This window comes from Schistocerca serialis, chromosome 10, assembly GCF_023864345.2.
Source record: "Schistocerca serialis cubense isolate TAMUIC-IGC-003099 chromosome 10, iqSchSeri2.2, whole genome shotgun sequence".
NCBI lineage: Eukaryota > Metazoa > Arthropoda > Insecta > Orthoptera > Acrididae > Schistocerca > Schistocerca serialis.
This window is the reverse complement of record NC_064647.1, coordinates 218,822,056-218,894,144: the sequence shown is the minus strand read 5'-3', so window position 1 is coordinate 218,894,144 and position 72,089 is coordinate 218,822,056. Positions and strand designations below refer to the sequence as shown.

General features: G+C 44.0%; 1 non-coding gene across 1 annotated transcript; it reads left to right on the top strand.

The window, feature by feature from the left end:
- The first annotated feature begins 49,703 nt into the window (after positions 1-49,703).
- Positions 49,704-49,778, top strand: Trnat-ugu (transfer RNA threonine (anticodon UGU)). Its single transcript has one exon. It is a non-coding gene; the product is annotated as a tRNA-Thr (tRNA).
- The last annotated feature ends 22,311 nt before the right edge of the window (positions 49,779-72,089 follow it).

Here is a 72,089-nt window from a genome sequence, read left to right as displayed (position 1 = left end):
TTGTATGAATATCAAGAGCTCAGATGGAAACCCAGTTCTAAGCAAAGAAGGGAAAGCAGAAAGGTGGAAGGAGTATATAGAGGGTCTATACAAGGGCGATGTACTTGAGGACAATATTATGGAAATGGAAGAGGATGTAGATGAAGATGAAATGGGAGATATGATACTGCGTGAAGAGTTTGACAGAGCACTGAAAGTCCTGAGTCGAAACAAGGCCCCTGGAGTAGACAATATTCCATTATAACTACTGACGGCCTTGGGATAGCCAGTCCTGACAAAACTCTACCATCTGGTGAGGAAGATGTATGAAACAAGCGAAATACCCTCAGACTTCAAGAAGAATATAATAATTCCAATCCCAAAGAAAGCAGGTGTTGACAGATGTGAAAATTACCGAACTATCAGCTTAATAAGTCACAGCTGCAAAATACTAACACGAATTCTTTACAGACGAATGGAAAAACTAGTAGAAGCCAACCTCGGGGAAGATCAGTTTGGATTCCGTAGAAACACTGGAACACGTGAGGCAATACTGACCTTACGACTTATCTTAGAAGAAAGATTAAGGAAAGGCAAACCTACGTTTCTAGCATTTGTAGACTTAGAGAAAGCTTTTGACAATGTTGACTGGAATACTCTGTTTCAAATTCTAAAGGTGGCAGGGGTAAAATACAGGGAGCGAAAGGCTATTTACAATTTGTACAGAAACCAGATGGCAGTTATAAGAGTCGAGGGGCATGAAAGGGAAGCAGTGGTTGGGAAGGGAGTAAGACAGGGTTGTAGCCTCTCCCCGATGTTGTTCAATCTGTATATTGAGCAAGCAGTAAAGGAAACAAAAGAAAAATTCGGAGTAGGTATTAAAATTCATGGAGAAGAAATAAAAACTTTGAGGTTCGCCGATGACATTGTAATTCTATCAGAGACAGCAAAGGACTTGGAAGAGCAGTTGAATGGAATGGACAGTGTCTTGAAAGGAGGATATAAGATGAACATCAACAAAAGCAAAACAAGGATAATGAAATGTAGTCTAATTAAGTCGGGTGATGCTGAGGGAATTAGATTAGGAAATGAGGCACTTAAAGTAGTAAAGGAGTTTTGCTATTTGGGGAGCAAAATAACTGATGATGGTCGAAGTAGAGAGGATATAAAATGTAGGCTGGCAATGGCAAGAAAAGCGTTTCTGAAGAAGAGAAATTTGTTAACATCCAGTATTGATTTAAGTGTCAGGAAGTCATTTCTGAAAGTATTCGTATGGAGTGTAGCCATGTATGGAAGTGAAACATGGACGATAAATAGTTTGGACAAGAAGAGAATAGAAGCTTTTGAAATGTGGTGCTACAGAAGAATGCTGAAGATTAGATGGGTAGATCACATAACTAATGAGGAAGTATTGAATAGGATTGGGGAGAAGAGAAGTTTGTGGCACAACTTGACCAGAAGAAGGGATCGGTTGGTAGGACATGTTCTGAGGCATCAAGGGATCACCAATTTAGTATTGGAGGGCAGCGTGGAGGGTAAAAATCGTAGAGGGAGACCAAGAGATGAATACACTAAGCAGATTCAGAAGGATGTAGGTTGCAGTAGGTACTGGGAGATGAAAAAGCTTGCACAGGATAGAGTAGCATGGAGAGCTGCATCAAACCAGTCTCAGGACTGAAGACCACAACAACAACATTAAAAACTGTGGTAAAAATTGAGGTATTGACTACAAAATTTGTGTTTTTTCTAAACATGAAGTTTAAAATACAACAGATAATTCGTTTTTACATAAATTAATTAAATTCTAGAGTTTTATACAGCTGTAAGTATGGTATGTATGCTGTGCAAAATTCATCGAAGAATCTCACTAACTTATGAAGAAAAGTGTACCTATAGCAACAAATGCAGCCTTTAGTAAGTGAAAAAATGATGAAATTTCACATGTAAAAAAAAAAATTATTTTGTTATGTTTTCCAACTTCCACTGCAATGAGTGTGAATCCTGAATCCTTCCTGGTCAAGCTGACAAAGTTTCATGAATTTATTTGTAAAAGTATAGACAGTGGAAATTAAAACGTCCTGTGGTGCCTCTCCAAGTCAGCCCGTTTGACGTCGTACCCGCCTTAAGACTTCGGAAGCAATGCCATTGCACTGGCCAAACGTTTTGTGTCGTGCAGCACAGTCAGCGTTTTTAGAACCCAGCGTGTAAATAGAGTCGATACTGAAAAAATTTTGTCACAATTTCATACGCAACACTTCTTGAATCTTCAGTAACAGAACACTGCTGAAATCGTGTTTCGGCACCAGGTGATCACTAGCGACGGACGGTCGCCCACTTCGTTTCTCATCGTGTACGCCTGTGCGGCGTTCATAAACTCTCTAAACCATTGTCGAACCATTCCAGCGCTCGTAGTACTTTCTCCATGCACGCAGCTATCTGTCACGCATGTCGACACGTTTCACATCATTTCCATTTAATAAACGAATAACAGCACGTACTTTACAATCGGCGGCATTTTCTGTAGGCTGAATCATTTTAAACACGCATGGATATACATTTATGCAAGTGACAGTTACCGTAATTGCGTAAGAGTATAGTCGACAGCTGAGGTTCCTAGGAAGCATGCCAACGGCCATATTTCAAAACGGTACTTACTACAAAAGCTTCGATGTAATTTAACAGCTAATATAATGTTCTGAGTAATATTTACACTACTAGCCATTAAAATTGCTACACCAAGAAGAAACGCAGATGATAAACGGGTATTAGTTGGACAAATATATTATACTAGAACTGGCATGTGATTACATTTTCACGCAATTTGGGTGCATAGATTCTAAGAAATCAGTATCCAGAACAACCACCCCTGGCCGTAATAACGGCCTTGATATGCCAGGGCATTAAGTCAAACACAGCTCGGATGGCGTGTACAGGTACAGCTGCCCATGCAGCTTCAACACGATACCACAGTTCATCAAGAGTAGTGACTGGCGTAATGAGACGAGCCAGTTGCTCGGCCACCATTGACCAGACGTTTTCAATTTGTGAGAGATCTAGAGAATGTGCTGGCCATGGCAGCAGTCGAACATTTTCTGTATCCAGAAAGGCCCGTACAGGACCTGCAACATGCGGTCGCGCATTATCCTGCTGAAATGTAGGGTTTCGCAGGGATAGAACGAAGGGTAGAGCCACTGGTCGTAACACATCTTAAATGTAACGTCCACTGTTCAAAGCGCCGTCAATGCGAACAAGAGGTGACCGAGACGTGTAACTAATGGCACCCCATACCATCACGCCAGTTGATATGCCAGTATGGCGATGACGAATACACGCTTCCAATGTGCGTTCACCGTGATGTCACCAAACACGGATGAGACCATCATGATGCTGTAAACAGAACCTGGATTCATACAAAAAAAATGACGTTTTGCCACTCGTGCACCCAGGTTCGTCGTTGAGTACACCACCGCAGGCGCTCCTGTCTGTGATGCAGTGTCAAGGGTAACCGCAGCCATAGTCTCCGAGCTGATAGTCCATGCTACTGGCCGGCCGGGGTGGCCGAGCGGTTCTCGGCGCTACAGTCTGGAACCGCGTGACCGCTACGGTCGCAGGTTCGAATCCTGCCTCGGGCATGGATGTGTGTGATGTCCTTAGGTTAGTTATGTTTCAGTGGTTCTAAGTTCTAGGGGACTGATGACCTTAGAAGTTAAGTCGCATTGTGCTCAGAGCCATTTGAACCATTTGAAACATGCTGCTGCAAGCGTCGTCGAACTGTTCGTGCAGATGGTTGTTGACTTGCAAACGCCCCCATCTGTTGACTCAGGGATCGAGAAGTGGCTGCACGATCCGTTATAGCCATGCGGATAAGATGCCTATCACCTCGACTGCCGTTGGGATCGAGCACGGCGTTCCGTATTACCATCCTGAACCCACCGATTCCATATTCTGCGAACAGTCATTGGATCTCGACCAACGCGAGCAACAATGTCGCGATACGATAAACCGCAATCGCGATAGGCTACAGCCCGACCTTTATAAAAGTCGGAAACGTGATGGTACGCATTTCTCCTCCTTAGACGATGCATCACAACAACGTGTCACCAGACAACGCCGGTCAACTGCTGTTTGTGTATGAGAAATCGGTTGGAAACTTTCCTCATGTCAGCACGTTGTGGGTGTCGCCACCGGCGCCAACCTTGTGTGAATGCTCTGAAAAGCTGATCATTTGCATATCACAGCATCTTCTTCCTGTCGGTTAAATTTCACGTCTGTAGCACGTCATCTTCGTTGTGTAGCAATATTAATGGCCAGTAGTGTAATAATTAATAAGAAGCACTTGCGGTTATATTCTCTACTCATTGTACAACTTACTGGAAAACAAGGCATTACCCAGGTATTCATTATTGTTTTTGCAAATTTTGTATTAGGAAAAAAATGTAACTGTGTACTGCAATAACCTGAACGGTTTCTGTCCGCTAGGTGCAGATGCTTCGCGTACGTGATTTTGTAAACGTCTCTATGGCAACGTATCTTCGTAGACCTACAGATGGCAACTGCTTTCATTACAGCCGTTCGTACATCGCAATTGAAGGCTGTTAAAAGCACTGCCTGAAGTCACGGATTTGCTTAAGTTTATTCCACCGTGGGAGTGTCATAATAGCAAAGTATAAATTTATTAAAACTTCATGCATCATGCCTGAGTTTTTAGCTCATCTCAGTGTTTACGAAATCATATCTCCTGAACTACGAGTGCCATCAAGACATAAGTTTGTAGCTGAATTTAGCTGCATTTGTGGATCACATCTGCAAAATGTATTGCCAATACAGTTGGCAGTATAGAAGCCATAAATTTAAACTCATACATAGTATGGCAGGTTTTCAAGTGGTTATGACGACATGTCTCCTAAACTGTTGTGGTTACGTAGTTCTTATATCCACAGCAATTGTTGCCAGACAGCAATCAGTATCTGTACGAGCTTTGATTGAGATCGGTTCAGTGGTTTAGAAGGAGATGTGGGAACCACACACACACACACACACACACACACACACACACACACACACACACACTCACACACTCACACACTTCCATTATTATAATATGTGCGGATGACAAACTAACAATACTGCGGTTGGTACTAACACCCGACAGTACGATACTGTCTTCTTTCCAGTTAGCGCTACTCTGGAATATTCCTCATGAAAGTTATTGAAGCTTATAATGACCACTTTTTAGGAAAATTACCATCTATCACGCTCGCGAGATTGTTAATGTTAAATACACGAGGCACTTGATCCAAACGTAACTTCCGTCATAACTTCTCGTACCTTCCCCTAAATTTTGTAATTAATACAATTCTTTTCATCACACATCCATTTATAACATTCTGTATGCATTATTTTTCTAGTCACTTGGAATCATCAGACTTGTAACTGCTTCGGTGCACCCTGCCATGAACTGCACTCTTTGCCAACCTCTTAATTTCAGAGTCTCACTTGCAACTTACGTCCTCAATTATTTGCTGAATGTATTCCCGTCTCTTCCTTCCCCTACAGTTCTTACCCTCTATAATTTCCTAGGTACCAAGAAACTTCTTCCCCGATGTCTTCATACAAAAACTAGCATCCTGTACCCTCATCGTGTTAGCGTTCTCCATGTTTTGCTTTTACGCCGATTCTTCGGAGATCTTCCTTATTCTCTATCTTATCAGTTCACTAGATTTTCATCATATCCTCAAACGCTTAGATTCTCTTCTTTTCCTGTTTTCCCACAGTTCGTGATTCGCTACCATTCTATGCTGTACACCAAACGTACATTCTCAGAAATTCCTTCGTAAGACCAACGCCGGTGTTTGATTCTAGTAGACTCCAAGATACATGGCTCTAAGCACTATGGGACTTAACATCTGAGGTTCAAATGGTTCAAATGGCTCTGAGCACTATGGGACTTAACATCTGAGGTCATCAACTTAGAACTACTTAAACCTAACTAACCTAAGGGCATCACATACATCCATGCCCAAAGCAGGATTCGAACCTGCGACCGTAGCAGCAGCGCGGTTCCGGACTGAAACGCCTAGAGCCGCTCGGCCACAGCAGCCAGCAGTTGTCCGAGAATCCCCACTTTGTTTTGCTTATATGCTATTTATGGCCTCCCTGCTTCGTCTGCCGTGCGTTACTTTGCTTCATAGGTAGCACAATTCATTATCTCCGGTTTGGTCGTGCTCTTCAGCTTTCATTTTTATTCTATCGCTAATGTCACTTGTGCTAATTCTCCTTACTTCCGTCTTCATTCGGTTTTCTCTTAATTCGTATGCTGTACTGTCCATTCCGTAACACAGATCCTCTAATTGCTCTACACTTTCACTGATGATAAAAATGTCATCAGCGAACCTTATCACTGATATCCTTTCACCCTTTATTTTAATCCCATTCTTGATCCTTTCTTTTACTTTAGTCAATGCTACTTCGAGGTGCAGATCGAACAGCAGGACGAAAGACTACGTCCCAGTCTTACACCTTCTTAATCCGAGGCATTCGTTCCTGGTGCTTCATTCATATTCTTCCCCTCTTCGTTTTTGTACGGATTATATGTTACTCTCCCTTCCATAGAGCTTTCTCAGAATTTCGAAAATCTTGCGGCATTCACACTGTAGAAAGCTTTATCATTGCCGACAAATCCAAAGATCGTGTTTTGATTTTGCTTAAGTTTTGATCCCATTATCAAGCTGCCCGAAAGCTCAACTGATCGTCAGCTAATATAATCTCAATTTTCTCTTCGATTCTGCCTCATATTATTCTTGTCAAACCTTGGACGTGTCGAAATTTTCGTTTCAGATGCCAGGATGGTAATATAGCATTGTAATCTCACCAGGACCAGAATTAATCTAAATCTGGAAAAATAATCGATGTAGACTGTGAAAGCACCTGAAGATGAGCCCTCAGAGCTGGAAATGCATCGTGCACCGAAATAAAATCACGATTGTGACTGAAGGAGCCTGTTCTTTAGTTTACTGGACAGATAATTTTCCTAATAGCAGTACGTGTTTGAAGGCCCCTATAAAGATTTTACATCTTACATTAGTAATAATAAATAAAACTTGTAGGTGTTCATTTATTTTTACAGGGTGCTTTTCGCGAATGGAACTGTCGAGAAATTGTCTAAATAGTGAGTCTACGAACGCTCTACCAAACACGTAAGTGTGAATTATAGAGAGATGCTGTCGCTGCGCGAACAGATAAAACTAGTGTCGTAGTCCGTCTCTTCCACAGCATTCAGTGGCTCCATGCAGGTGGTGCATATCAGATAACTCTGCATCTGCAAACCTATCCATTGTGATGGAGTTGATGTGAAACGGTTGCCGTTGATGCTAATAATGGTGAGCATCTTGATGAAATGAAAGTGTAAGACAAATGTGTAACGGTAGCTGTCCTCTAACAGTATGCTTTTATCGGCTCAAAACCGGAACAAGAGATTACGGTGTATTAACGATGGCCTTGTACTGCAACGGGAACAGTTTGTAGCTCGATCTGTGGATGACGCCTCGATTACTCGCTGCCCGCTAACTTGTGCTGTATTGTTGGTTACCTATAGCACAGGCGATGACGTACGCAGTCTCCGTTTGTTGGCAACGCCAGTCGTTTACTTTCATAAGTCGTAACGGACCTCTTATTTCGATACTGTTTTACCACTATTAAAAATTCTTTTTACATCGAAACCAAATGAGCCAATGGACAAAAGCATGACACGATTCTCATGTCGTTGTTGTTGTCCTCTTCAATCAAAAACTAAGACGCTGCCCACTGCCCCTCTCGACGCCAGTCCAACCAATGGAAGTCTCTTCATCTCTGCATAACTGATGCAACATACATTCATTTCAACCTGTTTAGTATAATCAAACCTTGTTCTCACTAACTTTAACCCATCCAATCTCTAGTAGCACTTGCACTCTACGCCCTCAATTATTGATTGGCTGTATTCAAATCTGTGCCTTTACACTCTACAACGCCCTTTAGTCACATAGACTTTCTTTCTTTATATCGAAAGAAATATCTTACCATCCTGTCGCTTCCTCTACTCATTGTTTTCCATATGTCCCTTTCTTCACCGATTCTGTGGACAACTTCCTCACCCTCTACCTTATTAGTCCATTTAATTTTCAGTGTCCTTCTGTAGCATGACATCTCAAAAGCTTCTGTTTTCTTTTGTTCCATTTTTACGACTGTTCATGATTCCCTACCATATCACGCTGTGCTTCAAACGTACATTCTCTGAAATTTCTTCCCCAGATTAAGGCCTGTGTTTGATGCCAGTAGACTTCTCTTGGCCAGGAATGCCCTCCTTGCTGTGCTAGTCTCCTTTTTGTGTTCTCCTTGCTTTGTCCGTTATGGGTAATTTTGCGTCCAAGATAACAGAATTCCTTAACTGCGTCTACTTCGTGATCACCAAGTTGGTGTTAAGTTTCGCACCGTTCTCATTGTGGTACATCTCTTTACAATTATGTATTTCCGATTCCTGTGATCCATAGCATGTATTTATTGGATTCTCGTCCAACAGATCCCGTAATTCTTCTTCACATTCACTGAGGACAGCAGGATCATCACCGAATCCTACAACTTTCACCCTGAATTTTAATGCCATTCTTGCATCATTATTTTATTCCCGTCATTCCTTTTTTGATGTATAGAATGAATTGTAAGGGAGAAACGCTGCATCTCTAACATACACTTATAATCCGCGCACTTCGTGCTTGGTCTTCCAATCTTGTCGCCCCCTCTTGGTTCTAGTGCGAATTGTGTATTCCCCTTCTTTCCCTACAGCTTACTCCTATTTCCCTCAGAATGTCGAATATCTGGTTCATTTTACACTGTCGAACGCTTTTTGCAGGACGACGTGTCCTATGAAGGTATCTTAATGTTTCTTCATCCTTGCTTCCGTTTTTAAGCGTAATGTGACAATCGCCTCTTCGACGCTTCATACGTGGTACTTTCTGGAATTAAGGAAAAATTGGAAGGGAGGACCCACCAATATCACTTTTCTTTCACACAACCTAACTGTTTAACAATATATAAACTGTGTTTTACAGGTAATCGAAGCATTCAGTCATAAAATCTTCTTTAACATAATGAATAAATTTGCAATTATTTGACGTTAAACCTTAACTCGAATAAGCTTTTACTCTTTGCAAGAAAATCTGAATTGCTGTATTCCAAAACAGCAAACAATATGACAATGATTATAAGACGGCCGCCGGACCTACAACCCCCCCCCTCCCCCCCCCCCCCCCCACACCGTTATTGGATGAAACAACAGTGTTTACTATAGCACTGGACACAGTCTATCTTATTTAACGCCCTTCTGCAACACATTAACACTGTATAAGGGCACTGATGGTCCGCAGCGCATGGTCGTGCGGTAGCGTTCTCGCTTCCCGCGCCCGGGTTCCCGGGTTCAATCCCCGGCAGGGTCAGGGATTTTCTCTGCCTCGTGATGACTGGGTGTTTGTGTTGTCCTTAGGTTAGTTAGGTTTAAGTAGTTCTAGGGGACTGATGACCATAGCTGTTGAGTCGAACCATTTGAACCATTTTGAAAGTGATGACAAAAGTGATTCATTTACTCAAAACTGATGTAATTTGAAACCTGTGTGTCGAAAGGTTCGTGGTTAAGGTGCGCACCTGTGCTTAAATGTTAAACAGATTAGCAAACAATTATGACAATGATAAGGCCTACTTCAAAGCAACCAACCTCTTAATTTCAATATGCAACCAACCGGTCCCTTCTGACAATTTTGTTTTGACTACAGCCCTGGTGACAGTTGGCTGTTAATAGTTTCAATGTTAAGGTGATTGTCAGTTCTTAAGACCGCTCTGAAGGAACGTCTTAAAACATTACTTGTGAACACTTGTTACAAGAGAACCAACACCGCGGAACCACAAAATCCAGGTAAAATTTACCAATAATGACCGTGTGTTTCAAACACAGAAATGAACAGTTTAATACAACAGACTGGTCAGATTATCGCTAATGACTGAGAAATACAGTTAAAATTAAAGAACTGAACCTGTTAACAGCTAAATCTAGCCACAAGGTCCCTCATTTGTTAACGGCAACCTGTGCCTCAGTACAATTGTTCTGGCTGTATTTACGACCAACAGCTGATTAATTAGAACATAAATGATTTGGTACCAAACAGAAAGGAGGGCTATATAACAACGGGACAAATTTTCAAACGACAACTAGTGTCTTAGTGTAATACTATGCCTATATCTACGACCAAAGAGCCGACCGAGTAAGACTCTGAGGGCCGTAAGACAATGAAACAAATCACCACAAGGATTACTGAATGTTACTTCCCTTTATGAGCAAGCAGTTCCATGGATCCATGGTGCGCCGCGGCGCATATTGAGTGGTGCCGATGAAAGCCAGGTGTAAAAGGGCAGCCAGGACACGAGCGGTCGTCCGACACGAATGTTGCCAACCAACCGAAGGGATGTCTGCCTGCTGCTTGTAGTCGACGCTGACCCCGGTAGAGTACTCCGGGCTCTTCGCTCTGCGCAGGCCCTCCTTGCGGACCTCGTGACCCCCACTTGTCACGACACTACCGCCAATCCCCAAACTCCGTGCCTCCTACCTTGGACCAACGAACCCCGTACATACACTACTGGCCATTAAAATTGCTACACCACGAAGACGACGTACTACAGACGCGAAATTTAACCGACAGGAAGAAGATGATGTGGTATGCAAATGATTAGCTTTCGAGAGCATTCACACCGGTGGCGACGCCTACAACGTGCTGACATGAGGAAAGTTTCCAACCGATTTCTCAGACAAAAACAGCAGTTGACCGGCGTTCCTGGTGAAAAGTTGTTGTGATGCCTCGTGTAAGAAGGAGAAATGCGTACCATCACGTATCCGACTTTGGTAAAGGTCGGATTGTAGCCTATCACGATTGCGGTTTATCGTATCGCGACATTGCTGCTCGCATTGGTCGAGATCCAATGACCGTTAGCACAATATGGAATCGGTGGGTTCAGAAGGGTAACACGGAACGCCGTGCTAGATTCCAACGGCCTCGTATCACTAGCAGTCGAGATGACAGGCACCTTATCTGCATGGCTGTAACGGATCGTGCAGCCACGTCTCGATCCCTGAGTCAACAGATGGGGACGTTTGCAAAACAACAACCATCTGCACGAACAGTTCGACGACGTTTGCAGCAGCATGGACTATCAGCTCGGAGATCATGGCTGCGGTTACCCTTGACGCTGCATCACAGACAGGAGCGAATGCGATGGTGTACTCAACGACGAACCTGGGAGCAAAAATGGGAAACCGTCATTTTTCAGGATGAATCCAGGTTCTGTTTACAGCATCATGATGGTCGCAACCGTGTTTGGTGACATCTCGGTGAACGCACATTGGAAGCGTGTATTCGTCATCGCTATACTAGCGTATCACCTGGCCTGGTGGTTTGGGGTGCCATTGTTTACACGTCTCGGTCACCTCTTGTTCGCATTGACGGCACTTTGAACAGTGGACGTTGCATTTCAGATGTGTTACCCGTGGCTGTACCCTTCATTCGATCGCTGCGAAACCCTACATTTCAGCAGGATAATGCACGACCGCATGTTGCAGGTCCTGTACGGGCCTTTCTGGATACAGAAAATGTTCGACTGCTGCCCTGGCCAACACATTCTCCAGGTCTCTCACCAATTGAAAACGTCCGGTCAATGGTGGTCGAGCAACTGGCTCGTCAGAATACGCCAGTCACTACTCTTGATGAACTGTGGTATCGTGTTGAATCTGCATTAGCAGCTGTAGCTGTACACGCCATCCAAGCTCTGTTTGACTCAGTGCCAAGGCGTATCAAGACCGTTATTACGGCCAGAGGTGGTTGTTCTGGGTACTGATTTCTCATAGTCTACGCATCTAAATTTCGTGAAAATGTAATCACATGTCAGTTCTAGTATAATATATTTGTCCAATGGATACCCGTTTATCACCTGCATTTCTTCTTGGTGTGGCAATTTTAACGGCCAGTAGTGTATATCAGCAAGCAGAGACCTTCTAAGAACACAACCGACAGGTACCAACTCGACACAGATATTGGCCATGGGGCCGCAAGAGGGACAGTCGATACTACACCTGAGCTAGTGGTGCCAGACAGAACAGCCTACTAACTCAATGGCGCCACGGCTCAGTGCCTTTACCTTCCCTAAAGATAAACTGATCGCTATCTAACTGATCCTCAGTTTTGTTTTCCGTTCTGTGTATTTTCCACAGGAATGCTGCTCGACCTGTTTAGATGAAATGTCGTGTGGCTAGGGCCTCCCGTCGGGTAGACCGTTTGCCTGGTGCAGGTCTTTCGATTTGACGCCTCTTCGGCGACTTGCGCGTCGATGGGGATGAAATGATGATGATTAGGACAACACAACACCCAGTCCCTGAGCGGAGAAAATCCCCGACCCAGCCCGGAATCGAACCCGGGCCCTTTGGATTGACAGTCTGTCACGCTGACCACTCAGCTACGGGGGGCGGACACCTGTTTAAATGTGAAGCTTATTTACGGATCTAAGGCTGCAGTAACGCTAGCTTATTCCTGCCATGATTTTTCAGCCACTATGACCTATTCTGTGAGGAGTGGAGCTGCAAAAATGAATAAACATACATAAAACGTATGTCATTTCAGTAGATACAAGTAAGCCCACGATTCTTTAAAGTATCGAACCCTTAAGTACAAAAGAGCTCCAAATGTCTGATTAGCTTACAAAAATATGGTTCAAATGGCTCTGGGCACTATGGGACGTAACGTTTGAGGTCATCAGTCCCCTAGAACTTAGAACTACTTAAATCTAACTAAGGACATCACACACTTCCATGCCCGAGGCAGGATTCGAACCTGCGACCATAGTGGTCGTGCGGTTCTAAACTGTAGCGCCTAGAACCGCTCGGCCACCACGTCCGGCGATTAGCTTACAAACGAGTTTGTGTGTTAAGTATCTGAATTTTAAAAACGTAAGTGATAACAAGAATCGATAACACTTAAAATCATTTTAAAAATATCAGTGAAACGGTCTTGATAGCAAAAGATGTTTATCTTGATTGGCAACTGATTTCGGATTTTTGTTTCAGTGGATACCTGGCGATGACGCTTCTTAATATTGAAATCGGTTGTTCACTGCTATGCAAACCCTAAGGATGAGATGTGGCCTAGGCGTAGCGTCTTGGACTGGTAATCAAAACGTCCTGCGTCCCGGTTCCGAACCTCGACATCGCTCAAATTTTGAATGAAAACTATCAGCATCGGCGGCCGAAGACTTCCGGCATAAGAACTCAACTTCACTCCGCCAACGTCTTTGCTAATGAGAGCGGAGGAGTACACAGAAGTTCGAGAAAGTCTCTTGAATTTCGGATGGGAAACTGCCCATAAAAGTCTGAAGAATCAGCAATGACCAACCAGAGGAGAATGGAGCAACAGCATTAGATACACATTACCGTTAAACACTGGACATATGGCCTTAACTTCAAAAATGGCATGATGTTCTCGATCTTTCCATTGGCAAAGGAGTCTATACAAGCCCGCATTCAAATCTCTGGGAGCGGACTACCAACGGTACTGGAGGGGGTGGGGGAGTTACCATAAAGATTGAATAACCAACGGAAGGATTACGTTCTACGAGTCTAGTTGTGGGTGTGGAATGTCAGAAGTTTGAACAGGATACCTAAGCTAGAAACCCTGAAAAGGGAAAAGCAAAAGCTCAATCTCCAAAGAGCGGGGGTCAGTGAAGTGAAATGAAAATATGACAAGGATTTATTGTCAGATGAGTGCGTTGTAATGTCACGTTTCTGTACGAATAGAAAGCTACGGCAGGAAATGAGTTACTGTGAACAGTTCATTGACAGAGTTGTTGTCATCAGAATCGACAGCAAAACAACACTGACAACAATAGTTCAAGTGTACATGGGGATGTAGCAAGCAGGAGATCAAGAGACATGGAAAGTATATGAGAATATTTAATGGACAATACAATACGTAAGGAGAGATATAAATTTAGTAGTCATAGGAGGTTGGAATGCTGTTGTAGGGGAAGGAATAGAAGAAAGGATTACGGAACAGTATGGGTTTGATAGTAGGAATGAGAAGGGAGAATGACTGAGTTCTGCAGTAAGTTACAACTAGTAATACCAAATACTATGTTCAAGAATCAGAATGGGAGGAGGTATACTTGGGAAAGACTGGGAGGTGCGGCAAGGCGTACCCTGGAGCAGATATATACACCGATCACAAATTAGTAGTGATGATAAGTATGCTTAAGTTTAAGAGACTTGTCAGGAAAAATCAATGCGCAAGGGAGTGGAAAACAGAAATACTACGTGTTGAAGAGATACGCTTGAAGATCTCAGAGGCTATAGATATGTGGTAAGGAATAGCTCAATAGGCTGTGAGGTGTCAGGTCAGAGGGGTGTTCTGAACACAGTCTCGACACAAAGCAGCTCAATAGGCTGTGGAGTGGAAGGGGTAGGCTAGCAATAGAACAGTGCATCACCATTGACTAGACACCCATTTATTGAACACATAACTGAGGTATTACCCAAAAGGAACAACCAGTACAAATTACAAAATAATATTCTTTTCCATTAAGTCACTCAAACATTTAAACAGGCAAATAGCAATCATTCAACTGAAAGCCTTTTAAGAAAGCAAGACTAGAAAATTTGAATGATGAGTTAAAATCAATTAAATAGGCTCTGACCGAGCACATATTTTAAAACGAAATACTTCCTTTAAGGAACCAGCGATCAAAATTAATTACATAATCCTCAACAACCATATTACATCCAAGACATGTAAGATTAAACAGTAATATATTACATCAGAGAGCTGCAGTCCCAAATTTTAAGCAGCACGTTTCTGATTGACTGCACTGCAACAGTACAATACAAGTTCCTCAGAGGATCTCCCCGCACAGGAAGTTATTGCCGCAATCGACAAAATATCAACATCATTCCATGTACATACCTAAAACAAACTAAAAGCTCTCTTAAGTTTGGTACAGTTAATTCCCTTTCAACATAACATACATCACAAGTCTAGCCCTAGGACGGCACCGACACCCTGCAATTTAGCACTCGAAAAACTACACCGATGCACTCATTACGAATCCTTACAAAATCCAAGAACAGAGAGCCGGCTCCCCAATAGCGGAACATTGAACCACGCGCAGCGTGCGGGTTTGCGGGATGCTGATCTCCCCCTTAACCTCAACACCAGTTCAAATAGTAGTCAGCCTACAATCTTGAACCACCATACACATTCCTTCAGTTACTGCATAGAAAGCCAATGTGATAACAGACCAGCATATGATAAAAGCTTAAGCAATTTCCTTACTACACAACCCTTATGAATAGTAGCCGTATTTTTTTTTTAAACGTGAGCACACCCACAATCAAAAGACAAACAACGCCAATCATAAGGACAGTAGCAAATAAGCAAGTAGCAATGGTAACTTCTGCTTAGATTGCCTACAAATCAGCGCGTGATTTAACACACCTTACAACATAACCATCAATACAATAGCAAATTACTCACACGTGTACTCCCCTACGATTTCGATTCGCAAAGCTGTAGACGAAACGTGGAGAACGTATCACTTCGACCAACATAATGGTGCTCCCTCAGTTACCCCAGATAACTGACTCCCTTAGTTGCACAGCAAAGAACCAGACCTAATGAAACCACCACAGTTTTGGCCTCTAAATTGTCACAGTACAAGTGAGACTCAATCACAAATGTAATTTTATATCAGCAGTTTCCTTATAGTCAATACAAGCGCCTGATTTTCACCCGTTTGTAACGGCAGGTAGCAACATCGTACGGAAAAGAGCGTAGACACAAGCTCTTACCAATTCTCTTCTCCGAAAGCAGCCATCGCAACTCTCGGGAACAACTGGGTCATCCAATGCAAAAATCGTTACTCCTTCACTCAAATTACAGGACGCCCGCTTCCCGCTGCTTGCTACGGCGCCTTCCGTTCAGAGCCAACTTGTATATCTCCATGCGATAGGTCCGGTCCCACACTCGCTGCGTCAACACGACAACCGTCTTCCACCACGTCCCGGAGCACACCCCCACAGAACCTCGCCTCGTTACTCCTCGCGTAGGCAGCAGAGGGCGCTGCTTACCACCCTGACCTTGCCAGGAAAGATAAACCACCAGAGTGGCACTATCGATATGAGCCGCCACGGCTCAGGCTGTTCAATTGAAGAGGAATCGACATATCTCAAAAAGGGCAAGAACACAAGTTGCAAAGAAAAACATAGGTAAAGAGTAGGTGAAAGTGAAGAAACCTTGGGTAATAGAAGAAATACTAAGTTTCATTGACGAAAGGAGGAAGTACAAAACTGTTTTGGGAAATTTGGGGATACAGGAACACCCATATGGGTGAAATAAATAGGAAATGTAAGGTAGCTAAGGCGAGATGGCAATATGAAAAATGTGAAGAAATCAAAAAGAAATGATTAAATGAAGGACTGACTCAGCATTTAGAAAAGTCAAGAAATTAAAAGCGCGGTCAGTAAAATTAAGAGTCCAGTAGGATTTCCACTGATAAATGCGGGGGAGAGAACAGCTAGGTGGAATGAGTACATCAGAATTCTCTATAAGGGAAAGATTACACTGGTAATGTGATAGAAGAAGAAATAGGAGACGATAGGGAAGAGATGGAGGATCTGTTATTAGAATCAGAATTTAAAAGACTTTTGACGACTTAAGATAAAATAAGTTCCACGGGAACTAAAATCATTGGGGAAAGTGGGAACAAATTGGCTGTTGACGCTGATGTGTAGAGTGTGTGAGACTGGGGATGTACCATCAGACTCCTGGAAAAACATCATCCACACAATTTCAAAGATTGCAAGAGCAGACAAGTGGGAGAATTATCGCACAAACAGCTTAAGAGTTCACGTATCGAAGTCGCTGACAAGAATAATATACAGAGGAATGGGAAAGAAGATTGAGGATCTGTTACATGGCGATCAGTTTGCCTTTACGAACTGTAAATGCAGCAGAGAGGCAGTTCTGTCGTTGCGGCTGATAATGGAACAAAAAATCAAGACTTACTCCTAGGATTTGTTGATTTGGAAAAAGCGTTCGACAGTGTAAAACGGTGCAAGGTTTTCGAAATTCTGACATAAATTAGAGAAAGCTGTAGGTAATGAGGGGTTATATACGAACTATACAAGAACCAAGAGGGAAGAATAAGACTGGAACACGAAGAAAAAAGTGCTCGGATTGAAAAGGGTGTAAGGCTGGGATGTAATCTTTCGCACTTGAATCTAAACAGTGAAGAAGCAATGACGGAAATAATAGAAAGTTTCAAGAGTGGGATTACAATTGAGGTGAAAGGATATAAATAGTATTTGCTGATGACATTGCTATGCTCAGTGAAAACGAAAAAATAATTAAGGGATTTGCTGAATGGAATGAGAAGTGTAATGAGTACGAATAAGAACTGAGTGTAAATCAAAGGAAGACGAAACTACAAGATACAGAAATGAGAACAGCGAGGAACTTAACATCAGAACTGGGGATCACAAAACAGACAAAGTTAAGGAATTCTGCTACTTACACAGCAAAATAAACGATAACAGACAGAGTAAGCAGGACATGAAAAGCAGACTAGAACTGGGAAAAAGGGCATTTCTGGTCACAAGAAGTCTACTAGTATCGAACAAGGGCCTTAATTTGAGGAAGAAATTTCTGAAAATGTACGTTTGGAGGGTAGAATTTAGCGGTAGTGAAACATAGACTGCGAGAGAACCGGAATAGAAGAGAATCGAAGCGTTTGAGATGTGGTACAGAAGAATGCCGATAATTTGGTGGATTGATAAGGTACGGAAAGGATGTTCTGCGCAGAATCGCAGAGGAAATGAAATACAAATATTTCAAGAAAATAAAAGCAAAAGAAAACAAATAATAATAATAATAATAATAATAACAGAAACGCGTATTGTGCAGGAGGAGGGACAGAATGATACGACGTCTATTAAGACATCAGGGAATGACTTCAGTGGTACTAGAGGGAGCTGTAGAGCGTGTAGAGGAAGACAGAGATTGGAACAGAAGTAACTGAGGACGTAGATGCAGGTATTGCTGTGAGATGGTAACACTAGAAGTGGAAATGAATGGAATTGCTGGAGCATGTTGTCAGAGGTCTCCCTGTCGTGTACAGGAAGCTGTATATCACATGGTCCGAGGTCAGCTGAACTGGTGTACCAGATGAGGCTGGCCTCGCAACACGAGGCAGCTGAAGGAACTGGGAAAGACAGTATCTCAATCAGTGAGCTATTACGATGGAGTGTAGTCATGTTGTTAATTACGAAGAACACGGAGAAATATTTGGTTGACTTCATGTGCGGAGGAATCATCGCTAAACTCTAAGAAGGAGGATGCGTGACGAGTCTAGCCCAGGAATCTGGTACCGCTCCCAGCATCGTTTGACGTACAGAGGGAGCGTTCAGGACCACAGACAGTGCTGCCTGAAGGAAAGAAGGTGGTCGACCACAGTCAACTACGGAATCAGGTGACCGCTACATCCCGCAGCAGGAAAGGAGGGTGCATATTAAGTTTTAACAGGACTGTAAATGCACACAGTATCACGCTCCACAGTGGTTTTCTGACTACATAGGCGTGGTCTCTTTGCCTGATACTCGCACATCGGCAGCATCGTTTGATGGTGCCAAGACCACAATGACCTGACAGTAGTGGGGTCGTGCTCTTCTCTGATGAGAGCAGATAGAATCTGAGTAGTTACTGTAGACGTATGGCGAGATCACGTAATGCACCCAGAAAAATTGTCGAACTTGTTTTAGTGGTCTGTGTGCTATGTCGGTGACATAGTACTTCTTCACTATGTGCGACTTTTCAGTGGTGCATTTGGTCCGCCAGCCGGTGTGGCCGAGCGGTTCTAGGCGCTACAGTCTGGAACCGCGCGACCGCTACAGTCGCAGGTTCGAATCCTGCCTCAGGCATGGATGTGTGAGATGTCCTTAGATTAGTTAGGTTTAAGTAGTTCTAAGTTTTAGGGGACTGATGACCTCAGAAGTTAAGTTTCATAGTTCTCAGAGCCATTTGAACCATTTTTTGCATTTGGTCCTGTCTTCATTTTCATGGTGGAAATTGCACGACCGCATCGAACAGGGCACATGGAGGATCTGTTGGACTGAAAACATATCCAGATTGATATTTTGGATCTCCTAAAACAACAAGGTTCAGCAACTTTTGCAATCAGAATAGTTGTCAGTTTTCAGGACACTGAAATTAGTAAGCTAACATACTTTGCATACTTTCGTTCTCTGATGTCATACGCAATAATATTTTTGGGGTAACTCAACACTCAGGCTCAAAACAAATCTGTTAGAATAATGCGTGGGACTCATAGTCGCGCATCTTGTAGGTATCTGTTTAAAAGGTTATTAATTCTGACAACCGCCTCACAGTACACTTACTTAGTTTTCAACAACACGGACCGGTTTACAAAGAACAGTGACATTCATGATTATAATACCAGGAGAAAGAAAGGCTTACACTGTCCTCTACTTATCTTTGTCAGAGAAAAGGGTAAAATATGCTGCTGTAAAACTTTTCAGTCAATTACCAGACGAAACAAAATAAGTAACAGAGAGCGGTAATAGTGTCAAAACTAAATTGAAATCATATCTTCTTGACAAACTACTTCTATACCACAGATGAATTCTTGATAAGGAACGAATAAATCTGTAGGTATAATATTCGTATATGGATTTTGTTCCATTAAAGGGAATGAGGTAGGTATTAAAAGTATTAAGACTCTTTTTTTCAAATTAATCCATGTGTGCATTTCTTACGCACTTGACACGTTCCACATCATAACGTTCATCGTGAGATTTATCAATAGAACACGTAACTAACTAACAACAAGTAGAGTGGTCTACCCCTTCCCTGCCGATTCAATCCCACCGGACACGGGTGGGATGCGTTGCGGACACGTATTGCGGCCCGTCCACCTACACCAACGGCCATCCATCAGTTGTCAACCTCAGTGGTAGAGGAATGGAACGAACTGCCGCTAAAACCCCTTCCCAACCTTTTGGCCAGCATGGGACCACGATTCAGAGCAGGTATTGCTGTCCGTGGTGATGAAGCTCTCTGCTTTGTGGGCCGCTCAACTACGCGGTCATCAGCGCCCGTACAAAGTCCCAATTTTTACACACTCCACTTTATTCACATTACAACATAACCACTGTCATGGATGATGATGATGATGGTGATGATGATGATGATGATGAGGACAACACAAACACCCAGGCCACGGCCAGAGAAAATCCCCAACCTGGCTGGGAATCGAACCCAGGACCCAGTAAACGAGGCCGTCCGTATTAATCACACGCCCAGTTGAAAACCTTGTCCCACACTGTGCAATGTTGGGTGGAACATCATAAATCGCGGTGATTTCAGTGCAGTTATTATCTTTTCTCTTTGTCACCTTCTCAAATGTTCTGTGGCAGTTCTTTCTAGGTATTTTCCAAGTACTGTCGAGCTATGTTACTTCGCGATTACACATCATGCGAAACTTTCTTTCGTCCTTAATTTCAATGTGTATGATTTAAACGCCGAAGTGCACACCCATCAAAAACAGTTTTGCATCACCTCGGTCCCGAGTGTTCCGGAACCTGTACGGAAAATTGGATTAGAGATCAACATACACGTTACTTCCGCCATTTTTATTGTTCATGAAAACCACACATTGCATGTTGTAGCACCATACACCGAGACCTTCAGAGGTTCAGATTTCTGTACAAACCGATACCTCTAATACCCAGTAGCACATCCTCTTGCATTGATGCATGCCTGTATTCGTCGTGGCATACTGTTCACAAGTTCATGAGGGCCCTGTTTGTACAGATTGTCCCACTCCTCAACGGCGATTCTGCGAAGATCCCTCACAGTGGTTTGTCGGTTACGTCGTCCATAAACAGCCCTTTTCAATCTATGTCAGGCATGTTCGATAGGGTTCATGTCTGGAGAAGATGATGGCCACTGTAGTCGAGCGATCTCGTCCTAAAGGAAGCCATTCACAAGATGTGCACGGTGGGGACGCGAATAGTCGTGCACGAAGACGAATGCCTCCCCAATATGCTGCCGATATGGTTGCACTGTCGGTCGGAGGATGGCATTCACATATCTTACAGCCGTTACTGCGCCATCCATGGCCACCAGCGGCCTACGTCGCCCCCACATTGGGCCAGCCCAAAACAGCAGAGAACCACCATCTTGCTGCGCTCGCTGTACAGTGTGTCTAACGCGCTCAGCCTGACATGATTGCTTCCAAACACGTCTCCGACGATTGTTTGGTTAAAGGCATATGCGACACACATCGGTGAAGAGAAAGTGATGCCAATCCTGAGCGGTACATTCGACATGTTGTTGGGCCCATCTGTACCGCGCTGCGTGGTGTCGTGTTTGCAAAGATGGACGACGCCATGGACGTCGGGAGTGAAGCTGCGCATCATGCAGCCTATTGCGCAGAGTTTGAGTCGCAACACGACGTCCTTTGACTGCAGGAAGATCATTATTCATGATGGTGGCGTTGCTGTCAGGGTTTCTCCGAACAATAATCCGTAGGTAGCGGTCATCCACTGCAGTATTAGTCCTTGGGTGGCCTGAGCGAGGGACGTCACTGATAACTCCTGTCTCTCTGCCTATGAAAAACATCGCTTTGGTTTACTCTGGGACGCCTGCAAAAAAAAAAAAAAAAAAAAGGAAAAAGAAAAAGGCTCTGAGCACTATGGGACTTAACTTCTGTTGTCATCAGTCCCCTAGAACTTAGAACTACTTAAAACTAACTAACCTAAGGACATCACATACATCCATGCCCGAGGCAGGATTCGAACCTGCTACCGTAGTGGTATCGTAGTTCCAGACTGTAGCGCTTAGAACCTCTCGGCCACAGCGACCGGCTGGGACGCCTGCACACTTCCCTTGTTGAGAGCCCTTCCTGGCACAAGGTAACAACGCGGTCGCTATCGAATAGCGGTATTGACGGTCTAGCATGGTTGAACTACAGACAACACCAGCCGTGTACCTCCTTCCTGGTGGAATGACTGGAACTGATCGGCTGTCGGTACCCCGGCGCTGCCCTTGCGTGGTTTTTTAACATCTTTGGGTGGGTTTAGTGACATATCTGAACGCAGAGGGACTGTCTCTGTGAAACAGCATCCACGGTCAACGTCTATGTTCAGGAGTTCTGGGAACCGGGGTGATCCAAAATGTTTTTTGATGTTTGTAAATTGCATGCCACAGCTGTACGGATAAACTGACAAACTGACATTTGTGCTAGAATATGTTGAAAGACAGCTGAAAAATGCCGCTATCGATATTCTGCCCACAAAGGACGCTCACTGAAAAAGAAAAGAAGACGCTACCAATGTGTACAGTGTCTGCTACGTTCCGCTCCGAAACAAATAACGTAAACATTGGCGGCAAAACAGAAACACACAAACATCCACCCACCCTTCCACCCACCCATACATAGACACACACACACACACCCACACACACACACACACATACACACATACACATACAATCAACGTGTTTTCGTTACAAGAAAGGGAAAGACAGTAAGTGTCGGGCAAAAAAGTGACAGCGACGGATTATGGAGGGCTGAATAGCTCTGCGTCGACAAAGCGCCGCTGGAACGGTTCGCTTTGTGTGCGCAAGTGGGCTCCGGGAGTGGGGGAGGACGTCTCCCAATTTGTTGGCTGTCAAGGCGGGCGAAGGCGACGGGTCGGCACACGGGGAATGTATCGGAAATGTTGTCGCGTTCCACCACACACACTCGCTTTCTCTATCTCTCTCTCTCTCTGGCAAACCAGACCACCGTTTGAGGGGCTAAGGAAAACTTGGTTGGCGTTTCTCCGACAACGCATCACAATGGGCGTTTCCAGTTCATTTGCAGGCGAAAAAGCACAACACGACCATACACTACATCTTCTGAGATGCGCTATCGGCTCGAAGAATGTTCGCGTAATAAAACACATTAAGTCTTACTGTATGGGAAATGCACAAACAGCGACGAAAGTTTGACCAGGCGTGCCGCGACGAAACGTAATCAGACCTCTGAAGCTTTCAATATGCGTGGTGAACACGAATACCACCGGCACTATTAAGTTTCCCTGGAATAAATTACATCCGTATTTTAGAGCTGTAGATAAGATTTGCATCATGACGACCGTAGTACGTCATATGTTATACGATTGTTAACGGTTTCCTGTATATGCTGCACCCCATAAAAAAAAAGCGGTATCCCCCTTAGTTATTCTAATAAATACTCCTGCGCACTTCATCTCGTGTTTTATATTGCTACATTTTGTCATTCACTTTCACGCTCGACATACTTCGTTAGCTTACCAAAACATGGGTTTTACCATTTTCGGTATTCGGTATTACATGTGTTTGTACTAATTTTTAGAAAATTGTATAGCAAATCTCCTGATATAAGGATCGTTAAACATGTACAGTGCTAAAATTGTAATTTAAATGTAATGATGCTTCATATACTACGAAGATATTTCGGTCACAATACGTTATTCTGGACGAGTGCCGTATACACTACTAGCCATTAAAATTGCTACACCAAAAAGAAATGCATATGATACACGGGTATTCATTGGACAAATATATTATACTAGAACTGACATGTGATTACATTTTCACACGTAATAACGGCCTTGATACGCCTGGGCATTGAGTCAAACAGAGCTTGGATGGCGTGTACAGGTACAGGTACAGCTGCTCAAGTAGCTTTAACACGATACCACAGTTCATCAAGAGTAGTGACTGGCGTATTGTGACGAGCCAGTTGCTCGGCCACCATTGACCAGACGTTTTCAATTGGTGAGAGATCTGGAGAATGTGCTGGCAGGGCAGCAGAAAGGCACGTGCAGGACCTGCAACATGCGGTCGTGCATTATCCTGCTGAAATGTAGGGTTTCGCAGGGATCGAATGAAGGGTAGAGCCACGGGTCGTAACACATCTGAAATGTAACGTCCACTGTTCAAAGTGCCGTCAATGCGAACAAGTGGCGACCATCATGGTGCTGTAAACATAACCTGGATTCATCCGAAAAAATGTTTTGCCATTCGTGCACTCAGGTTCGTCGCTGAGTACACCATCGTAGGCTGTCTGTGATGCAGCGTCAAGGGTAACCGCAGCCACGGTCTCCGAGCTGATAGTCCATGCTGCTGCAAACGTCGTCGAACTGTTCGTGCAGATGGTTGGTGTCTTGCAAACGTCCCCATCTGTTGACTCAGGGATCGAGACGTGGCTGTACGATCCGTTACAGCCATGCGGATAAGATGCCTGTCATCTCGACTACTAGTGATTCGAGGCCGTTGGGATCAAGCACGGCGTTCCGTATTACCCTCCTGAACCCACCGATTCCATATTCTGCTCACAGTCAATGGATCTCGACCAACGCGAGCAGCAATGTCGCGATACGATAAACAGCAATCGCGATAGGGTACAATCCGACCTTTATCAAAGTCCTTTCACGAGGCATCACAACAACGTTTCATCACGCAACGCCGGTCAACTGCTGTTTGTGTATGAGAAATCGGTTGGAAACTTTCCTCATGTCAGCACGTTGTAGGTGTCGCCACCGGCGCCAACCTTGTGTGAATGCTCTGAAAAGCTGATCATTTGCATATCACACCATCTTCTTCCTGTCGGCTAAATTTAGCGTCTGTAGAACGTCATCTTGGTGGCGTAGCAATTTTAATGGCCAGTAGTGTACAAATTGGAACCTCCTGGAAGAGTAATGCAGCGTGCCAGGCAGCGACTCGAACTCGGTACCTTTGCCTTTTGCAGCCGAGCCGAGTAGCTCATTTGGTAGAGCACTTGCCCGTGAAAGGAAATGGTCACGAGTTCGAGCTGCGGCCTGGCACACCGTTTTAATCTGCCAGGAAGTTTCATGTCAGCGCCCTCTACGCTGTAGAGTGACAATTTCATTCTGGGATCTACAGATTGATTTCAAAACTACATGTAGTTTCCAGAATGAGATTTTCACTCTGCAGCGGTGTGTGCGCTGATATGAAACTTCCTGTCAGGTTAAAACTGTGTTTTGCAGAAGAGCTTCTGTGAAGTTTGGAAGGTAGGAGAGGAGATACTGGCAGAATTGAAGCTGTGGGGACGGGGCGTGAGTCGTGCTTGGCTAGCTCAGATGGTAGCCGGCACGGTAGCTCAGCGTGTAAAAAACTGAGTGAACGGATCAACGAACTACCTGAACGGGTGTCATGTGACGTCTGCCCTGAGAAAAAAAAAAAAGATGTAGAGCTCTTGCCCGCTAAAGACAAAGGTCCCCAGTTCGAGTCTCGGTTCAGCACACAGTTTTAATCTGCCAGGAGGTTTCTTATAAACGCACACTCCGCTGCAAAGTGAAAATCTCATTCTGGAAACATCCCCCAGGCTGTGGCTAAGCCGTATCTCCGCAATATCCTTTCTTCCAGGAACGCTAGTTCTGCAAGGTTTGCAGAAGAGCTTCTGTGAAGTTTGGAAGGTAGGAGACGAGGTACTGGCAAAACTGAAGCTGTGGGTTGATTCGCGAGTCTTGCTTGGATACCACAGATGGTAGAGCATTTGCTCGCGAAAGGTAAAGGTCCAGAGTTCGAGTCTCAGTCTGGCACACAGTTTTAACTTGCCAGGAAATTACATGTAGTTTATTTAAGCGAGGAACATATCACAGTTCTGTTCTTTTATCATGCCAGTAACATGTCGTGCAGAATGCGAAATGACAATATGAAGTAATATTTACAATATTACAACAGAATTTGTATCGAATTAATGCATGTAACTCAGTTTCACGCCCCCAGAAGACAAATCCTGCCAGAACAGCAGCCCTTCTTCTGTGTTAAACCTGTGTAGCGTCCGTAATGAAGTCAGATGGCACTTTCCATTTCCAAAATCCGTACAAGAAAACCTAGGAAATGGATTTAATATTACAAGTCGGAAACTATACTACTGGCCATTAAAATCGCTACACCACGAAGATGACGTGCTACAGACGCGAAATTTAACCGACAGGAAAAGGATGCTGTGGTACGCAAGTGATTAGCTTTCAAGAACAGCAGTTGACCTAAGAACATCACACACATCCATGCCAGAGGCAGGATTCGAACCTGCGACTGTAGCGGTCACGGGGTTCCACACTGTAGCGCCTACAGCCGCTCGGCCACCCTGGCCGGCGCCTCGGATCACTAGCAGTCGAGATGACAGGCATCTTATCCGCATGGCTGTAAAGGATCGTGCTGCCACGTCTCGATCCCTGAGTCAACAGATGGGGACGTTTGCAAGACAACAACCATCTGCATGAACAGTTCGACGACGTTTGCAGCAGCATGGACTATCAGCTCGGAGACCATGGCTGCGGTTACCATTGACGCTGCATCACAGACAGGAGCGCCTGCGATGGTGTACTCAACAACGAACCTGAGTGCACGAATGGCAAAACGTTATTTTTTCGGATGTTTACGGCATCATGATGGACGCATCCGTGTTTGGCGACATCGCGGTGAACGCACATTGGAAGCGTGTACTCGTCATCGCCATACTGGCGTATCACCCGACGTGATGGTTTGGGGTGCCATTGTTTACACGTCTCGGTCACCTCTTGTTCGCATTGACGCCACTTTGAACAGTGGACGTTACATTTCAGATGTATTACGACCCGTGGCTCTACCCTTCATTCGATCCTTGAGAAACCCTACATTTCAGCATTATAATGCACGACCGCATGTTGCAGGTCCTGCACGTGCCTTTCTGGATACAGAAAATGTTCGACTGCTGCCCTGGACAACACATTCTCCATATCTCTCACTAATTGAAAACATCTGGTCAATGGTGGCCGAGCAACTGGCTCGTCAGAATGCGCCAGTCACTACTCTTGATGAACTGTGGTATCGTGTTGAATCTGCATGGGCAGCTGTAACTGTGCACGCCATTCAAGCTCTGACTCAATGCCCAGGCGTATAAAGGCCAGAGGTGGTTGTTCTGGGTACTGATTTCTCAGGATGTATGCACCCAAATTTGGTGAAAATGTAATCACATGTCAGTTCTAGTATAATATATTTGTCCAATGAATACCCGTTTATCATCTGCACTTCTTCTTGGTGTAGCAATTTTAATGGCCAGTAGTGTATATAAATTGGTTTTCGTATCGAGACATTGAATGTTAGAAGTTAATGTCATGCTGGGAGGCGTCAGAATTGTAGCGTTCGAGGAGTATGAAATTGACCTCACTGTGTTACAAGAAACTAGATGCTGTGAGAAATGGTAGGGAAGAAGACATTCATTTCGAAGAGCGCTACTGAGAAATGTTAGACAGTTGAGATCTGAAACTCACTGCAGAACGATCCTACTGAAGTCAACATACTTTTCGCTTAGGGACCACGAAGACAAGACACGAGAAATTAGGACTCGTATGGAGGCATATAGACAGTCGTTTTTCCCTCACTCTTCTGCGCGTGGAACAAGAAAGGAAACGACAAGTTGCGGGAAAGGGTACCCTCCGCCACGAGGATTGTTGCATGCTATATGGCTGCAGAGAAGTTTTCAAGCCTCAAACATCTGTGGTGTATATATGAAGATTGAATGAAAATTTGCAGCTATGTCAGGATTTGAACCCGGGTGTCCTGCTCACTAGGCAGGTGGGCTAACGACTACGCCACCCTGGCGCAGTGGCTTTGCACACCTGCACGCCTCCCTCCGCAATGCAAATAATTATGTCTTTCACGCCTCAAGCAATTTTGTATTACCCCTAAACTCAAAAAACACTGCAGGTACATTCCAAGTGTATTTCACAGTTTATGGGGATATACCGAGTGTGCTGAGGCATGAATGAGAATTTCCATTGAGGACGGATGCGTGCTAGAGTAGTTTGTAGAAAGAAACTGTGCCAGGGTGGCATAGTGGTTAGCTTATCTGCTTAGTGAGCCCAAGACTCCGGGTGCGCATCCCGGTCGTGCTGCATATATACATTCGTCATTTCAGTCTGCATATACACATCATTTGCGTTTTGTATTGCACGTTTTGGAGAGCGCATTTTAGAGATATTTTTCCTGGAAAGTAAAGTAACTGGGGATAACAGACTGAATAAATCACATTTATGAACATCGGCGATCACGGTCCCTTAAGGTTATGCATCTGCTTTGCTATGTGCCCCCTCGCCCCCCCCCCCCCCCCCCACCCGCCACACCATTGACGGAGGTCTTGTGCGTTTTGGATCCAGTTACCGTAGACGCTCAGCTACTGAAGTTCCTCCTGTAGTACACACTATGATGTCGCTAGAAGAGCGACGAGCAAAGGCGAGGTTGGCACCTCAAGACTAAGTCACAAGTCATAGTTGCCGCTACCAGAAGCAAAGACGGCTGAGAGGTGGCGACGTAGACAAGCCCATAAGAGTTTCCACATGTCAGTGCTAGAGGACGCTTACTTACATCAAAGCGGAGTGCCTCTCAGCAGGTCTCTAATCATCGCCGAAGATGACAGCATCGTCTGTCTACCGATCCAGGAACGCGATCTTTGTATTAGACAGAACTCTGTATAAATGTTTACAGTCAGTTGTACTCTGTGTAAAGAGACCGGTATTTGCTCTTTACAAAGTGATACACTAATGGTCAGTGAAAGTAAAAAATACTCTAGGAATTCCTGAGGACGTAATTTGTAGCGAAGTTAATTGAAAGCTCGACAAAGAGACCTCCCGTATTTGGAGAGGCTACAGTGTGAGTTTTTGCGGTGATACTCAAGTGGAGGTGGTACCTATTGATAGCCATTTTCAGTAGGCCCAATATCTTGGCTAGGTGAGCAACGTGCGTTTGTTATAGATGAATATATTCGTAATACTGTCGCTTCTATGATTACTAATCAGTCTACCATCAAAAGCATTTTCTCATTACATTCATTTGTTTGTTTATAACTACCTTTTCAAATACAGGAGGCCCTATTGTCGACCACTGTATTTCGTCCTGTTCAAGTTTGTAATAAGGTGATCTAATATTTTATGTGTTATAGTATCAACTCGGTCTCCTCCAGGAGTGAAGCTGGGAACTCCCCACTGTACTGGGCAGTACAACACATCCTCCCATCGCATCCTCGGTCCTTCAATTGGACTGGTGCTGTCAGGTTGTTCCGTAACCACAGTTTTCGCCCTCTTCACGAACTGCTGCAACGAAAGATCAACAACTTCTCTTGATCTTTCTTTATAGTACTTACGTTTTCTGTCCTCTATAACAACATTGGTGCTAATAGTGCATTATAGGTTTTAAGTTCGCTCACAACTGACAGATATTTTGATGACTTTATATGGTTCATACTGAAGTAAGCTGGAGACGAATTGACAATAGCAGTTAGACCAGGTGTCAATGGGAAGAGGGGGGAGAAGGTCGACATAGACAGGCAGGGGTACGTGATGGACAGAAAGAAAGGGAGAGAGAAGGGCAGGAGCAAATGGAGAGGAGGATGGACAGAAAAATATGGGAAGAGAGGGGGCAGGAGGAGATGGTTAGAGGGAGAAGAGAGACAGGCAGGAGGAGGTGATGGACAGAAGACGGGGAAGTAGGAAGAGATGGACGAAAAAGCGGTGGGGGGAAAGGGCAGGTGAACTGAGACAGGCGAGGGGGAAGGAGATTAGCACCTATATCCAATTCCCAAACATATAAAGAACATGTGCTTTTTCTTTTCCCTGGAAACTACTACCAGAAAACATTAGCTATGTTTTTCAGTGCTGTTCCTTTTTTCTAAATCACTGTTAAACTCGCTTTCTTCCCCTCGTCACTTGAGTTTGTTGGTGCACATGCTTTAACTAGTATTACATCTCTGTGCTAATGCCGTATGGTGAGATATCGTATCCTCTTGCCGATTCCAATGAAGCCATTTCCTTACCTTAACAAACTGTCAATCACTACAAATCCTGTTCCATGTTCATGATTTCCATTTTCTTCACAGCTTCCATAAAAGATGGCGGGTTTATTCCCACGTACATCTACTTACACTATGTGATCAAAAGTATCCGGACACCCCCAAAAAACAAATATTAGGTGCATTAAGCTGCCACCTACTGCCAGGTACTCCATATCAGCGACCTCAGTAGTCATTACACATCATTAGAGAGCAGAATGGGGCGCTCTGCAGAACTCACGGACTTCGAACGTGGTCAGGTGATTAGGTGTCACTTGTATCATACGTCTGTACGCGAGATTTCCACACTCCTAAACATCCCTAGGTCCACTGTATCCGATGCGATAGTGAAGTGGAAACGTGCAGGGATATGTACAGGACAAAAGCGCACAAGCCGACCTCGTTTGTTGACTGACAGGAACTGCCGACAGTTGAAGAGGCAGGTAATACGTAACAGGCAGACATTTATCCAGACTGTCACACAGGAATTCCAAACTGAATCAAGATCCACTGCAGATATTATGACAGTTAAGCGGGAGGTGAGAAAACTTGGATTTCATGGTCGAGCGGCTGCTCATAAGCCACACATCACGCCGGTGAATGCCAAACGACGCCTCGATTGGTGTAAGCAGCGTAAACATTGGAAGATTGAACAATGGAAGAACGTTGTGTGGAGTGACGAATCACGGTACACAATGTGGCGATCCGATGGCAGGGTGGGTATGGCAAATGCCTCATGAACATCACCTGCCAGCGTGTGTAGTGCTCACAGTAAAATTCGGAGGCGGTGGTGTTATGGTGTGGTCGAGTTTTTCATGGAGCGACCTTGCACCCGTTGTTGTTTAGCGTGGCACTATCACAGCACAGGCCAACATTGATGTTTTAAGCACCTCCTTGCTTCCCACTGTTGAAGAGCAACTGCATCTGTCAGCAAGATCGAGCACGTGTTCATATTGCACGACCTATGGCGGAATGATAAAGACAAAAACATCCCTGTAATGGAGTTGCCTGCATATAATACTAACGTGAATCCTACAGAACATCTTTGGAATGTTTGGGAACGCCGACTTCGCGCCAGGCCTCACTGACCGACATCGATACCTCTCCTCGGTGTAGCACTCCGTGAAGAGCGTGCTGCCATTCCCCAAGAACCCTTCCAGCACCTGACTGAGAGTATGCCTGCGAGAGCGGAAGCTGTCATCATGGCTGAGGGTGGGCCAACTCCATATCGACTACCATCTTTACCGATATAGGGCTCCACGAACTTATAAGTTTGTTTTCAGCCAGGTGTCCGGTTACTTTTGGTCACATAGTGTCTGTGTCTTGCTGCTGCACAGGCAACTGCATTGAACGCCACCAACATGCCTTACAGGAGATATCGACGTCGTCGTCCCACCACAGTTTACAAAAATATATAAAACATTGAACTTACTACAATATCAGGAGACAAGCATTCCAGTGAAGACTGTTGCAGCCCACGCCATCATCGATGGACCTTCTGTATTTCTTGGATGTTCTCTTAAGGGGATCCGGAACGCCCTATATTTGCAATGTTAAAATAACGCTTATAAATTACATCTTTCCTCACAAAGTATTTGAGGTAGGAAGTTGAACTTTTTACACATCATTTATTGGAATATGGGCTACAACTTAACACAGGAATTTTACAAAGTTTTAGTTCAGTTATTAAAGATGACTTTTTTTCAATTGTAATGAAAATTCACAACATTTTTTTGCAATTTTTTATTTATATATTCAAAAATATACAGTTTTTTGGAAAAAGACTCTGTGAAATTATGCAGAAGGTACTGTGTAACATTTACTGAAAATTTGAAACAAATATGTTTGGAAGATCCTTAGAAAACATGTAATTAGTATGCGAAAATAAAAGTTTTGGGAATCGAGCGACAAAGATTGGATTAACTTTTTAGTGCATTCCAGGTCCATAGGATGGATTATTTTCATCCTCTGCAAACTCCTCCTCCAGCTTCCGCTTGTTCCTCCTCCTGTTTACTCTTGCTTGTATTTCTAGACTCTTTACAGCCCTGTCTGCAGCCCGAAGGCGTTCCTTGTCTAAAGCAAGCATCCCTCGTTGTTGTGTTCGTAGATTTTGCTACCATTTTCTTCAGTTGCAGTTACTGCAACACTGTTCCAAAAGGTGGTCATGTATGAACACTTATCACATTTCAGTTGTATTTCACTAGCAAGTCCTACGTGCTTTATTATGGAGAGTTCCAGACCAACTTCACTACAATGAATACATCTTACACAGTTTGAAAAAATTCCTTTGAGAACCGACATATCAAATATTTCATTCACATCCGATTCGCCCATAAAACATTCATAGTTTTCACTCATTGAACCAAGCTTCTTCTGTGAAGTATTTTCTTTCCCACTTTGACTGCTATGGGCAGGTGTACTTGAGAGGTTAGGTTCACGCACTTGGTTATCGTCTTTATTGTTTACAGTAATAACACATACCTTTGGCTTTCCAACATTTCTCCTTTTCTTAAAAGCCTTCAGAGGATTTCTAATAACTTTACTTTTACTCATTATTATACTTCAACAAAACCGAGACTCAAGAAACAGAATTAATTACGAATATTTTCGAGATAACGACAGAGTAAATAAACATGAAACAATCGACAATCACCCCAGCGATATACACTCCTGGAAATGGAAAAAAGAACACATTGACACCGGTGTGTCAGACCCACCATACTTGCTCCGGACACTGCGAGAGGGCTGTACAAGCAATGATCACATGCACGGCACAGCGGACACACCAGGAACCGCGGTGTTGGCCGTTGAATGGCGCTAGCTGCGCAGCATTTGTGCACCGCTGCCGTCAGTGTCAGCCAGTTTGCCGTGGCATACGGAGCTCCATCGCAGTCTTTAACACTGGTAGCATGCCGCGACAGCATGGACGTGAACCGTATGTGCAGTTGACGGACTTTGAGCGAGGGCGTATAGTGGGCATGCGGGAGGCCGGGTGGACGTACCGCCGAATTGCTCAACACGTGGAGCGTGAGGTCTCCACAGTACATCGATGTTGTCGCTAGTGGTCGGCGGAAGGTGCACGTGCCCGTCGACCTGGGACCGGACCGCAGCGACGCACGGATGCACGCCAAGACCGTAGGATCCTACGCAGTGTTGTAGGGGACCGCACCGCCACTTCCCAGCAAATTAGGGACACTGTTGCTCCTGGGGTATCGGCGAGGACCATTCGCAACCGTCTTCATGAAGCTGGGCTACGGTCCCGCACACCGTTAGGCCGTCTTCCGCTCACGCCCCAACATCGTGCAGCCCGCCTCCAGTGGTGTCGCGACAGGCGTGACTGGAGGGACGAATGGAGACGTGTCGTCTTCAGCGATGAGAGTCGCTTCTGCCTTGGTGCCAATGATGGTCGTATGCGTGTTTGGCGCCGTGCAGGTGAGCGCCACAATCAGGACTGCATACGACGGAGGCACACAGGGCCAACACCCGGCATCATGGTGTGGGGAGCGATCTCCTACACTGGCCGTACACCACTGGTGATCGTCGAGGGGACACTGAATAGTGCACGGTACATCCAAACTGTCATCGAACTCATCGTTCTACCATTCCTAGACCGGCAAGGGAACTTGCTGTTCCAACAGGACAATGCACGTCCACATGTATCCCGTGCCACCCAACGTGCTCTAGAAGGTGTAAGTCAACTACCCTGGCCAACAAGATCTCCGGATCTGTCCCCCATTGAGCATGTTTGGGACTGGATGAAGCGTCGTCTCACGCGGTCTGCACGTCCAGCACGAACGCTGGTCCAACTGAGGCGCCAGGTGGAAATGGAATGGCAAGCTGTTCCACAGGACTACATCCAGCATCTCTACGATCGTCTCCATGGGAGAATAGCAGCCTGCATTGCTGCGAAAGGTGGATATACACTGTACCAGTGCCGACATTGTGCATGCTCTGTTGCCTGTGTCTATGTGCCTGTGGTTCTGTCAGTGTGATCATGTGATGTATCTGACCCCAGGAATGTGTCAATAAAGTTTCCTCTTCCTGGGACAATGAATTCACGGTGTTCTTATTTCAATTTCCAGGAGTGTATATTGAACCATCACAGGTTAGCCACAACACATACTTTATCTCACATCACTAAAATGTACCTGATGAACACGGACGTTAATAATAACACCATTTGACAGCAGTTTAACAGCGCCACAGTGGGTCACGCCCATGTAGAACACATTTCAAAAAAAATTTAAAAATAGTTGTAATCTTCGGAATTGAATAAATTATATATCTATTAAAAGGTAATAGTCTGCAGATTCAGGAAACGCAAAAAAGTAAAAATTGAACTTTTCAAGATTTTGAGCCTTTCCGGAGCCCCTAATTTTAGGTTGGATGTAAACGATACATTCTCACATGGAAATGGATGGTTCACTGTTGCGATAACGAGAGGTGGTAGTGGAGTTCCTAGTGTACCTGGACTTGACAGTTTTAATGATAGAGATGTAGTTGCCTATCGTACTCACCATATGTTTGAAATTGCTAATAAAGACTTTGGTAAATCTGCTTGTGACTCTACCTCTCCACTTGTATTGTATACACGTAACAAAAGAAAACTGTTGCTCAAACTGCATTCAGTTTGTTCTGTCAGTCCACAGCACACAACGTAACAAAGCCGATTGGTTCTCTTACAGGTACTGTACAAAATATTGAACGCCACGACTGCGACAGAGTCTATAGCGACGTATAATCAACTGTGTCACACGCTGAAGAATCACAGAAGTTCGTCGTATTACTTACACGGCGGAAATCCTAGCAACCAGGTCCATGTGAGTATCTAATAGAGAGCAGGGTAGCCCCATCTGCGCCGGCTGTGAGAGACACACCTACGCCCGTGATGGCCATGCTCGCCTGTACCGAACGCATGCGTGCACGCGGTATATCGGAAACAATAAATTGATCAATCCGGAATTTGACGTCGCGATTCAGTTTTTAAAAGTACTATTGACCTCCTAAATCGATTCTCTCCGCTACATTTCGAAGCTACGATTTTCAGAAGACCGAGATGACTATTGAAACGGAACATTGGCGAACAGTCCATTGTCCTCCAAACTGTGGATGAATGTTGTTTCAGTAACGCAAACGTCGACCGTCCATCACGCTCCTCCGTACTGCGGACAGAGAAATGGAGGCTTCAAAAGAAAAAAAGGGATGTAGACGTTTTCTGACAGCGGGAACAGTATGGAGAACGAAAATTCGTCGAAGAAAGGAATCAGTGTATAAAGAGCAGTGCGTCTACGTTGCTAGGGCCAATGCGTGGCGCATGCTATTCAGGGAACGACGATCTGGAACATCACACCCCATTACCGATGCCATTGTCTAGCAGGTAGTTGTCCTCTTTATTCAAGATTGGCGAGTTACCCCCAGTAGAGGTAGGATTGGGCGTCATTAAGGACAGACTGAAATTTCGAATGGCTGCCTCATAGTTGGGAAGGGAGTGAGACAGGGTTGTAGCCTATCCCCGATGTTGTTCAATCTGTATATTGAGCAAGCAATAAAGGAAACAAAAGAAAAGTTCAGAGTAGGTATTAAAATCCATGGAGAAGAAATAAAAACTTTGAGGTTCGCCGATGACATTGTAATTCTGTCAGAGACAGCAAAGGACTTGGAAGAGCAGTTGAACGGAATGGACAGTGTCTTGAAAGGAGGGTATAAGATGAACGAAAGCAAAACGAGGATAATGAAATGTAGTCGAATTAAGTCGGGTGATGCTGAGGGAATTAGATTAGGAAATGAGACACTTAAAGTAATAAATGAGTTTTGCTATTTGGGGAGCAAAGTAACTGATGATGGTCGAAGTAGAGAGGATATAAAATGTAGACTGGCAATGGCAAGGAAAGCGCTTCTGAAGAAGAAAAATTTGTTAACATCGAGTTAGATTTAAATGTCAGGAAGTCGTTTCTGAAAGTATTTGTATGGAGTGTAGCCATGTATGGAAGTGAAATGTGGACGATAAATAGTTTAGACAAGAAGAGAATAGAAGTTTCGAAATGTGGTGCTGCAGAAGAATGGTGAAGATTAGATGGGTAGATCACATAACTAATGAGGAGGTATTGAATAGAATTGGAGAGAAGAGAAATTTGTGGCACAACTTCACCAGAAGAAGGGATCGGTTGGTAGGGCATATTCTGAGGCATCAAGGGATCACCAATTTAGTATTGGAGGGCAGCGTGGAGGGTAAAAATCGTAGAGACCAAGGGATGAGTACACTGAACAGATTCAGAAGGATGTAGGTTGCAGTAGGTACTGGGAGATGAAGAAGCTTACACAGGATAGAGTAGCATGGAGAGCGGCATCAAACCAGTCTCTGCACTGACCATAACAACAAACACCTCATAGTCTTCAAGCAGTAGAAGAAGCAGGTCTAACGGCATCCTCTTCTCTCTCTCTCTCTCTCTCTCTCTCTTTCTCTCTCTCCTCTCCCTGTCTTTCTATCTAGAACATTTGCAGTAGTATTCCAAGAAAGGAATGGGTGCTTGTCACGAGTGCTGGAGACAAGGTGTCATGGCACTTCGAACCGAATCAAGATGACGACGCGTATAGTGGAAGGACGCCGGGCTTCGACATCCGAAACGCAGTACATCGCCCCTTTTCTGAAGCTTCCATTTCTCTGTTTTCAGGAGTGATGAGCCCAGTCGATGATCCACGCGTGCTACAGTTCACCCTGTCGTCACGTGGATTTACGCCCGTGTCTCTCTAGATGCGAGTTTTGGACCTCAGCGTTCTTTTAGGAAATTTGTTGGAAATTTGTAGTAAGGCATTCTGTGGGATCCAACTGCTGAGGTCATCGGTCCCTAGGCTTACACACAAATTAAACTAACTTACGCTAGTGATTACACACACAATCATGGCCGAGGGAGGACTCGAACCTCCAGCCAGGGGAGCCGCGCGAATCGTGACAAGGCGTCTGAGACCACACGGCTACCCCGCGCGACGCTCTTTTAGGGACCACACCTTCTTCTGCATGCAATGATATTACGATCTCTTCAGTGGTTTTCAGTTTACAACCTCTGGGTCGTTTCTTTTGCTGGATACACGTTATAATGTCGAATACAATGTGAGGGCACCTTCTTGAAATCACATAAGGTAACGAATTCTTAGCGCATATTGATATGCGTCTCTTTTACAGCTTCGACTCGGTTCCTCTCTCAACCATAAGTGGCTCTTATGGCTATTTTTTGTGGTACTTGAGCTGTGTCATACAGTAGAAAAAGAATACGTTGCTGCACGGAATTATCTTGCTGCAGCTTTGTACACAAATCAGCAGACAGCAGCTGGAGAGAGTGGTCGACATATGGCTGTGAGTCAGGGAGTCAGCTGCTTATTGGAGAGGTCGGCTGTATACAGTAGGGCCTGACACAGCAGTCTACAACCTTGGGAGACAACAGAGTGTTCGACGGGAGTGAAGATAACAAAAACAGACATCCACTTTTTTTCTTACCGTCATATCAGAAGTGTATTGCAAATATAATATCTAACGTTTAGCCTATGACAACCGTTGTAACGTCATTCTGGTCCTCACACAAATCATGTGTTGGACAATATAGCGGAGCGGCCAGGTGAAACGACAAGTAGGTGATGTGTGGAAAGGATTGTTGCATAAAATGTGTGGCGACGGTTTGCAGTATTCGCAGGCACTAGAGCTTCGCGACGTTGCTACTGCTGAGCAACAAAAGAAAATGAGTATTGTTAAACACCAGTCTTGCTCTTATAAATCGGACTGCCTGGCGTATTTATATTTCACATGACCAGTGTTCTGTACAGTGTAATGCAGAAATTGGTTTGAAGTGAAACAGTTAAGAATAGATACGGAAATACACGGCGCATTGTGTCTAACTTTGATTTGAAGAATACATGTGTGAAGTGCATTTCAGTGCTTATCTGGTTGCTCTTGGTAGTTTGAAATTAGTTGTGTGAAAATAAGGAACTCTAATACTGGTTTGAACAATAAGCTAGTCCAGATAGAACGGCACTAATCTCAATTTTGTAATAACGAGTCGTACGTTATGCCTGTCTGCGGACAACTGAAGTACTACTCTCCACAGATCTCCTGTGTCAACCTCTTCATCTCAGTGTAGCAGTCGCAACATACGTCCTCAGTTACATGCTGGATGTACTTCAATGTCTGTCTTCCTAGGCGCTAAAATCTGGAACCGCGCGACCTTTACGGTCGCAGGTTCGAATCCTGCCTCGGGTATGGATGTGTGTGATGTCCTTAGGTTAGTTAGGTTTCAGTAGTTCTAAGTTCTAGGGGACTGATGACCTTAGAAGTTGTCCCATAGCGCTCAGAGCCATTTGAACCATTTCTGTCTTCCTCTACCATTTCCCATCATCCTGCCCCTTCGCCTTATCAGTGTTTCCCACATATTCCTTCCCTCTACGATTCTGCGCAGAAACTCCTCATTCCTTATCTTATACGAGGGCTATCCACAAAGTACATTACGTTTTGGAATTAAAAATAAATAAAGTATTGGAATTTTTTTTTATTATACACAGATGAAAGCCACACTTCAATACTACTTTTCTACATAGTTGCCATTTAAATTAAGGCACTTATCGTAGCGATGGACGGGCTTGGAAATTCCTTCGTCGTAAAATTCTGCCGCCTGCGCCTTCAACCACGTGGTTACCTTTTCTTGAAGCTGTGCGTCGTCATCAAAACGCTGCATAGCCAACCACTTCTTCATTGCTGGGAAGAAGTGGAAGTCGCTCGGTGTCAGGTCGGGACTGTACGGCGGATGAGGAAACAACTCCCACTTGAAAGATTCGAGAACTTCACGAGTGGCATTTGCCGTGTGGGCCCGGGCGTTGTGAATCAGCAAGATATTTGAACCCAACTTTCCCCTGCGCTTGTTTTGTATTTCTCTTCTGAGGTTGTGCAGAGTTAGGCAATGCCTTTGAGAGTTTATTGTAGTGCCTCTTTCCATGAAATCCACAAAAATCGTATTTCTACCGGGTTACTGATTAACCATGTGGTTGAAGGCGCAGGCGACCGAATTTTACGACGAAGGAATTTCGAAGCTCGTCCATCGCTACCATAAGTGCCTTAATTTAAATGGCAACTATGTAGAAAAGTAGTATTTATGTGTGACTTTCATCTGTATATAATAAAAAAAAATTCCGATAATTTATTTTAAATTCCAAAACGTAATGTACTTTGTGGATAGCCCTCGAAGTCCACCATTTTCAACATTCGTCTGTAGTACCGCATCTCAAATGCTTCAATTCTCTTCTGGTTTTCCCACAGCCGTCTAGCTTCGCCATTTTTCGAGATGCTCGTTCCCAGACAGTTGGTCATAACAATATATCCTTTACCGAGGTAGCTTATATCACTTGGAACTCGTTGGTATTGTGTGACGTGACAGTCCCATATCACTGAGCAATATTTGATTATATTTCTGCTTTTATTTTTCTTCTCATTTCTTGGCTATGAGAAAAAAAAAATCAGACTTGCTAACTCAGGAAGATATTTGAAATTATTTTTATTAAGAAACGAGCAGACCCAGACCTGGCTTCACCACAGAACGTCAGTCACAGGGATCCTCAGGTCACTGCAGCTGTGGTAGGCGCCCTCATGCGCAAGGTTACCAGTCAGCTTATTCCCTTGCCGAGTAGGTCTGCCCCGACCCACTCACCTTCGGATGGGCGACTTTATAGCGGTTAGGCTCGTGGTCCAGTTGTGTCGGTTTGTTGGTGGACCACTACCTGTTTGCCCGACCACTAACCGCCATCTGTCAGTGTAGACAGGGGGTGTCCACCATGCAGTGTGAGTGTGCCCACACAGTCAGATGGGTCAGCGACTCGCATAACGTGTTGATGGGGAGAGGGAGGGATCGGCCGAACAGTCGGCTGCGGACTCAGCGGCTGTGAGAAGATCCGTTGCTTTTTCCTCCAGATCGTGTTATCCAATCAAATGAGTCTTGCCCGCTACCACACTTAGGCGCAGAGGACTCGACCAATGATTGGATCACGGCTAACAGCTGATAGAAATGTCTTGCACGTTTTGTCCTGTAAACCACGAAAGTGAACTTACTGTGGAGTCCCGTTGCATTCGCATAAATAAAGCAGGCCCCCTTGGCAATGGCTGGGAATCCTCCCTTCCATTTAGAAAAAGAAAGTCTGGAGGTAGGTTCAGAGGAGAATAATTTGGAGCACTCGCCATCCTGCGGCAGGAGGACAGAGACTTGCGGTCCTGCCACACACACAAAAGAGACAAACTCCTGGTCCAAGTGTGGACTCAGGCGAACTTTTGCCGAACTTGAATAAATGTCGCATTTCCCATTAGCGCTATCCACTTCCTCAGCGTTTCGCAATGTGTGGGATTTGCTACATAATGTGGGTTGTGTGATTAACAATATTGCTTAATGGTTCATGGAACTGTTTGCTTTGCATGTGCGAGCTGCACAGATTAGGAAATCTATTAGCGTTTCTCAAGCAGTTTTCCATATAGATGAGGCACCTCCCCACACATTCTTGGTTTAATTGGGATTCTAGAGAGGTTTGTTTTTTCAGTATTTTTAGATGCCTCTCTGCTGGTTGTAGAACAGTTTCACAGCCAACATTACGAGACATTATGTTCATTTCTTTAGAAATTTATTCTCTGTCAGTGTGGTAGGTGTTGAGACCTTGAGGAAATAAACGACTTATTGAAGTCGGAGTTTCCTTGAATCTTATAACCAACTCATTGTCCTACAAGTGACCTTCGTTAAGCGAACCCTAAAAAAGAAGTATGATCGCTGAATACTTAATTTTACTGTCTCGCTGTCACGGAGTTCCATTGCACGGCAGGTGCCAATCCATTTTGTGTAAATATTAAACATGAGTGTATTTTGGTCTGTGGTTGTGACGTGATTTATGAGCGTTGCATTGTGCTATAGGGCCGGTCGATGTGGCCCAGCGGTTCTAAGCGCTTCATTCTGGAACCGCGCGACCGTTACGGCCGCAGGTTCGAGTCCTGCCTCGGGCATGGATGCGCGTGATGTCCTTAGGTTAGTTAGGTTTAAGTAGTTCTAAGTTCTAGGCAACTGATGACCTCAGAAGTTAAGTCGCTTAGTGCTCAGAGCCACTTGCAACATTTTGATTTGTGCTATAGGCAGGCGGACGGAAGAGGAAAGCGAGTTGTGTCCGTGTCGACCCTGATCAAGGATAACATAATGTTAGCGATTCAGTTGTTAACGTTCGTCTTTGCTTGTTCCTCTTGAAGCTAGTCTTTTGCATACAACAGTATAAGTCCTTGTCACCACAGAACACGAAGTGCGTAAGCACCTTTCCCCCACCTGTAGACGTTTGTATCGTGTTGGCTTCTGTACACCGTAAATATGTCGTAATGAAGGTACTCGCTCAACAAAACCATTATGAATAATGGTAGTCTTCCTTTTACTAATAATTTACTTCTGCATCTACATATACATACATGTCTTGGATAAAAATCACAGTCAACGCTACAATGACACGACGGATGTGAGTCACATGGCATGCCCGTTGTCTGCACCTGACAGCAGGAGGTGAGTTGAAGTATCGCAGTGAGCGGCGACGATTGTATTTGATTTCGTTGTTGCGTGTACTGTCCGAAAGTACGGGAGGCCAGGTCCAGGACCCAAACAGAATACACTACCGGCCGTTAAAATTGCCACACCACGAAGATGACGTGCTACAGATGAGAAATTTAACCGACAGGAAGAAGATGCTGTGATATGCAAATGATTAGCTTTTCAGAGCATTCACACAAGGTTGGCGCCGGTGGCGACACCTACAACGTGCTGACATGAGGAAAGTTTCCAACCGATTTCTCATACACAAACAGCAGTTGACCGGCGTTGCCTGGTGAAACGTTGTTGTGATGCCTCGTGTAAGGAGGAGAAATGCGTACCTTCATGTTTCCGACTTTGATGAAGGTTGGATTGTAGCCTATCGCGATTGCGGTTTATCGTATCGCGACATTGCTGCTCGCGTTGGTCGAGATCCAGTGACTGTTAGCAGAATATGGAATCGTTGGGTTCAGGAGGGTAAACGGGACGCCGTGCTGGATCCCAACGGCCTCGTATCACTAGCAGTCGAGATGACAGGCATCTTATCCGCGTGGCTGTAACGGATCGTGCAGCCACGTCTCGATCCCTGAGTCAACAGATGGGGACGTTTGCAAGACGACAACCATCTGCACGAACAGTTCGACGACGTTTGCAGCAGCATGGACTATCAACTCGGAGACCATGGCTGCGGTTACCCTTGACGCTGCATCACAGACAGGAGCGCCTGCGATGGTGTACTCAACGACGAACCTGGGTGCACGAATGGCAAAACGTCAGTTTTTCGGATGAATCCAGGTTCTGTTTACAGCATCATGATGGTCGCATCCCTGTTTGGTGACATCACGGTGAACGCACATTGGAAGCGTGTATTCGTCATCGCCATACTGGCGTATCACCCGGCATGATGGTATGGGGTGCCATTGGTTACACGTCTCGGTCACCTTTTGTTCTCATTGAACAGTAGACGTTACATTTCAGATGTGTTACGACCCGTGGCTCTACCCTTCATTCGGTCCCTGCGAAACCCTACATTTCAGCAGGATAATGCACGACCGCATGTTGCAGGTCCTGTACGGGCCTTTCTGGATAGAGAAAATGTTCATTGCTGCCCTGTCCAGCACATTCTCCAGATCTCTCACCAATTTAAAACGTCTGGTCAAGGTTGGCGAGCAACTGGCTCGTCACAATACGCCAGTCACTACTCTGGATGAACTGTGGTATCGTGTTGAAGATGCATTTGCAGGTGTACCTGTACACGCCATCCAAGCTCTGTTTGACTCATTGCCCGGGCGTATCAAGGCCGTTATTACGGCTGGAGGTGCTTGTTCTGAGTACTGATTTCTCAGGACCTATGCAACCAAGTTGCTTGGAAATGTAATCACACGTCAGTTGTAGTGTAATATATTTGTCCAATGAATACCCGTTTATCATCTGCATTTCTTCTTGGTGTAGCAATTTTAATGGCCAGTAGTGTTTTTAGAAAACATGAACAACGTGAGTGGACCAAGATTGAAATGGAACGTGGTCGGAGCGCACAAAAATGTTTCTTTCCGACATCCCACAATCCTTCACGAGAGTGCACGATGTCACATGATGAATGTCTGCGTGCGTGGGATGGGAGCTACTGTAACACCTACTGTGTTCAACCGATGCAAGACTGTGCTATAACGACCTGTTTCTCCAAAATGCCCGTGGAACGCCCTACATCACAGAAGAAAACATCATCTGTTCTTTAGGGTGGTCCACGCGAAACCTCGGCAGAGGTGGATGAGTTGACTGCGTGCGACCCTCCCATATGTGTAGGGGAAGGTGACAGAGATGACCGGCAATTATATTGCGGGCATATAACACCGTAAAGGTCTGTCAGTAAAGTCTGGTATGAATTAAGAACGTATTGCCACTACTTTTTATCCAAGCCATGTACATATTGTGCAAGCCATCAGATTACGGCTACTAGTCACTTCTTTTGCTGTTTCACTCACAAATAGCGGCGAGGTACCTCCGTACAGCCCTCATCTCACTAACTTTATCTTTGTGCTTCTTTTGCGAAATGCACGTTGGCAGCAGCTGCGTCGTTCTACAGTCAGCCTCAAGCGCCGGTTCTCTGAATTTTCTCGATAGTGCTCCTCGAAAGGAACGTCGCCTTCCTTGCCGTTTAAGTTCCCGAAGAATACCCTTAAGGGGCTCCGGAACGCCCTATACTTGCAATGTTAAAATAACGCTTATAAATTACATCTTTCCTCACAAAGTATTTGAGGTAGGAAGTTGAACTTTTTACAGATTATTTATTGGAATATGGGCTACAACTTAAAACAAGGATTTTACAAAATTTTAGTTCAGTTATTAAAGATGATTTTTTTTCAATTGTAATGAAAATTCACAACATTTTTTTGCAATTTTTTATTTATATATTCTAAAATATAGTTTTTTGGAAAAAGACTGTATTAAATTATGCAGAAGGTATTGTATAACATTTACTGAAAATTTGAAACAAATATGTTTGGAAGATCCTTAGAAAACATGTAATTAGTATGAGAAAATAAAAGTTTTGGGAATCGAGCGACAAAGACTGGATTAACTTTTTAGTGCATTCCAGGTCCATAGGATGGATTATCTTCATCCTCTGCAAACTCCTCCTCCAGCTTCCTCTTGTTCGTCCTCCTGTTTACTCTTGCTTGTATTTCTAGACTCTTTACAGCCCTGTCTGCAGCCCGAAGGCGTTCCTTGTCTAAAGCAAGCATCGCTCGTTGTTGTGTTCGTAGATTTTGCTACCATTTTCCTCAGTTCCAAAAGGTGGTCATGTATGAACACTTATCACATTTCAGTTGTATTTCACTAGCAAGTACTACGTGGTTTATTATGGAGAGTTCCAGACCAACTTCACTACAATGAATACATCTTACACAGTTTGAAAAAATTCCTTTGAGAACCGACATATCAAATATTTCATTCACATCCGATTCGCCCATAAAACATTCATAGTTTTCACTCATTGAACCAAGCTTCTTCTGTGAAGTATTTTCTTTCCCACTTTGACTGCTATGGGCAGGTGTACTTGAGAGGTTGGGTTCACTCACTTGGTTATCGTCTTTATTGTTTACAGTAATAACACATACCTTTGGCTTTCCAACATTTCTCCTTTTCTTAAAAGCCTTCAGAGGATTTCTAATAACTTTACTTTTACTCATTATTATACTTCAACAAAACAGAGACTCAAGAAACAGAATTAATTACGAATATTTTCGAGATAACGACAGAGTAAATAAACATGAAACAATCGACAATCACACCAGCGATACATATTGAACCATCACAGGTTAGCCACAACACGTACTTTATCTCACATCACTAAAATGTACCTGATGAACACGGACGTTAATAATAACACCATTTGGCAGCAGTTTAACAGCGCCACAGTGGGTCACGCCCATGTAGAACACATTTCGAAAAAAATTTAAAAATCGTTGTAGTCTTCGGAATTGAATAAATTATATATCTATTATAAGGTAATAGTCTGCAGATTCAGAAAACGCAAAAAAGTAAATATTGAACTTTTCATGATTTTGAGCCTTTCCGGAGCCCCTTAATGCTGGCTTTTTGTTCGAACCACCAGTAACCAATACAGCAACCCGCCTCTGAAACCTGGCACCGTCCTTTTATCCGACCTGGTGCAGATGCCAAACACTTTTTCTGCTGTGGGGTGCCACAATTCATAGCGAAAACCGACAGGGGTGAAAGTAAACGATAATATGACGGAAAACGCTCCATATAAACACGGAACATAAAGTGAGGCGTCCGCGAGATTAGAAATGTGTGGTCGCGAGCTGCTATAGATTTCAGTAAGAAACTCTGTTCTAGTCATTACAATTGTATTGACATAGTAAAATTTTCGATTAAATTTCCATCTAAATAGGCTCAAATATTTCCCATGGAGTGAGGGGAATGTGCTACATGTATGCTGGAGGACTGGCACATTTCGTTACTAAGTCGAGACATCTAACGTGCCATGTGGTTCAGAGTCGCATAAGTCAAGCAGCTGCTGTACAATGTCGCCCACGATCACCTGAACTCGTTGACGCTGATCTTTTTCTCTGGGGTCATCATGAATGCGAAGTGGACACTCCTATTGATACGGTCTACTGTAAATCAAGATGTAGTCTACTATACGTGGACATAAAGTGGAGTTACTTTGAGTTACTTTTCCGTTTCTGTTGAACTGCTATTTTAGATTTTCTCTTCTCTGATTCCTTAAGAAGTTCTGTTTGGTTATTAGCCAACCCATGTTCCCTAGTTTGTCGCACATTCCGAACTCTTTATACTCTTTCTTGACCAGTTGTCTCAGCTGTTCCCCTTCTGGCTTATTTTTTAAGAAGCCTTTTAGTAAAAAATGTCTTATTTGATGGAGGTACGGGCCCTATGCGAGGACAATCTGATGGTGGGGCTGCCACTTTATCGTCATCAGGCTTGGAAGATTTTTAATCAGGGTTTCCAGCCTAGAGAAATTGACTTCGAATGATCGCTTAGGCTAGAACGAAGAGAAAAAGACAGTCTCGAGCCTCTTAAGTTAATATTGTTTTGGTCGAAAACCAAGAGTTAGGCATGGGAGTCTGACAGACAAGTACGTAGCAGAAGCCCGACACAAGTTAGTAGAAGCAACGTCAAACTTAGTTAAAGAACCATGTGGTCGTCACCCAACCCACATATTCTGAAGTTGGAAGCCCGCAGGGAGGATGTCACGTGAGGTGTCATACAAGAAAGAGCGGCTTGCGTTCAGCATTTTTAAAGTCCATTCTGGTTAGGATGGGACAGGCCGTTCTGTTCAAGGTATTTAATTATAATTAAATTTTCCCCGAGACATTTAAGTCTCATCTTTAGCGACGATGATGGTGGAAGAAATGAATTAAAATTTTTGCCAGAGCCGCGACTCGAACGCGGGTCTCCTTGGTTACTAGACAGAAATGCTGACCATTACAGCCCCGCAGCCCTATGGCCAACAGTGCTACATGGACAAACCACGTCCAGTCCCCAAAACAAACTTCAGTTCTTATCTTCAGCTTATTTTCCCCCTAAATCGTCACTGTTGCCAAGGCTCTTCAGAATTGGGGAAAATTTAATTGTAAGACCTATAAGATCACCTTACATCCAACGCTGGGGTGCAATTCCAATGTCGGAGAGCCATGGCAACATTGACGATTTACGGAGAAAATGAGCTGAAAATAAGGGAGTGCAGTGGAGTTAGGTAGGTCGTGCAGTCATGTTGACCACGATGGAGTACTGATGAGCATCTCTACCTAGAAAGCAAGAATACCGGGTTCGAGTCCCGGCCGCGGCACAAATTTCAATTTATTTCCTCAGCTTCCATCATAGACTAGTGTTAAACGTCCTGTCGACAACGAGGTCATTACGGATCTCCCACCCTCATTATGTTTGAAATAAGACTATATCCTATGATTCAAGAACAAGTGGATGTCAAGGATATTGGACTGTTCACTGTTTACATCTGAAGATTTCTGCCGGTTGAGAAATGCTGGAAACTATTCATTCTAGCTGTACACTTGGTCCGATATTCAGTACACTCGTAATTCGCTCAACTTTTGTAGTCCTGTCGTCCTCCGCTGCGTGTAATGTTACGGTATATTTATAATTTTTACTTTTTGAACGTCTAATTACAACTGAATGGAACACAATTTTCGTGCCATATGCGTATCGTCTTTGTTCTTTGTAACGCATCTTCAGTGACGTGGAATACGTACACATTTTCGTTTATATTATTTACTTTACATTTTGGGACGCTTTATGTATAGATTATGAACATTTCTTCTGGTTTACTTTTCTATGATGTAGTAATAATTTCAAATTCTACTTACAGCTTCCAAGGATGTTGTTCTATTTGTAGTGTTTTTGTTCCATTTTTGGCGCTGTACTTCTTCTTGTGATTACTATTTCAAATTTTTTTTGTCATATTGACAGCACTTGGAACTAGACACTTGTTTCGATGGTGTATTTTGGTTGATGTTGCTCACTATCAAAGTGGTTCAAATGGCTCTGAGCACTATGGGACTTAATATCTATGGTCATCAGTCCCCTAGAACTTAGAACTACTTAAACCCAACTAACCTAAGGACATCGCACAACACCCAGTCATCACGAGGCAGAGAAAATCCCTGACCCCGCCGGGAATCGAACCCGGGAACCCGGGCGTGGGAAGCGAGAACGCTACCGCACGACCACGAGCTGCGGACTGACTATCAAATGTTATTGACAGAGATCGAATATTGTCAGCTATTTAGTTAGTATTGCAATACCCGTCATCTATTTGTGTTATGTGTGTGCGTGCGTGTGTGTGTGTGTGTTTGTGTTTGTGTTTGTGTGTGTGCGTGTGCGTGTGTGTGTGTGTGTGTGTGTGTGTGTGTGTGTGTGTGTGTTTGTAAGTGAAATTCTACTTGTTTTGGTATGATTTTTTTGTATCAATAAAAAATCGTAACTTACACATGTTGGGGCGGTCTCCGTATATACATGCAATGGAAAATTCGTAATGGAATGCAACAATAATGAAAAGGATAGTTTGCTACTCACAGATAACAGACATAACAAAATTACTTTCATTAGTTGACAGTCAAATTAGATCTTTGGAAATAACATTCCACAGTGGGCAATAACAACCAAAATATAGCATCAAAACGAGTATTCAGTTCATAGTGCTGTGAAGTCGGTAAACTACACCCTGAGGGGTAAAATTACGTTTTCTAAGGGGTAAAAACAAAAAGGGTCCATAATGTTTGAATTACGGAACGAATTTTTTTAACAATATGATGGAAGTTATAGCGGTGAAACGAAAACAGTATACGAACAACATCTTCGTCACATAATCCCTCCACTACACAGAAAACACAGGACATAGATAACAGTAAAACTGAGACGTATATGTCATATATGCTTAGATGTCTCATGAAAATCCGTTCTTCGAGTTGTAGGTAGTTCCCGAAATGGATCATAAATTGTTTGGTTATTGATTTCACAGCAATAAAAGAAATGTTAGCACAGCAATAACTACTTAATGGATACACTCAGTACTATTACGTATAGCGCTGAATAACTAAAGTTTTCTGAAAACTGGTTGGTTTTGTTCAGGAGTCCAATACACCATACAGTTCCCCACTCGTCTTGGCTACAAAATCCTATTTTTCAAAGTAATGTCCTCTCAGTAGGACGGCCTTACGCCAACTCACTGCGAGTGCCTGTATGTCCACCAGGCACCGCTCCGCAGATCTCCGTCGGTGCCAACGTCTTGGTGCATCAGTAACCGCCACGTCATTCACGTACTGATTCCCGCTGAGAGCATCCTTGGTTGTAGCAAACAGATGGAAGTCGGAAGGTGCGAGGGTGGGTGAGGAAGAACAGTCCAATGAAGTTTTGTCAGCTTCTCTTGGGTGCGCAGACTTCCGCGAGGCCTTGCACTTTCAATCCCGCGTCCGGCCATCCTGATTTAGGTTTTCCGTGATTTCCCTAAATCGCTCCAGGCAAATGCTGGGATGGTTCCTTTGAAAGGGCACGGCCGACTTCCTTCCCCGTCCTTCCCTAATCCGATGAGACCGATGACCTCGCTGTTTGGTCTCTTCCCCCAAAACAACCCAACCCCAACCCCTTGCACTTTCGCGGAGAAAGAAAAGTTCTGAAATGATAATTAAATGGACACCCTAGGAGCAAACAGGCGTTGATGTACTTCATTGGGGACATGTTTTAAATGTGTGCCCCGACCGGGACTCGAACCCGGGTCGGTCGGGGCACACATTTTCAACATGTCCCCAATGAAGTACATCAACGCCTGTTTGCACCTAGGGTGTCCATTTACTTATCATTTCATTTTTAGCAAAGCTGCATGGTCATCCACGGTAACTATCCTTTCGGGAACGGATACTACCGTCATATATAGTTAAAATATGTCTTCCCGGCCATTGACCTTTGTGTGCGAACGCAACGCTGTGCCCGAACTCGTACAGGACTTGGTAGATTAATCTGCCACGAGTAATGAGTATGATGGGCAAACATCTATTAGGCGCACTACGAATGTAGTGGTGTGGACATGTTGGGAATGTGGATCTCACGGGGAGAGTGCAAAGGATAAGTCTCTGCAGACGCACTATCCTCTGTGCCCGCGGTGGCTCATATGGATAGAGCGTCTGCCATGTAAGCAGGAGATCCCGGGTTCGAGTCCCGGTCGGGGCACACATTTTCAACTTGTCCCCAATGAAGTACATCAACACCTGTTTGCAGCTAGGGTGTCCATTTAATTATCATTTCATTTCTAGCAAAGCTGCATGGTCATCCACGGTAACTGTCGTTTCGGGAACGGATACTACCGTCATATATAAAGAAAAGTTCGTTTGTATTTATGTGGCGATGAACACGCTGAAATCGTTTTTTCGATCTATTGAGGATAGCACTATACACTTCACCCCGATCGTTGCACCATGAGCGATCGCACCAAACAGAATAACCCCTTCAAGTCTGAGAAGACCGTCGCCATTACTTTACCGACTCAGGATGCGGCTTTGAACTTTTTCTTCGGAGGGGAGATGATGTGGGGCTACTCCATGAATTGACCTTTTCTTTCTGGTTCAAAGTCATGAGCCCCTGTTTCATCGCTTGAGACGATGTTCGACGAAACATTGTTGAACCGTGATTTATTTTCAAAAAATATTCTTAGGAATTTATTTTATTCACTAGCGATTCATCAGGAACATTAACACATTTAATCACACTATGTGAGCGTGGAAGTAGTTGCCAGTAAGTAACTGATGAAATCATAAGCATATTCCTTTTTAACAAATGGTAATTTATTCGCTTTAAGTGTGCCTAAAGCATTTTTTTAAAAGAAACAGATTTAAAATTGTAATCACAAAGCACCCTCTAAATATCAAGTTACGATTTATTCAGAGGCAGAAAGAAACAAATTTTTGACTGTACGAGTTTTCGGGCTGGGAACCTTGCCGCTCCCTTTTAACACGGACGTATTCACGACCGCTCACAACAGCTTCTGAAAGACTACACTGGTGAAAGTCTCCAACACACCAGATTACTTTAAACTAAAAGCTTTAACAATTCACACAATCACACAAACTATGCACCCCCGTAGGAGGGATCGAAATGGTACAAAACACTAAAAATTAAAATAATAACTTTGCCACCGAAGGTGCAACTTGATTTTAACTTCTAAGAAAGGTCTTACGGTGAAAGGATGGCAACTTTATATACTAAAATGATCATTTAAATAAATGCCCATGAAAGGCAATCTTATATAAAATTATCCACGGTTGGCCAAACAAGATGCTCTACAGTACACAGATACCGCCGCCTCTCAAGATCATAGGCAAGGTCGAAACATATTTCAGGTATTAGGCCGTTACAATCCAAGCAATAAATTCGTTAACACACCAAACCAGACAAACATGACAGAGGCAGCTCCGAACGACACACAGACACTAACTATCTAACAAATGCGGACGAGAGACAGACGAGCAAGCGGAGGACGAGAGACTGACCAAGAAAACAAGTAGAATTTACAAGAGTAAATCACACAACATATCACCAATCACTTAACTTCTAATAAACTGCGATTTCTCGAGAAGACCTGGCGCAGCACCCCAAATCGCTCTCCCGAATCGTCCGCTGTCAGCCGCTTCAACGGACGCAGGAAGCCGCGGCGATCTCCCATCTCTCCCGGTCCACACCAACCGACCGACTGCCCGCTGCTCCGTCCGCAACTGCTGCTCCGTCGCGACTGCCCTGCTGGTGCGTGTCCCACTCACTTCCAGACACAATACGGCGGAAATACTGGCTCGGACCCAACCATGCAGAGGAAACACGCCCACTGGCTAAACGACATCCCTGCACCGGGAAAGGATCGAGCCAAGCTCCACAAGATGGTAACTGAAGGGGCCCAGATGCGCTCGGAGAACCAGTTACACCACGGTGTCGCAGCCCGCACCGGCCAAACTGATGTCGTGGATTGATTCCTCTTGTTGCTCTCGTGTCGACCGCGAAGTCACTACCCCTCGCTATACCCCGCGGCCCACTGGATTCATGTGGCGACCTCACATGCGCCGACTCTCCAGACGGACAAGTCATCTTGTGCCTGAGTGCGCCATCGACCAACCGATCGATCCACCCGCCAATGACCATTGCCTGAGCAAACTCGAGCAGACTGGCGGCCTAACGCGCACTCAGATGTAGGAACGAAGCCCTGACTAGGCGACCACTAGCTGAGTTCTCTTAATGGCGGAGTAGAAAGACTCTCATTTTGGCGGCTTTAAAGTTTGATCCGAACGACAGACATACTAGCTTACTGAACGACAGACGGACACTAACTGCTAAACAAATGCGGAGGAGAGATTGACCCAGACTTACCCGACTGACTCACAGGCGAGCTCATAGAGCCCCTTAAATGCAAGTGAACAGGCAACCTTTCCCCTTTCTCACCAGAGGCAGACACCAAAGCTGCGATTCCCACTGCTTCACACTACGCGCTGCGGCGCGCTCTTCAAAACAGCAATTTTTACCACGGCTCAATTGTCACGATCAGCCTGGTAAAAAGCAAGTAATCCCGCACAGATGTCCCTTCGTTGCTCTTTATGGTTTCCGATAGGCCGTGAGGAACCCAGCAGGTATACATCTCTGAGTACCTCAACTGGTGGACGATTGCGTCACTACTGTCTTTAGTGACGTTTTCACACAGACGCCAGACCGAATTTCTCACCGTGCTTTTCTTCACTATCTGGTCTCCCTAGACATTCTGCAAGCCTCTCTGAATATCTGCGATGCTCTTGTTTTTTGCCGAAAGAAACTCACAGTTCTGCGCTTGAAACGAGCCTCCCTTAAAAGACGACTTCAGGAAGACTACGTATTGCGCCGCCAGCTATCGAACGCGCTTGAAACGAGCCTCCCTTAAAAGACGACTTCAGGAAGACTACGTATTGCGCCGCCAGCTATCGAACGGAGAAGAATGTGTTGCATTTCTTATTGAACGCCCCTCGTACATTATCATTGTTGGTGGCAATGGTTGGACACAACCCACAGGCGGACAAACGTCTTCCAGTTTCTGCTATTCCAGAGGTAAGGAGCCCAGCGTTTAAGTGATTTACAAACACTTACTGATTTACAAACAGTAAGTATAGTGCACATACTTTGGGCAGAAGAATGTTTTGTAACAAGTGAGAAGGAGTCGTAGTTAGCGCTTATAGCTTACTGAGAATTGCTCCAGGTATTGAAGGGCGATGTGTTTTAACTGTTAAAAACCATTCAAAAGCCAAGATCGCACAGAATATTTTGTATTCAAGACAATCGGTTTCAGCAGTCGTAACGGTCGTCTTCAGGTATTAAACTATTTTTTGTAGTAAAACGTGTTCATTCTTTGCCGAAGCTCATGTTCATTTTCTGCTGAACCATATCCTGTGCCGAGCCTCATCTCATGCTCATTTTACGCTGAACCTCATCTTGTGCATGAGGTTAAGCATAAAAACAAATATGTTTCGTTACAAAAACTGATTAAGACCAGACGATGACAGCTAACGCTGTTGAAACTAATTGTCTTCACTAAAAAGTATTTTGTGCGATGGTTTCTACCATTAAAAAAGGAGTGTTACAGATAAGTTGTGCCGATTGTCTGATTGACTGAGTAGTTCGTGATTTAATAAAACACTAACAAAAACTAAATATATTTTGCACTTTAAAAATAAAGATGTTCAAAGAAAATTTTTTTCATCCCGTTAGTGGCTAATGTTGATGACGGAAGGGAAATGCTATCTATTATCTGCTTTCACACAGAGTTAACAACAGTCTTAGGAATGTTGGGAACTCATGATGTAGAACAACATCCATGGAAGCTGTAAGTAGAATTTTAAACTATTATTACATCACAGAGAAGCCAACCAGAAGAAATGTTTGTTCAAATGTTCAGATGTGTGTGAAAATCTTATGGGACTAAACTACTAAGGTCATCACTCCCTAAGCTTAGACACTACTTAACCTTAATTATCCTAAGGACAAACACACACACCCATGCTCGAGGGAGGACTCGAACCTCCGCCGGAACCAGCCTCACAGTCCATGACTGCAGCGCCCCAGACCGCTCGGCTATTCCCGTGCGACGAGAAATGTTTATAACTTATATATACAGGTTGTCCATTGATCGTGACCGGGTCAAATATCTCACGAAATAAGAGTCAAACGAAAAAACTACAAAGAACGAAACTTGTGTAGCTTGAAGGGGGAAACCAGATGGCGCTATGGTTGACCCGCTAGATGGCGCTGCCATATGTCAAACGGATACCAACTGCGTTTTTGAAATAGGAACCCCCATTTTTTATTACATATTCATGTAGTACGTAAAGAAATACGAATTAGTTGGACCACTTTTTTCACTTTGTGATAGATGGCGCTGCAATAGTCATAAACATATGGTTCACAATTTTAGACGAACAGTTGGTAACAGGTAGGTTTTTTAAATTAAAATACAGAACGTTGGTACATTTGAACATTTTATTTCGGTTGTTCTAATGTGATACATGTACCTTTGTGAACTTATCATTTCTGAGAACGTATGCAGTTACAGCGTGATTACCTGTAAATACCACATTAATGCAATAAATGCTCAAAATGATGTCCGTGAACCTCAACGCATTTGGCAATACTTGTAACGACATTCCTCTCAACAGCTAGTAGTTCGTCTTCCGTAATGTTCGCACATGCATTGGCAATGCGCTGACGCATGTTGTCAGGTGTTGTCGGTGGATCACGATAGCAAATATCCTTCAACTTTCCCCACTGAAAGAAATCCGGGGCCGTCAGATCCGGTGAACGAGCGGGCCATGGTATGGTGCTTCGACGACCAATCCAACCCTGTCATGAAATATGCTATTCAATACCGCTTCAACCGCACGCGAGCTATGTGCCGGACATCCATCATGTTGGAAGTACATCGCCATTCTGTCATGCAGTGAAACATCTTGTAGTAACATCGGTAGAACATTACGTAGGAAATCAGCATACATTACACCATTTAGATTGCCATAGATAAAATGGGGGCCAATTATCCTTTCTCCCATAATGCCGCACCATAAATTAACCCGCCAAGGTCGCTGATGTTCCACTTGGCGCAGCCATCGTGGATTTCCCGTTGCCCAATAGTACATATTATGCCGGTTTACGTTACCGCTGTTGGTGAATGACGCTTCGACGCTAAATAGAGCGCGTGCAAAAAATCTGTCATCGTCCCGTAATTTCTCTTGCACCCAGTGGAAGAACTGTACACGACATTCAAAGTCGTCGCCATGCAATTCCTGGTGCATAGAAATATCGTACGGGTGCAATGGGTGTTGACGTAGCATTCTCAAAATTGACGTTTTTGAGAGTCCCAATTCTCGCGCAATTTGTCTGCTACTTATGTGCGGATTAGCCGCGACAGCAGCTAAAACACCTACTTGGGCATCGTCATTTGTTGCAGGTCGAGGTTGACGATTCACACGTGGCTGAACACTTCCTGTTGCCTTAAATAACGTAACTATCCGGCGAACGGTACGGACACATGGATGATGTCGTCCAGGATACCAAGCAGCGTACATAGCACACGCCCGTTGTGCATTTTGATCACAATAGCCATACACGAACACGATATCGACCTTTACCGCATTTGGTATACGATCCTTTTTAACACGGGTAATGTATCACGAAGCAAACACCCTCCGCACTGGCGGAATATTGCGTGATACCAACTACTTATACGTTTGCGACTATTACGGCGCCATCTATCGCAAAGCGAAAAAAGTGGTCCAACTAAAACATTCGTATTTCTTTACGTAGTACACGAATATGTAATAATAAAAATCGGGATCCTATTTTAGAAAATGCATTTGATATCCGTTTGACCTATGGCAGCGCCATCTAGCGGGCCAACCATAGCGCCATCTGGTTTCCCACTTCAAGCTAGACGAGTTTCGTTCTTTGTAGTTTTTTAGTTTGATGCTTATTTCGTGAGATATTTGGCCCTGTCACCATCAATGGACTACCCTGTATGTAGTTCCAAAATGTAAACTAAATAATGAACCCGACAATCGGAACCAGGCCCAAAATTAAACTGGTTATTATTTCATGCAAATAAGAATTTATTGGTAAGTTAAAATTTAACTTAAAATCAAAGAAATAAATACTCCGATTTAAATCCTAAGACCACATTTTAAAAGAAATATAACATGTTTTAATATTAATATTAATAAAAGGGCCAGTTAAGAAAAAGATAAGGTGAAAGTTGCAATTTAAATCCTAAGGCCACACTTTGGGAAAATATCGCTTGCTTTTGATAATAATAATATGAAGAAAAGAGCCAGCTATGTAATAGTTACGGTGAAATTTGCAATTTAGATCGTAAGGCCACAGTTTGTAGAAATGAGACTACACGGTCACTCTTCTCAGCCTACTGTAGTCAAACGAAGCCACGCTTAGTACTCATCTTGTGTAAGGTGTCAGCGCTGCGTGGATGCAAGGGGTGCCTTGAGATGGTAATTTTTTTTAAGGTGTCAGCGCTGCGTGGATGCAAGGGGTGCCTTGAGATGGTAATTTTTAGACAATCGAATGTCGTATTCGGCAGATCGGTCCAGGGTGAAGCAGACGACCCAGGCTGCGAGCAACGTGAAGCGGCAGTCCGTACAACGTGATGAGTCGCGGTGTCACTGACCAACGATCGAACGACCACAGTGTTGCCCATTTCCACAGCCGGAGGCCCGAGCTAGCTGGCGGACGAGAGGAAGGCAGACACCACCAACCGACCGACTTGCCCCACACACCACTCCGTCCAACAGCCAATTTCCTGTGTCTGACGAATGCGGCTTTGGTAGACCAACTTGGCTTAAACAGCCCAACTCAGCTCTCACATAGGAACCCGAGGTCACAAACAACTCAGCTCTAACGTCCAACTCTGCTGCCTCAGACCGACCCAGAGACACACGACACCGTCAGCACTTCCTCCTAACAAGGGAACCTCCCCATCGCACCCCCCTCAGATTTAGTTATAACTTGGCACAGTGGATAGGCCTTGATAAACCGAACACAGATCAATTGAGAAAACAGGAAGAAGTTGCGTGGAACTGTGAAAAAATAAGCAAAATATACAAACTGAGTAGTCCATGGGTCACATATGCAACATCAAGGAGTACGTGAGTTTAGGAGCGCCGTGGTCTCGTGCTAGTGTGAGCAGCTGCAGATGAAGAGGTCAGAGTCCTTGGTTCAAGTCTTCCCATAAGTGAAAATTTCACTTTCTTTATTTTTGCATAGTTATTATCTGTCCGTTCGTTCATTGACGTCTTTGTTCACTGTAATAAGTTTAGTGTCTGTGTTTCGCGACCGCATCGCAAAACCGTGCGATTAGTAGACGAAAGGACGTGCCTCTCCAATGGGAACGGAAAACATTTGATCGCAAGGTCATAGGTCAACCGATTCCTCCACAGGAAAACACATCTGATATATTCTATACGACACTGGTGACGGCATGTGCGTCACATGACAGGAATATGTTGTCGACCGACCTAACTTGTACACTTGGCGAATGGGTAAAAAGACTCTTCTACCTTGCCCGATTTAGGTTTTCTTGTGGATGTGATAAATACTCCCAAAAAAGTGATGAAAACATAAGAGTTTGTCACATAAACTGAAAATAAAAAATTAAAATGTTCACTCGATTGAAGATTTGAACCGAGGACCTTTCGTTCCACAGCTGCTCACGTTACCACGAGACCACGGAGCTCCTGCGGTCCAAGCGTTCTTGATATTACGTATCTTGGCATGAACTACTCAGTTTGTATATTTTGCTTATTTTTTCTCAGTTCCACACAACTTCTTCCTGTTTTCTCAATTGATCTGTGTTCAGTTTTTCAAGGCCTATCCACTGTGCCAACTTATAACTAAATCTGAGGGGGGTGCGATGGGGAGGTTCCCTTGTAAGGTCCGCAGGTCGTGGTCTGGTGGCTAGCGTTGTTGCCTCTGGATCACGGGGTCCCGGGTTCGATTCCCGGCCGGGTTGGGGGTCTTCTCTGCCCGGGGACTGGCTGTTTGTGTTTTCAGCATCATCCTTTGTGAACGAGGCTAAAATTGGACTGTGTACAGATTGGGACATTGTACGGGCGCTGATGACCACGTAGTTGAGCGCCCTACAAGCCAAACATCAACACACTTCCTCCTAGGCCCCCTTCGACCAAAGATGCTTACTAAACCAATAGTAAATCGATGTCCAACTCTAGTCAGTGACGCCAGACAAGACCCAAGGGAAGTAAAACATGGCGCCACGGTTCAAATAGTATAAACATATTCGAGGCCATATCACGGTATAAATGTATGTTTTTATTTTTATAATAGTATATTTTATCATTTTGGTTGGGGTGGCTTTAAATATTGTGGACTAGCATGAGACTTTTAATTAACTTATACCGCGATAACACTCGCACGGACATCGGCCGCCCCGAAGTACGTACGATATAATATTTTTTAAACACAACGCGCGACTCACCGCCTTCTAATAAATAGTTCGCGCGAGCGCTGCTATTTAGAAAAGAAAATATGCGTATTCTTACGGAAACTGTAATTATTAATATGGGTCTGAGGGGCTACTGGTTATTTATGAACCAAATTACATAAAGATTAACGGAAATATTGTGGAATGTAATGATTTTGAATATTTGGTTCAAATGGTTCAAATGGCTCTCTGCACTATGGGACTCAACATCTGTGGTCATCAGTCCTCTAGAACTTAGAATTACTTAAACCTAACTAACCTAAGGACATCACACACATCCATGCCCGAGGCAGGATTCGAACCTGCGACCGTAGCGATTTTGAATATTTCTTATTCATTATTTGCAAGGCAAAACTGGAGAGAATCTCGTCTGCCGTTAGGCGACCAAAATGAAACATACTGAACTCACTCAGTATTATATATATTAAAAAACGAAATCTATTTTGACTCTTTTTAACTTTGAAATTAATGAAAGATCAAAATTGAGAAGTCTCTCGCATTTTCATTCAATATTATGACGCGAAATTTTAGTTAAATGATACAATCAGCTTAATGGCCGACTATATCCTGCTAGGGGAGATGAACTCCCTGCACTACGAAGTTCTGTATAAATTTTATTAATTGTGATTAATGGTTGCAATCATGAGAGGTGACAACTAAGTCAATAATACACACTTTCTAGTGACAATTTCTATTACATTTTTCAAAAATACAGATAAAACTTAAGTTGATTATCAGACAGCACTACAATGGCGGCCTACCGCTAGATGAATCAAAACAGGAGAGATAGTTCAATCGAAGCATTGTCTCTGATCATCATGACCTATGTTATACAGAGATAATACGAAAAAAACTGTATTTTGTTAATTACATCGATATTTGTGTTTTGATAATAATAAAAAATGGTTCAAATAGCTCTGAGCACTATGGGACTTAACATCTATGGTCATCAGTCCTCTACAACTTAGAACTACTTAAACCTAACTAACCTAAGGACATTACACAACACCCAGTCATCACGAGGCAGAGAACATCTCTGACCCCGCCGGGAATCGAACCCGGGAACCCGAGCGCGGGAAGCGACAACGCTACCGCACAACCACGAGCTGCGGACTGATAATAATAACTTACGTTCTTTACTATTTGTTATAAATCGCGCACACGCACACAGTTTTGAAGTAATTTATAATTCACACGTCTCATAACAAAAACTTCCTTTCTCTTTCTCCAAATGTCCATTTATGTGACTTACCGTCACAGCCACTGAAGATGCCTTGCAAAGGATAAAGGCGAAATGCGTATATCACGAACATTGATTCAGTTGCAATTAGACGGTCCAAAAGCAAAACCCGAGTACGCTCGTAGTTTGCTCATTAAATGCCAATGCAGAACCGTATCCAACGCGCTCCGGAAGTCAAGGTGAGACGGACCCCAGCCGGTGTGTCCCGGCCTTGTGCTCTTCCACCGGTGATCGTGGGAGTCACGTTCTTCTCGGCACACTCCAGCACAGACCGCATCGGCGCGTCGGCCTTGCAGATGGCGCCGGCTGCCGGTACCAGGAACGGTTCAGCTCGCCTGCCTCTTTGTCCTCAGCGCCGGCTACTGCCCTCGCAGCCGGTCACGCCCCCCTCAAGGGCGTGGTCTTTCCCGTGGGACGCGTCGGGTCGCGGCCACGGGACCTCTGCGGGGAGCGCGTCGTGGAGTGGGCAGAGGTTGCAGGTCGGCGCCCACGGCGAGAAACCTGACAAAGAGTATCGCTAAATTACGTCACTGTCGCTACTTGTGCGCGGGAACGGACTGTTGGAGGTTTCGACCCGCGTACTGTTTTCCCACAGTTTCGAAAACACCACTCATGTTGCAACGGCCTATTATGTTTCTCACTGTCATATCAATTTGAAATAAACGAAGGTGAGGCAAATGAAAACCTTAAATATTATTTACTGCGCAGAAGTGGTACAAAGCTCTATCACTTTTCAACATACTCTCCCCCACGCTCAATGCAAGTCCTCCAGCGCTTACAAAATGCAAAATTTCCTTTAGTCCGCGCAACTACTCATGCACCGCGTGGCGTACCTCTTCATCAGAACGCAACTCCTTTCCTCCCATTGCGTCTTCGAGTGGTCCAAACATATGTAAATCACTTGGGGCAATGTCTGGTCAGTATGGTGGATGAGAAAGACACTCGTAATGCAGGTCTGTGATTGTTGCAAGTGTTGTACGGGCAGTGTGGGGCCTCGCATTGTCATGTTCCAAAAGGACATTTGCACAAGCCCCGCCCATTTACCCCCCTCCACACCTACCCCCCGCTACACCAACCAAGAGCGCATCAATATGATCTTTGGTAGTTCTCGTCGCTGTCGAGTTTTTGTTCGTCATTTTTTGTTTTACCGCGGTTGTTCATACTAGCAGTGTCGTGCTGTTAGTACTTCTTAGCAGTTTGTGTAACACTGTCAAAATGAAACACAGATATGCACTCTCAATAAAGTTATCATACACAAGGTACCTAATCTTGACTGTTGTGGCCAGCTGCTGTCAAAACTGATATATAACAGACATTAAAGTACGATAAGATGTGTTGGAATGGCACTGACGAAATTATGTACATATGTTTAACAATAGACAGCTCTAAAGCTCTCAAACACTGAAGAAGAACTCAAAGTAATCTCGTGTCTGCTATAAGTAAGCAGTCATAAGAGTTCACAAGTAAAAATTCACCCATTACACAGGCAAAAATTAATGAAGGATGTCACTGTATAAATATCTGACTACTTGCATAACGTATTTATACATTATCCCACTGTTATATTCTTTAGTCTTAATGAGGTAATCAGAAACAAACCAAGACATCGACTTTGTCTTGTTTATGCACAACATTGACTTTAGATAATCGAGATAATGGACAGCATCCTTGGCGATACTACCAATCAATATTTCGCAATAGAAATTCTTACACTACGCGAGGTGACGAAAATTTGCGCTCACTGCAGTTAACAAATAACGGATTTTTTGATATAGTGCAGATGAAAGCTCATGAAATAAAAAAGACAGTTTAGATGTAACGTAAAATCATTTACCCTTTTCTATTCCATACACTGTTTAATTGCATTCGATAGCTCTTGAAAAGACACAGTGATATAACGTTTGTTAACGTAGACGTTGAAACCTGTCGTGAAAAATTTCGAGAAATGTCCCAGAATGTCAGAGCACGATGGCCGGAAACGGCATCTGCGGTGCTAACTCTGCCAGGCAGGTGTCTCGGACCAGGCTGATATCGTAAGGCAGATCTGTGCTACGAGAGTAAAGCTTTATTTCCCCCTGAACCAACTTACGACCTAGATGCAGTTTCTCCTACGAATGTTGCATATGGAAATACGACATAGGCTAAAATCTAGCGTATGACAAAGGTCTTAGGAAAACTATATCACGTTTGTCTATCCTCCCAGATTTACGTGAGCTAAAAGAGTGAAATCAACTGTTCATTCTTCAAAAATAAAGAGGTCTTACCCGCTGCAAAAAGCAGTTACAGTATTAAATGTCTAAATATTAGAAAGTAGGTTTGACCTATATTTTCCAGTGCGTGGGCGTGTGCTTCTTTGAGGTAAAACACATGCTGTCGGACAACTGTCTGTGCCTACACTACTCTAACTTACATCGTAAGGGATACATCCGTTGACTTGAACATTACTTTTCAATTGTGCTCTAGAATACGTGATGAGGGAATGGTACAAAGAAAATCGTGAAAACGTAAGTACAGGAAACAAGAAAGATCAAATAAACTTAGGTTGGTTGATATTCACCATTGACATAGCGTTACTAGCTAATAATATTCAAGAAATTGTAAATCAGATACCAAATCTTCAAAAATAGCACAAGAAATAGGACTCCATATATAATTCGGAAAGACTGAGATAATAAAACCAGATCCACTAGTAATCAACCACATACAGTAAATAACAGGAAAGTAAAAAAAGTGAACAGTTTAAATACTGTACTTAGGGGAAGTTATAACGTAGAACTTTCAAGGAACCTGCATCACAAGAAAGAACTAACAAAATGATAATAACTCAAAAATTAACATGGTCTACATGCACTGAAAAGTGTCTGTCAGTGAGAACTAAAGTGACACGTTACAAAGCGATGCGTCGACCAGAGGTGACTTACGGAACTTTTCAAAGTCACCCAGATAAACAGAACCGACGAAATCCTAAAAGTAGTTTGACGAATAGCTAGAACATGCATAAATAAGAAATGTTGAAGAGATGGACAGTGGCGAAAAGTGTCAGTGAAGTGGTGTCCACTGAACTGGAGCCCACAACAATACACGGAAAAATGTCCCTTTTTTTAGTTCCCATTGTGAGGACACCACAAACTGATTACCAAGAATATACACACATCAAAAAAGTTTTGCATCACCTTGGTTCCCAGAACTCCTGAAGATAGGCGTTGACTGTGAATATTGTATCACAGACACGGTCCCTTTGACTGTTCAGAGACGTCACTAAACCCACCCAACGATGTAAACAACCATGCATGAACAGCGCCTATTAGACGGAGCGGGTCCGACAGCCGATCAGTTCCAGTCATTCCACCAGGAAGGAGGTACACGGCTCGTGTTGCCTGTTGTTCAAGCATGCCTAGACGGTCAATACCGTAGCTCGATCGCGTCCGCATTGTTACTTTGTGCCAGGAAGGACTCTCAACAAGGAAGTGTCCAGGCGTCTCGGAGTGAACCAAAGCAATGTTGTCCGGACATGGAGGAGATACAGAGAGAAAGGAACCGTCGATGACACGACTCGCTCAGGCCGCCCAAGCGCTACTACTGCAGTGGAAGACCGCTACCTACGGATTATGGCTCGAGAAACCCTGACAGCAACGCCACCATGATGAACAACTCTTTTCGTGCAGCCACAGGACTGTGCGCAAAAGACTCCATGATGCGCGATTTCACTCCATGGAGAGATCCATCTTTAAAACCATGACACCACGCATCGCGGTACAGATGGCCCCAACAACATGGCGAATGGACCGCATGCGATTGGCATTACGTTCTCTTCACCGATGAGTGTCGTATATGATTCCAACCAGGCAATCGACGGAGACGGGTTTGAAGGCAACCCGGTCAGGCTGAACGCCTCACACTGTCCAGCGAGGGAAGCAAGGTGGAGGTTCCCTGCTGTTTTGGGGTGGCGCTATGTGGGGCCGACGTACGCTGCTGGTGTTCATGGAGGGCCCCGTAACGGCTGTATGTGAATATCATCCTCCATCCGATAGTACAACCACATCGGCAGCATATTAGCGAGGCATTCGTCTTCATGGACGATAATTCGCGCCCCCATCTTGCACTGCCTTGCTTCGGAATAACGACATCGCTCTACTAGAGAGGCCAGAAGATTCCACAGACATGACCCCTATAGTTCTGCACCCGTGGTCTAGGGGTAGCGTCTTTGATTCATAATCAAAACGTTTTCGGTCCCGGGTTCGATCCCCGCCACTGCCTAAATTTTGATAAATAATCAGCATTGGCAGCCGAAGACTTCCGCCATAAGAAGTCAGCCTCATTCTGCCAACGGCCTTGTCAAAGAGGGCGGATAGAGGTTCAGGGCACTCTCTTGTCCTAGGGGTGGGAAATTGCCCCTAAAGGCGGAAGAATCAGCAATGATCAACGACATGAGGATGCAGAAGGCAATGGAAACCACTGCATTAAAGACACGTAACGTGTATCCACAGGACATGTGGCCTGTAATTGAAGAAGTGTCATGATGATCTCTCCATTGGCAAAAGATTCCGGAATAGTCCCCCATTCGGATCTCCGGGAGGGGACTGCCAAGGGGGAGGTTACCATGAGAAAAAGATTGAATAATCAACGAAAGGATAACGTTCTACGAGTCGGGGCGTGGAATGTCAGAAGCTTGAACGTGGTAGGGAAACTAGAAAATCTGAAAAGGGAAATGCAAAGGCTCAATCTAGATATAGTAGGGGTCAGTGAAGTGAAGTGGAAGGAAGACAAGGATTTCTGGTCAGATGAGTATCGGGTAATATCAACAGCAGCAGAAAATGGTATAACAGGTGTAGGATTCGTTATGAATAGGACGGTAGGGCAGAGGGTGTGTTACTGTGAACAGTTCAGTGACCGGGTTGTTCTAATCAGAATCGACAGCAGACCAACACCGACAACGATAGTTCAGGTATACATGCCGACGTCGCAAGCTGAAGATGACCAGATAGAGAAAGTGTATGAGGATATTGAAAGGGTAATGCAGTATGTAAAGGGGGACGAAAATCTAATAGTCATGGGTGACTGGAATGCAGTTGTAGGGGAAGGAGTAGAAGAAAAGGTTACAGGAGAATATGGGCTTGGGACAAGGAATGAAAGAGGAGAAAGACTAATTGAGTTCTGTAACAAGTTTCAGCTAGTAATAGCGAATACCCTGTTCAAGAATCACAAGAGGAGAAGGTATACTTGGAAAAGGCCGGGAGATACGGGAAGATTTCAATTAGATTACATCATGGTCAGACACAGAGTCCGAAATCAGATACTGGATTGTAAGGCGTACCCAGGAGCAGATATAGACTCAGATCACAATAGTGATGAAGAGTAGGCTGAAGTTCAAAATATTAGTCAGGAAGAATCAATACGCAAAGAAGTGGGATACGGAAGTACTAAGGAATGACGAGATACGTTTGAAGTTCTCTAACGCTATAGATACAGCAATAAGGAATAGCGCAGTAGGCAGTACAGTTGAAGAGAAATGGACATCTCTAAAAAGGACCATCACAGAAGTTGGGAAGGAAAACAAAGGTACAAAGAAGGTAGCTGCGAAGAAACCATGGGTAACAGAAGAAATATTTCAGTTGATTGATGAAAGGAGGAAGTACAAACATGTTCCGAGAAAATGAGGAATACAGAAATACAAGTCGCTGAGGAATGAAAGAAATAGGAAGTGCAGGGAAGCTAAGACGAAATGGCTGCAGGAAAAATGTGAAGACATCGAAAAAGATTTGATTGTCGGAAGGACAGACTCAGCATACAGGAAAGTCAAAACAACCTTTGGTGACCTTAAAAGCAACGGTGGTAACATTAAGAGTGCAACGGGAATTTCTCTGTTAAATGCAGAGGAGAGAGCAGATAGGTGGAAAGAATACATTGAAAGCCTCTATGAGGGTGAAGATTTGTCTGATGTGATAGAAGAAGAAACAGGAGTCGATTTAGAAGAGATAGGGTATCCAGTATTAGAATCGGAATTTAACAGAGCTTTGGAGGACTAACGGTCAAATAAGGCAGAAGGGATAGATAACATTCCATCAGAATTTCTAAAATCATTGGGGGAAGTGGCAACAAAACGACTATCCACGTTGGTGTGTAGAATATATGAGTCTGGCGATATACCATCTGACTTTCGGAAAAGCATCATCCACACAATTCCGAAGACGGCAAGAGCTGACAAGTGCGAGAATTATCGCACAATCAGCTTAACAGCTCATGCATCGAAGCTGCTTACAAGAATAATATACAGAAGAATGGAAAAGAAAATTGAGAATGCGCTAGGTGACGATCAGCTTGGCTTTAGGAAAAGTAAAGGGCCGAGAGAGGCTATTCTGACGTTACGGCTAATAATGGAAGCAAGGCTAAAGAAAAATCAAGACACTTTCATAGGATTTGTCGACCTGGAAAAAGCGTTCGACAGTATCAAATGGTGCAAGCTGTTCGAGATTCTGAAAAAAGTAGGGGTAAGCTATAGGGAGAGAGGGGTCATATACAATATGTACAACAACCAAGAGGGAATAATAAGAGTGGACGGTCAAGAACGAAGTGCTCGTATTAAGAAGGGTGTAAGACAAGGCTGTAGCCTTTCGCCCCTACTCTTCAATCTGTACATCGAGGAAGCAATGATGGAAATAAAAGAAAGGTTCAGGAGTGGAATTAAAATACAAGGTGAAAGGATATTAATGATACGATTCGCTGATGACATTACTATCCTGAGTGAAAGTGAAGAAGAATTAAATGATCTGCTGAACGGAATGAACAGTCTAATGAGTACACAGTATGGTTTGAGAGTAAACTGGAGAAAGACAAAGGTAATGAGAAGTAGTAGAAATGAGAACAGCGAGAAACTTAACATCAAGATTGATGGTCACGAAGTCAATGAATTCTGCTACGTAGGCAGTAAAATAACCAATGACGGACGGAGCAAGGAGGACATCAAAAGCATACTCGCTATGGCAAAAAAGGCATTTCTGGCCAAGAGAAGTCAACTAATATCAAATACCAGCCTTAATTTGAGGAAGAAATTTCTGAGGATGTACGTCTGGAGTACAGCATTGTATGGTAGTGAAACATGGACTGTGGGAAAACCGGAACAGAAAAGAATCGATGCATTTGAGATGTGGTGCTATAGCCGAATGTTGAAAATTAGGTGGACTGATAAGGTTAGGAATGAGGAGGTTCTACGCAGAATCGGAGAGGAAAGGAATATGTGGAAAACACTGATAAGGGAAGGGACAGGATGATAGGACATCTGTAAGACATGAGGGAGTGACTTCCATGGTAGTAGAGGGAGCTGTAGAGGGCAAAAACTGTAGAGGAAGACAGAGATTGGAATACGTCATGCAAATAATTGAGGACGCAGGTTGCAAGTGCTACTCTGAGATGAAGAGGTCAGCACAGTAAAGGAATTCGTGGCGGGCCGCATCAAACCAGTCAGTAGACTGATGACAAAAAAAAAAAAAAAAAGACCCCTATTTAACATGCCTGGCACAGATTGAAAAGTGCTGTTTATGAAAGATGTGACCCATCAACCATTCTGAGGGATCTACGCCGAGTTGCCACTGAGGAGTGGGACAATCTCGACCAACAGTGGCTTGATGAACTTGTGGATAGTATGCCACGACGAATACAGGCATGCATCAATGCAAGAGGACGTGCTACTGGGTACTAGAGGTACCGGTGTGTACAGCAATCTACACCACCACCTTGGAAGGTGTTGCTGTATGATGGTACGACGCGCATTGTGCGGTTTTCATGAGCAATAATAAAGGCAGAAATGATGTTTATATTTATATCTACTCCAGTTTTCTGTACAGATTCCGAACTCTCAGAACCGAGGTAATGACGAACTTTTTTATATGTGTATGTATGTAGAGAAACTCTGGAGCATGGATAAAGAAGTAGGGTGGATGAAGGAAATCAGGGAAAATATGAAAGCCGTTAGAATTAACCCTGGAAGATTTTCAAAACAAAACAGAAAATTTTAAGAAAGTGAAAAACATAAAAATAAGACTTATACCAAAAACAGGCAAACGGCAAACAACAAAAACGGTGAAACTTCCTGGCAGATCAAAACTGTGTGCTGGACCGAGGTTCGAACTCTGGACCTTTGCTTTTCACGGGCAATTGCTCTACCAGCTGAGCTACCCAAGCACGACTCACGCCCCGTCCTCACAGCTTTACTTCTGCCAGTTTCATATCAGCGCACAATCCGCTGCAGAGTGAAAATCTTATTCTGGAAACATCCCCTGGCTGTGGCTAAGCCATGTCTCCGCAATATCCTTTCAGGAGTGCTATTTCTGCAAGGTGCGCTGGAGAGCTTCTGCAAAGTTTGGAAGTTAGGAGACGAGATACTGATGGAAGTAAAGATGTGAGGACGGGGCGTGAGTCGTGCTTGGGTATCTCAGTTGGTCGGGCACTTGCCCGTTAAAGGCAAAGGTTCCGAGTTCGAGTCTCGGTCCTGTACACAGTTTTAATCTGCCAGAAAGTTTCATATCAGCGTACACTCCGCTGCAGAGTGAAAATCTCGTTCTGGGAACAAAAACTGTATTTACAGATGAGGAACGAGAATAAAGATCGGAGCGAATGAAAGATACTGGCAGTTCAGAGAGAAAACCTGTTGAAGAAGATGACCACAAAATAAGTGTCTGAAGTGGTCCAGTGAGGGAGAGAGACAGAGAGAGATGGCGAGGGAGAAACAGAGAGGTCTGTAATACCAAAATCAGAACGAGATCGAAACTGTGGTGCGTGGGAGAGTTTCGTCAGAGGGGCAGCTGGCAGACACGGAGGCGAGGCAGTGTAACGTGAGCGCCGGCCGACAGTGGCGACACGCAGCGGCGTACGGCCGCAACTGGACCGTACCGGACCTCTCGCTGCGGCCACATTTGCGTCACCTGTCCTGCCCGTAACCCGGATCCCGGGTAAGGCTGGCTCCCACAGACTGCCTGATGCAACTCCGCCCACCGTAAAGTACTTTTCAAAGTGCCCTATTACACTTCCTCTCTACGTCCCATTCTCCAAGGAATTGGTTCGAACGTGTGTCACCCACCCTACATCTACATCTAGTTAACCTTTCCGCTGCTACAGACGTTCAGTGCTGTGGTCGGCTTTTGTTGTAGCTGTACTGCTCGCCAAACGCTGTTGGCTGTGCTGAGAGATAGCATTGCGGCTAAAAAATGTCATGTGACTAGAGCCTCCCGTAAGGTAGACCGTTCGCCGGATGCAAGTCTTTCGATTTGACCAACACCACCTAGACTACAGGCCTGCGCGCACACTTGTGACGTCACATACTGATGGCCGGGTCTGTATCGGGACGCTCCTGTTAAGCACTCTGCAGCTATACGAACCTTACGAGTTTCAGAGCGGAGACCGCATAGAGATTCTCGTGCTTTCCTCTTCTACGTGGCCTTGTAATGAAAGTATGGAAATTTATATCATTGCGTAAAGTAACTGGACAAAACTGCCCTATGTTATTTCAAGATGTAAACTTATTTTGACGATTTGCCTTAAATTCGCGTCTCTCGGCTCGAATACAAACTGTAATTTTAAATTCTTTTATCTCAGGAGCTATGTTTTCTTGCATTAAAAAATCGGCAATATGCAATAACAACCAGACGTTTTCAGTTTTAAATAAAGCAGCTGGAGCTCCTACAGAATTTAAGAATTTATTTCCCTGGTTATTTTCGTAAATTTTCCTCTCCACTTCAAAATTTGCTGACCTCACACGAAACTCAAATCATTCGACGAAATGGAGCACCTCCTGACGTAATGTTTAATAAATCAAAAAACCCGAAAAAATATTTTATTTCCCTGTTCCTCCAGAACTTTAGACCTTAAACATGAAAAGATTGTTTCTCCTATATCCTCGACTGTAATTCGTGTCACAGAGTGTTGTTAATTTAACCACAATGCACTTACATCGAATTTCTGTTTTCTATACTGTTTAATCTGTTGAACAATGAATTCGTTAAAGCAATTTTCTAAGGTAGTTTACTCAAATTGAAATTATTTCCGAATAACTGTCTGTATATGTAAAACTGAACAAAATCATTCTGTAGCTCTTCCAAATAAAAGTACTGAGAACTCAATAATCTGGTAGGAATGATAAGGAATACTAAACATTTTCGAGCCACACTAATTAGAAAAACTATTCTGTGTGACAATAGTTGCTTCCTATTAACCTCGCAGCGATGGTCCAGAATTAAGAAACAAATTATACTGGTACGTGATACATAACTGCTTTTAAAAACAATTAGCAAATGTGGTGCAATGGAAACAAATAACACACTATAAATTTTTTGTCATTTAATTACCCCTGAATGACGCATAGACACAAATTCCTGTCTGGGAATAGCTGCAATCCAGCAATTTCTGAACTTCACACATTTGGGAAATCGAAACATGTGCACTTTCATGCCTTTTTGGGATTTCTAATTTCCCTGGCAAAAGGTAACGCAACACTTGTGTCCCATACTTCGAAGAACTGTAGGCGAATACTGTATGAAATAAATGTCACTTTCACGTGTCACACACTTTCAACACTCCATACATGCCAACGTCCTGCCGATGGCCAACAGTTTGTGACGTCACGTGCCAGTATGGCCGCTGTGTGTAGGCCTTGTATCTAGAAGGCTTTGATTTGACACCACTTTTTTTTTTCGTTGGTGATTGTGTTTGGTCGTTGCGGACGTCACATGACATCCGGTCAAGTTCGTTTGTTGATCCTGCCACTCATTTTTTTTTTATTACAGAGGCCAACCAGCTCTCTGACCGAACACGGTGAGCTACCGTGCCGACATTCGGCGACTTGCGCGTCGATGGGGATGAAATGATGATGATTAGGACAACACGACACCCAGTTCCTGATCGGAGAAAATCTCCGACCCAGCCGCGAATCGAACCCGGGTCCTTAGGAATGACATTCTGTCGCGCTGAGCACTCAGCTACCGGGGGCGGATAGCATATTCCGGCTGATATGAAATATTTACCATCTGATTTTTCGAAAACCATTGGGTAAAAAAAAAACATCATACAGACTGATATCTTCATTCGATAAAAAATTCTTTTCTTTCTCTGTCATACTTACTGCACTGCGTCAAATTAAGTAAAATACTGCCCGAAATTTTTAACGTTTTGCAGAGGTGAAATTGCACTGCGTAAACTTTCCGCATGGTTGATTTTAGCTCGTATATTACAGTGAGGGAAATGTAGATAAGATGTCGAATTTTATTTAAAATTGAGAGAAGAACAATGTGTCGTTTCCTTCTCGAGTTATTGTGTGCTATACCAACACCGACTCAAAGGAAGGCCTCGGCGCTTGTTGGTGACGTCACGTCAGCTAGGCACGGCGAACGCCAGGTCTGTTGCAGGCATACTCATAATGGTGGTGTCTCCCTCTCTGACACAGGAAAATGTGAAACTATTGGCGGTAGTTGACCAACACACATTGTTCTGAGAGATTTCTGCGATCAATTAATTGTGCAATTCATTACATTTCTTAACAAATAGTGTACTCCTGAACTGAAATTTCCACCTGTTTTAAAGATTGACATACAAAAACAACTTCATGGTCCAGTAGCAACAGAATTCGTGCTTCTTTACCTTATTTGTAAATCTGAGGAAGTTACGTTTGTACTGTGATGCTTGTACAAGAAACTGTGAACATATTGGTGCTCTTCTTTAGGTATCTTGGTTGACTATGGGGTGAGGAGCACTGAATGTTAATGAAATATCTTACGATTGTACACGTTGGGGGAGGGGGTGGGGGACAGAAGAAGAGGCAAAAGAGATATACTTGTTTTATCAAATAAATTTTTTTATCTTATGAAGTTTCTCCTTTCAGTTGCAAGAAGGGAATATTTATCTTTTCTAATGCGCATGTTTAAAAAAGTTAAAGCTCAGCAGTATTTTCGACGTATGAAGCTATTTTGTTTCCTGCCTAGAATTCCTTTCGTTGAAAACGACTGTAATCTAATGACTGGCAACAGTTGGACATATACAAATGTAAATTAGTTCACATTTCCAGTGAAGATGTGAAACGAAAATAAATAAATAAAAGAAACGAGTTCATTGTGAGGGGGTTGGGGTAAGTTTCGATAGCAAAATGGATCAAGTAAATATAGTTACTTGAATGTAAAATTTCCGAAGCTTGCAATGGGGCAGAGCGTCTTCTCATATTGATCTACGTTTGTTGCGGCAGGATTCAGTAATACAGAACTATGATCTTCATTTGTAGCTTTACGATAGTAAGAAAATCTTTCATCTAAATAAAACTGCAGAATCCAAAACAATACAAAACATTTTGTCCAAAAATAAGAGATTTATAGTGATAAGCACACCCAGGCGTTTCTGCCTGCAACAGACCTGGCGTTCGCCGTGCCTAACTGACGTGACGCCACCAACAAGCGCCGAGGCCTTCCTTTGAGTCGGTGTTGGCCATACTCGACGAACGGTGGTGCGTAATGTGCCCATTCACGTCCTTGTGCATCGTGAATCATGTGGTAAAAACAATCGTTGCCTCGCAAATGATTTAAGGTATCGAAACGGACATTTTGCAAATGATAGCACGCAATGAGGCACACATCTTATGTGGTAAGTGCTTGAAACTTTCTATTCATCCAGACATGGAAGTAGCTCGTCGGCAGCTGTGAGAAGTCGGCGGCTCAGGACGTAGGGAAACACAAGCGGCAAGCGTGTACACGTCTACAGCACGTGG